The sequence below is a fragment of the Amborella trichopoda genome, chromosome 13 (assembly GCF_054954075.1).
Source record: "Amborella trichopoda isolate Santa Cruz 75 chromosome 13, AtrichopodaSantaCruz75HAP2 v2.0, whole genome shotgun sequence".
NCBI classification, from domain to species: Eukaryota; Viridiplantae; Streptophyta; class Magnoliopsida; order Amborellales; family Amborellaceae; genus Amborella; species Amborella trichopoda.
Window position 1 is genome coordinate 36,187,453 of NC_142348.1, and position 72,089 is coordinate 36,259,541.

Here is a 72,089-nt window from a genome sequence, read left to right on the forward strand (position 1 = left end):
TGTTCTATTAAAAATCATATCTTCAATGAGGCTATAAGTCCCCATATCTTTTTGGACTACTTCCAAACACGTCATGTTAGGTCTGCCAATTGCCCTTTTCAGTCTTTCCATTTGAACTAATTCGTACTTCCTAATAGGTGATATACTTGGTCGGTGCAAAACATAGCCAGCCCACCTAAGTCTATTCTCTCTCATTTTATCATCTATTGGTGCCATACCTAAATTATCTCGAATAGATTTGTGGGAAAATTACAACCCCCCCCCCCCCCTCCCCCCGCTTCCCCTTAGAAACAGTTATTCTTTCAATTTACCCCCCACATATACTTTCCTCACTATCTTTTTTTAAAACCCATATTTCCTAACAAATACCTTCCCACCTAAAAAAAATATAAAACTAAAGGCCGCGTAATACCCCTCCCTTACCCTACCTTTTTTACTTTTCACTCTCGCTCTCTCTCTTCACTGTATTCACCGCTCTCTTCACTATCTTCACCGGTGCTCTCTCTCTCTTCACTCTCTTCACTTGCGCTCTCTCACACAATTTACGCAGCGCTCTCTCTCTCTCTCATGATTTACCCAGCGCTCTCTCTCTCTCTCTCATGATTTACCTATTTTCACTGGTGCTCTCTCTCTCACGATTTGCCCATTCTTCACTGACGCTCTCTCTTTAACGATTTACCCATCATAAGTGGTAAAATACCAGGTTGTGATGCTCTTGCTCTCTCTCTCTCTCTCTCTCTCTCTTCACGATTTACCCCTCAAACCAGACTCCCTCCAACCAGGTTGAAACAACCGAGCTCGATTTTAGCCCTAAATCAGCCTACAGGTATGAAAGAGAGTTTACTGTTGTAAAAATAAAAAATAAATTATTGTTCTCTCTGTAAAAAATAAAGAAATAAAATTGGGCTAGTGATTTTTAGATGGTTTTCTGTTTGATCCCACATGTAATTTAACTTTTGTGTATTTTATTTAGGTAAATTGTTGGTGATTTATATTATGTGACATTCCTTTCGTGGCTAGATAGATTCTTCGTGTATGTATTGAAGATTTAAATCAGAGATAATAAATTGAATCCATGTGTATCTGTTTCTCAATTTTGATTATCCACTTTGTTAAAATTATCTAAAAAAATAGAGATTGGTTTGAATGTGGTATATTTAGGGCTTGAATGTTATTAGTAGTTGTAGATTTTTTTTTGAAATTGTTTACTTTTGTATAAAAAATTGAATGTGGTATTTTTAGGGCTTGAATGTGGCATCTTAACAAAGATGAGACTCATTGTGAAGTTTGCTGTACAAAAAATTGACGAGAGAGAGCCTGTTACAGAGAGAATGTCGAAATTATAGAATTGCCTTTTTTACAAAAACGATAGAAAAAATGAAAAGATCAAAACATATGTCCCCTACGGTCCGTTGCAAATCAGAGAAAATAAATTGTCCCTTTTTGGTAGTTGTAAATATTTATTCCCTATTGTAAATTTATTCTCTACTGGCTGGAATTGAGCTTGTTTTGTTGTCAATTTTGAAATAATATATCATATTATTCTTGTTAACTTTAGTTCATTAAACAATAAAATTATGCGTAGCTCTTGTTTTTTGTAGGTTATATACCCCCAACAATGTGCATACCTTCTGTTAAAATTTTATTGTAGCTCTTTGAAAAAAATTTCTAATAGCTTGCTAAACTTTTGCAAGTTCAAAGCTAGTATTAAGATGTTGTAATGCAATGTGTGGAGTGTAAATTATTACAAATTTTATGCAGGACAAAAAAAAAGGGTAATAACAGATTGGATTATTGTATTTTTGGTGAAGAACTCTGATCAAGTGTCGATGGGACTTTGGATTATATTGGAGGTGATGCATGTACATTTATGATTGATAGTAGTACTAGATTAGATGACATGCGAAAATACGTAGCAAAGCGGTTCTCACTTGACATCCACTTAATATCTTTGAGGTATTTTGTCTCAAGAAATACAAGATTTATTGTGAACCTATTCAATGATGATGATATTATTTGGATGTTGAACGCCTATAAAGGTGAGAATGAAGTACTTGTCTATGTATTTGATGGAAGTGAACGTAGAGATGGAAATACTCAACATAATACTATGGCAGTCGAAGAGGTCAGACCCCCACAATCCTCTAATGTTATAGTCTCTGTCTCCAAACAAAGCATTGCACCAAGGTTGCTTAGCACATGGGAGAATGCACTTTCTGGGATAGGGCAATAGTTTGAATCTTTAGAACATTTTTGAGAAGCCCTTAGCAAGTTTGTTATAGCAAACCATTTCACATATCGTCTTGTTAAAAATGAGGGTATCGCGTAAGGGCAAAATGTAAGGGTGAAGGATACAAATGGGAGATATATGCTGGGAAGCTTGGCAAGATGAATGTTTTCATAATCAAAACATGGATAAGAGATCACTCATGCAATATTGGGACAAACAATGATGTACAGAGAAGAGCTTCAGAGAAATTTGTTGCATCCTTAATCAATGATAAATTAAGTGACACTACACATTATAAGGCTAGAGAAATTATGAGTGATTTGTCTCGAGATTATGGGTTAAAATTACCCTATTGGAAGGCTTGGCGAGGAAAAGAAACAGTCATCAAATACATACATGGTTTGCAAGAAGAGGCATACAACCAGTTACCAGCATACGTAAACCATATGATGGAGACGAATCCTAGTAGTTATGCAATATGACAAGTATGGCCAGATGATAGATTTCGTCGATTGTTCTTAAGCTTTTACGAGTCAATACATAGCTTCAAATTTGGATGCCATCCACTTCTATTCCTCGATTGGACTTCATTGAAGGCACGGTACTACCTCACTTGATGGGGAAAGATAAATGTTTCCTGTTGCATTCGCAATTGTGGATGTCAAAAGTACCGGTAACTGGTTATGGTTTATGGAATCATTAAAGGTTGCTATTGGGACGGATCGTGAAATCACTTTTTATCAGATAGATGCTTTGGTCTAGTTGATACTATTTGTCAAGTCTTTGAGAATGCCCATCATGCCTTCTGTGAGAGTCATTTAGCAGAGAATATCAATAAGGAAGAAAAACACGTACCTAATGATGTTAAGAAGGCAATCGTATGTGCCTTTATCAGTGCATGTAGAGCATATAGGCAGTAAGAGTATTTTAGTCTCCACAACTATATTTGTTGATGCATCTCAAGGATCGACGCTAACAAGTTACCTGCAACTGTTCCGAGATCTCAATGAGGCAGGGAAGTATGCATGGGGTGCAGCAGCGCTTGCGTTCTTGTATCGTTCCTTATCATGGGTACTGACGACCCATGATCGTGATGTGCATGGGGATACACATTTTAGTGGGTTAGCAACACTACTACAGGTAACTTGTATCGTTCATTAATTTTTATAGTCAATATTGAGATATTTATAATTCCTTTAGCTTCAAAGTAATTGCTTCTATCTATATTTTCACATTCTAGTTGTTTTTTTTTTTTGCAATGTTGGATCTATGAGCATTTTCCAACTCTAGGAAGGAAGCTTACAACTATCACTATAGAAATGCCTAGAACTTGTAAGTGGAAGAAACAACCACATAGCAAATACCCATTAACAGCATTTGATGACATCTCAATTGACATGGTTAGTAATTTTCTTGTATGTTTATGTAATCGTAGGTTTATACAAATACAAATAAGTTATTATTGTATTATGTTTTTGTTGTATGTGACTTGGCAACCACATGAGGAGTATAGTCCCCAAATACATTAAGTAAATAAAATGCGTTGTGTCGGTCATATCTAATATATTTCAACATTGTAAAGCACTATATGCCTGACCATGTATTGCGACAATTTGGGAGGATACAAGTGATTCTTGTTGGGCCACCCAAGTGGGATAGGAAGGAAAATGTTGGTTTACATCGAGTTGAGTATCGAGATAAGCAACTGGCGTCAGCGAGAATATAACGTTGTCATGGTAGACGTGGAAAAATATGGTGGAATGCCTACAAATGAATATATGGCCTCGTACAGCATGTTCACCCATAGATATAGAAATACTACCATGTGCCCCCCCTCGCAGTCACAATCAAATGTGCCCTTCCTTAGAGGCCATGATTATAGAAATACTTTTATGTGCCCCCCCTCGCAGTCACAATCCCATGTGGCCCCCTCGAAAGCCATAATGACGAGAGGAGATTGGTATATTATCTAATTTATGTATTTTATTTTTATTGACTTAATATGCATTCAAAGTAATTTTCTATTTTGTTTTTCATTGTCTACTTTACAAGGATTAACCTGTATAGGGATGTTATAAGATGTACTTAGGGATGAAGTATTAGCTAGGGAATCAAGACATTATGTACAAACGACCCATGATTTGCTATTGCAGAACACTCTTATGGAGACAAATGTCGAGGAGAGGGTGGAGGGAGATGTTAGAAGCGAGAGCAAGAAGAGAGATGGTGGAGATGACGAAAGTGAAAGCTAGGAGAGAGATGGTGGAGATGACGAAAGTGAAAGCGAGGAGAGAGATGGTGGGGATGACGAAAGTGAGATTGAGAAAGCAGCTAGTGGAGATGAGGAAAACGAGACTAAGGAGGGAGATGGTGGAGATGAGGAAAGAGAGAGCGATACCAATGACGACAATGAGAGGAGAACGAAGAGCAGAAATGAAAAGAACAAAAGCAACCAGATTCAAGTTATGCCAGCCTTGCATGAAGAATCAAGGCGGAATTTGTGATCACGAAGAGAGGGAGATGTCCCGGTCAAAAGGACTAGGGAGGAATTCGATGTAAAAAGAAAAGATATTGCAAGCTGACCAAAAAAATGGCTAAAGCGAAGAAAGTGATTGACATGTTTTTTTTTAGATGATACTCGAATATGTAATTTGAAAAGTGACTAATGCAAGTTGCAAATGCAATGAACCTTATTTTGAGTTGTATTTTTCAATTGATATGTATTTTTGAGTTTCTAATAGTGACATGTCTATTTTTTTTTGTATACTTGAAGCTACTCTATCATAGCAGCCAGCTAATGAAATGTCTCATTCTAATAGATTTTTAAACTTTGAAGTGACATGTCTTATTCTTACTGTTGGAATTGTTGAATGCTAGTTGGGTAGCTGAGACACTTACCCAAGGTTACTTTTGTTCTTGGAATTTTTTCTATTTCTCTTGGATGATACTATTCAAGGAGCACCTTGAGACTTTAGGAATGGATGTGGATTATAGTTATCTGAACATGTGATTTTTCATTTTTATTTTTATTTTGACATGAAATAATATTCTTGATGATGATGTTGCAGCTATGGCTGTGTATACTTAGATTGATGTTCGGTACAATGCTGATACCAGTTTGCAAACATCAAGTACATGTTGTGCTTTATTAACTAAAACATGAAACATGTTCCATTAACTAGGAAACATAGTTTTGGGGCGGTCCGGTGGTTTTGGGGGGCAGTCAGACGATTTTGGGGGGCGGTCCAACGATTTCGAGGGGCAGTCTGGCGATTTTGAGGGGTGACCCGGCGTTTTAAAAGGGCAGTACAATGTTTAAGGTCACTGGAATTGCCTCGGTCCGACGTTCTGAGGGGCAGTTCGGCAATTAGACACGGCAGTCCGGTGTTTAAAAGGGACAGCCCGGCGTTCAATGTCATTTGAACTGCCTGATTCGACGTTCTAAGGGCAGTCTGACAGTTTGAAAGGGCAGTCCAGCGTTTAGTGTCACTGGAACTGCCCCCGGTCCGGCGTTATGATGGGCAGTCAGGTAATAAGGAAGTCAGTCCGGTTTTTTCAAGGGGCAGTCCGGCGTTTAATGTCACTGGAATTGCCCAGGTCCGGCATTCTGAGGGGCAATCCGGTAATTATAATGGGCAGTTCGGCATTTAGTGTCACTGGAACTGCCCCGGTCTGGCGTTATGAGGGCAATTCGACAATGAGGAAGGGCAGTCCGACTTTTTCATGGGCCAGTCTGGCGTTCAGTGTCACTGGAACTGCCTCGGTCCGGCGCTCTGAGGGGCAGTCTAGCAGTTTGAGAGGTCAATCTGGTATTTTGAAGGGGCATTTTGGTGTTCAGTGTCACTGAAACTGCCCCGGTTCGACGTTCTGAGGGGCAGTCCGGAGGTTAGAGCGGCTAGTCCGACGTTTGTATATGGCAGTCCAAGGATTTTTGCTGGGCACTTTGGCATTTTACAAATGCGATCCGGTAATTACGGGAAGGGTATCTTCATAAAAAAAAGTTCACTTTTTGTATTGGGGCGATATTTGCTAGGAAACATAGTTTTGGAGAAAAAGTTGTTAGGAAAACTAAGGTGGGGAGTAAGTTGAATGAATAGGTGATTTTGGGGGGGGGGGTGGGGGTTTATGACATTTTTCCTAGATTCATTGCTAATTCTACCACTTCTTGTCTTGCCTCTCATCTTTCTCAACATCATCATCTCCGCTGCACTCATTCTATGGGTATATTGGTTTTTGTCTGCCCAACATTTTGCCTCATAGAGCAAAGCTGGTCTCATCATTGTCCTATAGAACTTGCCCTTCAGCCTCATTAGTATGTGGCGATCATATAAAATTCTAATTGCACATCTCCACTTCTCTCACCTAGCTCTAATTTTGTACACAACCTCTTCCTTGATCTCTTCATTTTCCTAGATTATCAATCCAAGATATCGAAAGTGAGGTCTTTTTTGTACTTCTTGGCCATCAATCATAAGTACTTCCTTATCTCTACTCCTATTATTACGAAATTTGTACTTCATATAATATGTCTAAGTCCGACTAATTTTAAAACCTTTGGATTCTAGAGCATCCCTCCAAAGTTCTAACTTTGTGTTGACGTCATTTTGGGTCTCATCAATCAAAATTATATCATCTGTGAACAACATACACTATGGTACCTCATCCTGTAGGTGTTTAGTTAAGTAGTCCATAACTAAGACAAAGAGGTACGGGCTCAATGCTGACCCTTGATGTAGACCTATTGTCACTAAAAACTCATTTATCTCTCAACTAAATGTTCGTACACTAGTAACCGCTCCGTCATACACATTAAAAACCCACTAACGATTTCAAAAAACCGGTAAGGGGCTCGTCATCCCCATTGAATTACCAAAAAAAAAAAAGTCGATGTAGTGTCCAGAGACGCATTTCTTTTCCAAAACCCATACCCTATTTCAGGTTAAAAACTTCCTTTTATTTTATGAAATATTTGAGTTCCTCTTTTTTACCACCACAGAAATCACTTTATATGTTTAATGATTTTCGTACTGTATGTTGTGCAGTTATAGGTACTAGAACATATGAAAACTCTCAAGCCCGATAAAAAAAAAAAACAAGACTTGTCCGTGCTAGGTCCCAAGAGCTGCGAGTTGGAAGCATCCGGTCCACAGTGAGAACCTAGTTCACAACAAAGCATACCATCGCCAGGAGCTCGATATGCTCATGCCTGAGAGGGTAATTGTAATCATACATTTTGTATATGAATCATTTTGTATTTTTATTCATTTTATATTTTTATATGAATCATTTAGTATTTTTATATGAATCATTTAGTAATTATAGTTGAATCATTTAGTGATGATAGTTGAATCACTTTGATGATGATAGTTGAATCATTTTGAGAGCGTCATTATCTCTGTAGGTTTATTAGGACACATATGTTAAAGAGAAAGAACCAAGGTAGTGAAGAGCCAGAAGCAAAGTTGTATAAGCACATACTATGCTTCGTGAGGACCCATATGTGAAAGAGAAAGAAGACCTCAGTCGTGACTATGCTTCTAGCTGCTCACGACCGAGGACTTTCTCTTTCACATATGGGTCCCAATAAACCTACAGAGATAATGATGCTCTCAAAATGATTCAACTATCATCACCAAAATGATTCAACAATCATCACAAAATGATTCAACTATAATTACTAAATGATTCATACAAAAATATAAATGTATAAAGTTTATATATGACTACAATTACAGTCTTAGGCACGCGCATATAGAGCTTCCGGCGATAGTATGCCTCGTTGTGAACTGGTTCTCACTGTGGACCGGATACTTCCATCCCAAGAGCCCCATCGCGGACAAGTCTTTTTTTTTTTTTATTGGGCTTGAGAGTTTTCATATGTTCTAATACTCATGCCTGCACACATACAGTACAAAAATCATTAAATATAAAAAGTGATTTATGTGGTGGTAAAAAAGAGGAACTCAAATATTTCATAAAAAAAAAGAAACACAAATATTATAATAGGAAGTTTTTAACCTGAAATAGGGGTGACCGAGCCACTTAAATGCGAACATGTTGTATCACCAAGTTTCACTGTTACAAACTTCGGAAGGGACTGAAACAGGTATGCTAGAGCCGCGGACCCTAAGCATATAATCTCGCGCGTTTGAAATCTTCAAACAAAGTAAGGTATCTTGCGGCACTTCATTGTCTTTCGTAGTGGAAAAGATGGTGCGGCCGACTAGGTAGAGCAAATAAGCCCTCATGTGTTGCTCTATTACCACCTGCGTTGCATCCTTAGGTAGCACTATGAATCTACTTTTCAACCATCTGAACTTAAGTATATGCAGTTGAACCTCCTCTGGGCAATCCTCGAGCCACTCGTTTATGTACGTCACATATGGTTGGCAATCTGTAGTCAACACGGGCTCACCAGTGACGTTAAGGTGGTATATCCGCCATGCGTCATACAATGTCGGCATCATCTCTCTGATGCATGTCGGTAGATGGGTGGTGTTTGTTTCGGGACGCCACCTTGCTGTCATAGTGACAATCAATGGATGATCAACAGTTCTGGGCTGATGCTTTGGTAGTTGTACCAATGGCAACAACCCCACCCTCTCAACAATGTTACGTTGATCCTCTCTAATGGGGCCATGCCTTGACACTTGGAAAGGACTTGTCGATATGAAACCTTGATCTCTCCTGTAAACAACAAATGACACTTTAGTGTGTACATTGTTAACAACATGCATATGATTTGAATTTTGTTATTATAAACGATGAGATTTGTGTTTACCTTTCCTTGGGAGACCATTTCAGAGATGTGCTTCTCTTTCAGGCACAATAGTACATTGTCCTCACCATCATTATTCCCTTGATTTTTCATCTTATCTACAACAATAAATTCCAATTTAAGAAAACAGACTTACTATATGCATCATAACAGGGTGAATGAACTGAAATTATTTATATTGGTTTAGTTGACTAGTACTAAGACTTAATTGAAGAAACATAAACCATTGAAGGCAATAGTTACAACCGCATATCTTAGTGAAAGTTATAACTATCCATTCAAGAGGTTGGACAATGATGGAGGGAGAGTGACAGGCATAATCGAGTTTATCTTAATATCGATGGGGTCCACTCTCCCTCCATAGCCAACCAACCTATAGATTAGATGATAAGAACCCTCATGTGTTGCATTATGTATCACACTCTAGATATGCAAGGTATGTCAAGGGAATATGAATGAGGAAATAACACATAAATTTATAAAATCCTAGCAACAACACATAAGTAAATAAAATATAATACTAGTAGCAGTGATAATAATGTGACAATGATGATGATAATGATCAATGGCATAAAAGTACATAAATTTGAAGGATTTGGCTGCTTTCGCCTAGTGTTTATGGCTCAAAGCACATGAAGACTAGGCATCCAGCTTTTGAATCACAATTTATGCACTAAACACACATTGGGAGTAGTAAAAGAAAAATAGTACCAACTTAAACAGTATCACTTTTTTCGATTTTTTCTCATTTTCGATTTTTCCTCATGTGTAGAAAGAGCAAATTACTATGGAACTACTATATGTTTTCCGTTGGTATTACTTAAAAAAACCTTAAGCGGTCCAAGGATTTAAATCTTGGACCTTATGGGCAGTGCCCCAATCTCACCGGGCTCTGCCCTACCAATGGAAATTAAAAAAAATAAAAATTAAATTCGATCCGAGGATTTTCGAACAGAGGGGTAGTTTTATAAAATAAAGTCGGTCAAACCGACCTTAGTTGTAATATTCACCTATAAGAGGAGCAAACCGTATTTTACGTACTTATATAGGTTCCATATGTAAATAACTCTAATTTTTTGGATACGTAGTCTTAAAGGACATCAAGATAAGGAGAAACTTCTTAAGCAAAAGTGCTTCATTTGCCTGGTAGTAGTCAAGAAAGCAACAAATGCTCATTCCCAGGCAAAACCTAACCTTCAATTAGAGTCTAATGGATTAATTGATAGAGAAGTACGACCAATGTCTCATCAAATAAGCACCTGCAGTAACAAAAAGAACTTAAAAAACACAAAGCATGTAAAAAAACAGCAAAATACTAGAAAGAATATCACATAAATTCAGAAAAGGATGGCATTCTGGAAAAGTCGATTATAATTAAGGTTATTAAAAAGTCAACAACAGCTAGGATACAACAACCTATAAAAGTATTATCATGAATATAAAGAAGTACATCATAGCTTTGCTTAAGTGTTTTTGATAAATATACCGTGTTGGCTATATAACCAAAACAGAAAATAAAAAAAATTAAAAGGTTTGGATCTCTGGGACAAGCATCAAGGAATTGAATCCTTGAACTCCCTCACCCAGAATAATATGTCTACCACTAAAGCCCTTCCTAAGGGACATGCAAAAGGAGAATACAAGATAGGTATACTTGATATTACTCAATGAAACAATAGAATATATATTATATTCATATATCGAGAGGCAGCATGATGACCTTTGTACATGAAGTACCTCATCAAGAAAGCAAGGTAGACATTTAGAAAACAGCCCAGACATTCTCATCATGGTTTGTACTATCTGTGGTCACAGAAACTTGCTGTAGGTAACACCTTTGGTCAGACAAGCCTGAAGTCTCCTTTTCCATGAGTTTTGAGATGAGTAGAAGATGGAAACTATTGTGTGCTTTCTCAATTGTGTACTTACTTCAATTTGCACCACAAGCATCAAATATGGGACCAACTTGTAATGAACTCTGTGATTAGATTACTGTAGTTCATGAATCGGGAATTTCATGCAACAAAACAGAACATCACAGCACGATCCATATTTAAGCACCAGGTTGCAGCAGAACGCATAGTACTCACAAAGTCAAATATCAAAAAGGTGCTCAGTCATTACCTTTGCTGTTGTAACCAGCTGATATAAGGAGCATAAATGACATTTTGTTTTTTATATATAATGTAAATATATTGAATGCAAATATATTTGAATGCACCAATAATTTGCTGTCAAAAATTAAATAAACTAGCTACACTTTTGAAGGACTCAACAAGTTTTTGCCCTTCTTGTGCTTATTACTTGAAATTTTGAAAGCTTAAAGTAGAGAAATCGATGTCCAAGAAAGGTTGTAAACAATAAAGAATAATATTAGTACCTAACTGTCCACTAATTGGATAAGTTTTCTTTTGCTAAAACTCTGGTCCAAGATAAAAGACAATTTTTCCATGTATCAGAAAATCACTAACACCACCAAAGAGAAAATTAGTCACCTGACTCGGTGATACAGACTGTATAGCATAACTAGTTCTTATCTCACAACCATGTCTCTCAAGCACTTCTTTGACCTGCTGTTAACACTTTATTCTTTCCACAAGAGCATTGTAGCTAGCTTCTTTATTTCTTTAAAAAGGAGCTTTTTAAAGATCAGAACCAGTTAGCTACCATGCAGTTTTTTTATGTAAGTATGTGACATAGTAAGCGTCTGTCGTCTACCAAAGAGCTACAAAAACTTAAAACACTATGAAGTCATGCCACTCTACTCGAGAATAAAAAATTAATATCCATTAACGTGGAACAAGTTGAGAAAAGCACTGAAAAGGCTGAAAATCTCATTTCTGTTTCCAAAGAACAGGACCATTAGTGTAAAAAAACCCATTATTAAACAATAATAGCCACTGAAGTGATTTTGAAAAATGCAAAGATTAAAGATTTTTTTTTTTGAAGCTGTTAACGGTATGCGAAGATTAAAGAATTACAATAAAGAAAAAGATTTATACCAAAATAGTCACACCAGAGGCAATCATCCCTCTATCTCTTGGTGAAGAGCTCTTGGTGGCTGCACACATATCAATTGGTAATTACTATAAAAAAAATGCATGATAAATATATAAATAAAGTAAGTACTTAAGATTTGGAATACCCTCCTGGTAGTAATGTCGGAGCCAGTCCTAAGCACAAATCAAAGCCTCCGTGGTAGCCAAACACAAGGAACTACGATAGTGAGGCTGAATCTGAAGTGATGGTGGACATCGGAATAGCCGAAATACCTCGAACAATTTTGGAAAGTATGGGGTACATTTATGCATTGCATTTCCACGAACCTAAGTATCAAAGTCCCCATCTTCATCACGAGGAAACACCTCATCTTCTAAATAATGATCCGGATCTAACTTTAAGGATGCTAAAGTTTGGCTGAGAAATTGGTTGAAGTCTAAATGAAGCCTCTTTTTGTAGGAATCATGTCCTTTCAATACCTTAAATTCAGATTTTGGATAGCTCTTAACTTCAGTGGGAGTAAAAAAGCGACATGACTCAAGGATCTTGGTGCACTCAGACCAAGAGTCATGGAACCCCGAGTGAGTCATGAGGAGGATTTATATACATGGGAAGTACCAAGAGGGTTGAGGGTTACCTCTTAGTCAGGGTCGGCTATTATATTTGTGTCTCATGACTGAGTGATGGCTAGAGCAATACGATTTATGCGTTTATGTGATTGTGATATGAGCTCGATGATGAGATAGCTCTGTATGGGAGGGTTAGGGCCAATAGAGGTCATTGGCCTAAATCCCTAACTTTTAGAGCCTTCTCGTAGCATATGCTTAAATAGTCGCAATGCATGGGCAGCCGTTGTTTCTGGAATCCACTGGTAAGAGTATGCACATATGCCAAGAGAGGAACCCCCGCACCATGTGTGTGTATATCCTCTAGGGGATACACCTGAAATCCACTTATACCTGGGTATTCAGGGTCACTCATTGGTTTGACTGTGATAGGCTAAGATCATGAGCCCTTGATTATATACCATGGGTCATGAGTCAGTTGGGTAATACAAAGAAGGTGGCTTTGGATTTCGGGTGTAGCTGAGTGGAGTACTCATAATTTGTTTTGAGAAAGATTAACTTTATATTAATAAAATGGTCAAAATGTATAAGGACCACAAGATGTGGTAAAAGGCAGCCCAGAAGATGGGTGCTCATAGAACAAGAGAGGTAGGGGATCAGAAAATCCAGGAAACAAAACATAAAGCAGAGAGCTAAAATCTAATTTACAACAGACATGGGAAGGAAAGAGGTCTTCTGGTGAAGTATGCCATCCGGGGTGAATAAGTACAAGGGGTGGAGTGAGAGAAGTGAACATAAAAGAGAGAAAGAGAAAGATAACAAAATGACCAAGAGAGAGTCTGCAAATCCTTGAACATGACAGTTTTGTGAAGAATGATGGGAAGTCCTGAAAAGGTCGTGCCCAAGATGGAAAAGGCAGCATGGCCCTCTCTATGTGAGAGGTTGATAATGTCATGCGTTGGTTCCGCAACCTAGGCTTAGCTCTGAAGTACTATTCCGATCGCAACTGAGGCAACGACCATAAGCTGTAAGGGTGAGATTGAGCACAGGAATCTAGTTCTGAGCTGCCGAGCTTGATAGACCTATGGAAATGACCTGCAACCAGTGTTTGAAAAGTCGCTGAGTCAAACCGGACTCGTCCGGTTCAACACGGGAATCAGCACCCCCATGCCGATTCCATCACAATATGCAAAATCACCCGTGTCTAGAGAGAACCGGGCGGTTCGTAACGATAACTCGACGAGACGCTATAGTGACACGAGTGATTTCAAAGGTTAGGGGTAAAGTCTGAAATTTTTTTAAAATTCAAGAGCATATTTGTTGCCACACGTCAGGCGCGCATGGGTCTCAATCCTGCTAAGCAACCAACGTGATTATTAATGGCCTGCCGAAAGTATTTATACAATGCAGACTTAGATTAAATCTCCGATGTGGGATAATTCCCACATGCGCGCAAAATGATTGTAATGTTTATATGGCAATTAAAAGCACACTGTTATTACGTGGAGCAGTTGGTTATGACTCTCAAAATCTTCTGGGACTTCTCATCTTCGAGCCCCTTGGGCACCATCCAACTCCTGTTTTGTCCTCTACACGGAGGAAAATATCTACAAGGAAGAAAATAAAGAAAAAGGAAAGAAATAAAAAATAAAAGGTTTTTCAAAAAAATGAATTCCTTTTTGTCCTCTACAAGGAAGAAAATAAAGTAAAAAAGGTTTTTCAAAAAAAAATGTGTAAAAGGAAGAAGATAAAGTAAAAGGAAAAAAATAAAAAATAAAAGGTTTTTCAAAAAAAAAAATGTCATACAATATGTTTTTATTTTCTTGTCCAAAAAAAACAAAAGGCAGTATAATAAATATTAAGAGGTAATATAACAAGTATTTCTTGTGACAAAATAAAATAAAAAGTATAAAAAAATAAAAGGTACCTGGTAGCATCATTTTCTTATTTTTGTTATAAAAAAAAAATGAAAGGTAATACTACAAGCAAAAAAAATGTAGCACATCTTCTTATTTTTTTGGATTTGTTATTATTTGTATAATAAAATAATTATAAAATATAAACCAATAATTTCAATTTCAGAATATAATATTATAGTGAATTAGGTTGTAATAATTTGGGGTTTTTTGGTGGATTAGAGTTTTCTGCCAATTCGATATTTTAGTGGCCATTTTTTCATCAATTTAATTCACTCTTTAATGTAGTCCTTGTATGATTATATACTTTATCAATGATAATTCTATGATTTTTCTTTTATATGATGTAAATTTAATGGTTAACATAAGTTCATGTAGGGAAATAACATCTCAATATTCACAAATTGATGAAAAAAATGAAAGTTAATAATGCAGTACCCCCATTTTTTACTGGATTCCTAAAAAACAACATTTATAATGAAATTTAATAATTTTTTGGATTTTTTTTAAAGCTTAATCAGATTGATTAGGCCGATTCCCGATCCGGATCGTCGATTCACTGATCCGGATGGGTTTTTGGAGTGCTCAATCCGGGGCAGCGATTCGGTTTTTAAGCCACTGCCTGCAACCTAACCAATATCTTGGAGACAGGCCCAAAAGAGAAAGGGGAGGTGAGGAGAGGGAGAGAGAGGGAGAGGGAGGGGAGGATGAGGGATAACGCATACAGTAGAATAGGGGCTAAGACAGAAAGGGTGGGGAAGAGAATAAAAACAGAATAGGTGTAGGGGGAGAAGTGAAATCAAGATAGAGGGTAAAAGGGAAGGAAGGGGGGAATTGATGGAATATAAGATAGAAACAATGTATTTCTAGTTTTCTTTTGTCTATTTTTTTAATAGTTTTTCATCTTTTCCTCTCTTTTATTTTTTCCTCCTCTTTTTTTTCTTTCCTTTTTTCCTTTTTTTTTCCTCTGTCTTTCTTCCCTCTCGAGGGGAGAAGTCAAAGAGAATGGGCAAGAAGAGGGAAGAGGGAGAGGGGGGGGAAGGGTTTCAAAGAAGAGAGAGGGAAATTAGCGCACCTGTTGAGAGAATAAAAGGGTGTGAAATGTGTTTTGGGCTCCTTGGCGAGGCGATTTCCTGCTCAGCTGGCCCCTAAGAGAATGTGTTTAAATGTCACATGCAGCAATTCATTGTAGATAAGATAGATGGTGTCAAAAGTAGAGGTCAGTCGCCAGGGTGGTAGAGAGAGGTTGGATGCCCAAGTAACGACATTACTGGAGTCGCATTCAACCTGAATTGTTGAATAAAGTGTGTTGAAGTGGATTATCTTCTTGAGCCCTACACGGAAGGCCAGAGCTTCTGCATTAGTGGAATCAGTAATTCCTAGGGCCCCCAAGAAAGAAAGGAATAATTCATTGGAATTGGCCATTGTTCTCTCATATCCAGAGGGACCGGAGTTGCCAAAAGATGCACCTTCTATTTTAAGTTTGAGGATACCCTATGGGGTGGAGACCAGGTGGCTCTTATAGTGGGTGAAGGGGATAGAGATCGCAGCAAGCTTTGCCAGTTAGCTCTAAGGTTAGAGATGGGGATATAAGAGAAAGAGAGAATGGTAGAAGCCAAGAAGGAGATGAGGAAGATGAGGGAGTCAGAAATGGACTGGGGAGGTTAGCAACCCTGCGAAAGATCCTCGAGTTTCTTTCATGCTAGGTAGACCAAAAGAGACCTGCAACTGCTATGCGCTAGAGTTTAATACCATTAGAGGGATAAGATGAGGAGACAAAGGCAAGGAGGAGTTCAGGAATGGATTGAGGAGTTACTCAACAAAGGTTGTAAAGTTGAAGGATATTGGACCAGAGAGCAGAGATGAAGGGACAATGGATGAAGAGATGAGGCATATCCTATTCCTTTTGGTGGCATAAGATACATCAGGTAGGTAGAGAGATTCCTCTCTTTTGAAGTTGGTCCAGAGTTAGGACTTTGCCTTGACAGAGAGTCTAAAGAAAGGCCTGGACCTTATGTGGTATGGGGAAGGGCCAAATTTTATTAAGAGGGGGAGAGGGTTTCAAGGTGGGAAGGAGAGAATCATAAAAGGACGAGACAGATAAAAATACTCAAGGGATTGAGGGACCAGATGAGTGAATCATCTCTAGATAGGAAAGAGAAAATGGGGGTGAGGAGATGGAGAAAAGAACTGAGAGTAAGCCATTTAGACTCAAGAAGGTGTTTCCTGAAGAATGGGTCTAGGAGAGAGACGACCCCCTTCGATCCACATAGCGGGCATCTTGATTAGCAGCAAGAAGGAAGAGCGAAGGGAAAAGAATGTCAAGACTCTGATCATCCAGTTAGAGGTCTTTCCATAATCTAATTCTAAGATTGTTGCTCAGTTTGAACCTGGATAAATTCCTAAAAGCAGAATTGGTGGAGGAGATGGATCTCCAAGCCCCAGAAGCACAGAACTGAGGGGAGCAAGGTAACCACTCATTCTCCTCAATTTCATATTTGACTTGGATGATGGTTTTTCAAAGAAGATCATGGGGAGAAGAAAATTTTGACCAACATTTACCTAATAGGTGCTCAGGCCCTTAAATCGTAGGCCACCGAATTTGTTTGGAGTGTAGATGGCATCCCAGGATACAAGATGGAATTTATGATCCCCATAGGTGCCCCTCTAGAGGAAGTTTCTCGAGACGTTGAGCAATCGAGGCCGGAATTAGGAAAAGGGATATTTAGAAGATACGTGTATTGACCAATGTGGCTTGGATGAGTGTAATTCTTCCACCAAGGGAGAGGAATCTACCCTTCCAGTTGGCCAATTTCCATATGAATGTTTCGATAATATTGTCCCATAAGTGTTTACTAGGCTTCCCTATGCAAAGAGGAAAACCCAAGAAAGAGGAGGTAAGAGATTCAGTGGCACCCCCTTGGTGCTGAGAGAGGGTAGCAGACTCAGTACCACTCACCCTCATCCCTAACAGTTTGGTCTTAGACATGTTGGCCTTCTTCCTGGTGCCGACTTCAAAACATCTAAGGAACAACCAAAGTTTATCCAACGGGGTGGGCTCGACGTTAGAAAAGATCAGATTGTCTTCAGCATAGAGGAGATGAGAGAGAATGGGCCCAGAAGGGGAGGTATGGAAGCCCCTAAGGAAACCTTGGTCATATAAGGTAGAGAGAGATATCGTAAGGTTTTCCCAAGGTGAACAGAAATGAGGAAAGGGGGTCACCCTGCATAAGGCCTCTATAGGCCGAAAAGAAGCCCACATAGGAGCCGTTGATAAGAACAAAAATATGGGGATTGGAAAAGCCTTAATCAAAGATCTCCACTTGCTTTCAAACCCCATACGCAACTAAATCTCATCCGGTGTACTCCAGTCTACACGATCTTTTTCCCAGTTAAGTTTGATGATTAAACCTTCATCCACAGAAAGAAATTTGAAAGGGATAGCTTCATGGGCAGCAAGTGCCCCATCGAGGATTTTCCTGTTGGCAACAAAAGCTGATTGGGTAGGGGAGCTGACTGAGTGTAACACCTTTTGCAAGAGAGATGCTAATTAGGAAGAATTTTGTAAGAGGAGTTAAGGAGGCTAATAGGTCTAAAATCTCTGAGTTTTTCAGCCCCTTCAACCTTGGGGATAAGAGCAATAAAAGTGCAGTTGAGGGCATAGTTTAGATGATTCCTATGGAAAAATTCCGAGAATAAAGCTAGAATATATGGCGTCAAGGTTTCCGAAAAGTCCTGGAATATAGCAACTAGGAAACCGTCAGGGCAAGGGGCTTTATCCCTCCCAAGATCCAAATGGTCATCTAGATCTCCTCCACATAGAAGGGTCTTGAAAGAAAATTGGCATCCTCAGAAGACAACTAGAGGAAAGTGATGTTACCTAGTGAAGGCTTAAGAGTCGAGGGCAAGGAGAAGAGGTCTTTGAAGTGTTTGATGATAAGCCTGTTCACCTGATCAAGTTCAAAGGGAGTGCGTTGACCAACAGTAAGTTGGGTGATAGTGTTACCCCTTTAGCTATTTTATGGAAACATGTCGTATTGCGATCCCGATATTGAGACCTTTTGTACCAAAAGCTCTATTCCTGTTTGAGGAGAAGAAATAGATTATGCCTAACATACCACCCTATCTGCAAGCTCTTGGGTAGAAAAAGTATGTAAAGAGTAGATGGAGTCGTATGGGCCATTATGTGATCCCTGAAGTTGCCAAGGATGAAACGACTCCACTCTTTAACGTAGGCCTTCAAAAGCTGAAGTTCTTCAAAGAGATGGAACCCAGCCCACACGTAAACAAAATAAAAAGACCTCTAACTCCCAGAGAGCTAAGGAAAGGCTGGTTCTTCTGACCAAAGAAGTTCGAATCTAAGGGGTCTATTGACAGGGGGCGAGGGGATTGGTATCAAGAATAATAGGTTTGTGGTAAAAAATAATCTTAGGAAGGGCAAAAGAATGAGTGCCTAGGAATCTGTATTCTCAGGAATTAGAGACCAGGAATCTATCGATTTTGGTCATGATAGGGAAATCAACATGGTTGGACCAGGTAAAAGCAACCCCTAAGAGCGGAATATCCAACAGAGATAATTATCAATAAAATTAGAGAAGGCTCTCATGGAGGCTGTGATACAACTGTCGGAGCTCTTCACATGGACCCATCTGACTAAGTTAAAGTCACTCCCCAAAAGCCAAGGGATATCAGACGTGAGCGATTCTAAAAGAAGTTCACGCCAGAGATCATGTCTAGTAGTCAGGCAATTGTGACTGTAGAGACAAGGGGGGCTTTAAGAAAAAGACTATCGATAACTCTGCAAAAGAGTACATTTACTGAGAAATTACGAATAGAGGAAACAACCTGAAGGAGAGTTGGGTTCCAAAGCATCGAAATGCCTCCATAAGGCCCCTGAGAGTCTTTAGCGACCCAATTGCAAGGAGTCCTACCCCAGATATTCCTAATAGGAGATAAATTTGGAGCAAGAAGCTTGATTTCAGCAAGCCAAGGATGATAGGGTATTGGGCGGAAACCAAGGAACGCACGACACTGCACTTGGTATGACTACCAAGCCCTCTGGATCCCAAATCACCACAGACTATTTTTTGGTGGAACGAAGAAAATTGGGATACATTGACGGTCGTGTGGAAAAACCTGACGTGAAGGATGTTAAATATGCAGATTGGGAGGTGATATGGCTATTATTAATTGGATGCTATTTTCTATGCAGCCTAATATGAGTTGATCCTTTATGAACTGCAATACCTCCAAGTAATTATGGGAGGCAGTCTCTAAGTCTTAATATCAAAAGTAAACTATTGCAAGGGTTTATGAATTAGAACAACAAATAAGTGATTTTAAACATGGTGACTTGTCATTGGAAGACTATTATCCTCATCTACATGGTCTTTGGCATGAATTAGGCCAGCATCAACCCATGCGCAAAGGAATACAGGGAAAGACTAGTACAAAGGAAGATTTTTTATCTTTTGAGCGGGAGTTAATGGAGAGGGAAAAAAAAAAAAAACAATTACGATAAATGTTCTCAGTGGCAAGACTTTGCCATCACTTGGTATTGTTTTTTCCCTTCAATTAGGGTAAATAGCTCTGAAACCGCCTTGGATAATTGATTCTGGGGCAACTGGACATATGAATGATATGACTTATTGTTTCTCCTCTTATTCCCTTATTCTAGTCATGAATCAGTTAAAACAGCAAATGGTTCTCTTATTCCAATCAAAGGAAAGGGAACTATATATGTTACTCCTTCTATTAACTTGCCATGCACCTTGCATGTTTCCAATCTTTCAAGTAACCTCTTGTCAGATAGTAATCTCACAAAGACCCTAAACCATAGTATAACTTTTTGCCCTTCTCGCAGCGTATTTCAAGACTTAATAATGGGGAAGAAGACATTTGGGTATGGTTGTGAAAATGGAGGGTTGTACTTTTTGGAGACTCCTAATCGTGCCTTGACTGCAACATCCACATCTTCAATTGCTAATAAAGAAAGGGTCTATCTGTTGCACACCCGACTTGGTCATGCATCGTCTTTGACTTTGCCTTCTTTAGTTCCAAAATTGTTTGAGTCTCTGAGTCAAGTTCAATTGCAATGTAACATTTGTGAGTTGTCAAAATATGTTAGAACTTATTTCCAATCAATATCAATAAAAAAGAGTGATATTCCTTTCTCTGTTTTACACTCTGATGTATGGGCATCTTATTTAGATTTCATTTCTTTATTACAATTATAGATGCTTGTTCTAGATTCACAACTGCTGCATTGTCATCATATTGTACTTGTTCGTGTCTCTATTACAATACTTAACTTGGATCGGCTAATTGTTCTCTGAGAGCACCTGCTCCAGTAGATATTTCTCGATTTCTAAATAGATTGAAGCATTGGGCAGTAAAAAACATAGAGACAAAGGGCTGATCTTTGAATAGAAAAAAGAATGGATCTGTGAGGTCGCAAATGAATTGGCAACTGTCTATCTAATCTAACACAAAGATGAAGTTACTTATCTATTCCAAGTCTATCACAAAATGGTTAAAACTAAATATGATGCACAAATTGAAGTCTTGTGGTCTGACAATGGGGATGAATATGTGTCAAACAAACTCAGATATTATCTTCTTGATCAAGGGATTGAGTTCCAAACAATGTGTCCATACACACCACAACAAAATGGTATAGCTAAGAGTAAAAACAGACACTTGTTGGAAGTCACCCGAGCTCTTGTACTAGGAAGAATGAAATTTCCAAAAAATTTCTAGTTTGAAGCACTTCTCGCTGCTGCCTTTTTAATAAATTGCATACCTTCTTGAGTTCTCGAGGGATTGTCTTTTCGCTAAAATTGTCTATCCCAACTCACCCGTGTTCCCCATACATCCCAAGGTGTTTGGTTGCATATGTTTGTTCCATATCCTCGGTCCAAATAGGGACAAGCTTTATGCTAAAGCTGCCAAATGTATTTTTCTGTGGTATCCATTTCATCAAAATGTAGTATCAAAGACTCCACTTAAGGTGTACAAATTTAAAAAAATTCAACAGTAACTCCATAATTTGCCAAAATGGCTCACAGAACCATGGGGAAATCCCCACAATTACTACAAAATAAGAAAATCATAAGTGCAATTCACTTCTAGCAAATAACTTTCAATCACAACTTTACAATGACGAGCTTTGCTCAATTACAACACATTCAACTTACAACACACTGAGCCAAAATAACACAGATAAAGTGAACCAAATGTGTACGAGCCTGATATGACTTTAATCAGGCTCGATATGACTTTAATCACAAAGTATTGTGGATTAGTGCAATGGATTTAATACAAACCTTGTTACCATTCCTATCGATAGTGAAAAAAGGATGGCGTAGATCTAATCATATGAAGCTATACTAATAAATATGGGCCAAATAGAACCTCATGTGGGAAACAAAATCGTAAGAGCATTAGGTGGGAGAGATACGGCCAAAACTGGCTCAAACGGTGTAGTTTGGGAACTAGGGTATGCTCTAGGTGTCCATACAACAAATAGGACCAAAGGGGCACGAACTAATGTACAAAGCACATCTTGAGCTCACTGTTATGCACGTAAATGCTTGCATTTACAGTTATAACAACATATGTCACAAATGTTTGGAAATAACATGCTCAAAACTACACCATGGATGCATATCATAGAGAGCCTTTAAATGCTAAGATCAATGAACTTCAAAGGAGAAAAGATAAGGTCAGTGTGCTTACTGTTAGGACCATTTACAGAAGCATACTCTTGCCCAAATGAGAAGGCAGTTGTGTAGAGTAGGTGCGTGATGAGGCTCCAAGCTATGCCTCCAAAATGGGATCAAAACTATACCTCATCTCCCATTAAAAGGGATAAAAATTCAAGAGACAAGAAGGAGAGAAGGGAATGTGGGACGTGGCTCTCAAAGGTTATCTCATAAATGAAGATGAAGTGGGAGATGAAGAAGAATTGAATGAGGTAGGGTAGAAAACCCTTTTATAGAAGGTTCAAGTGTGGGCTTTATCTTAGATTAGATCTATGAAATCCATTAAGTGATCCAAGGGTTGAGAAAGGCTAAAGTCCTATCCCAATCAATCACCATTGATAGCGATCATTGAATGGTGATGATGTGATTCACCATATGCCTATAAAACACCTCCAAAATTTAAAATTACTTAAGTGCCCTTCAAACCCAAATTACACTTTTAAGCCATTTATCACCATTGAATTTGAAATCATGGCATCACAACCATCTAATTTGAAATAGACAAACACGGGGCATGCCCCCCCTCTTATTCTCTCACTTAAAATAAAACTTGCATCTCACTTCAAGTACTATGAGAAGTCACTTTCAAGGGGGACAACCACTTATTAGTTGTCATAAGGTGTCCCTCATTATCTTTCTCCCACCAATCATAAGGCAACACTCAATAAGTCTGGCCTGATCCCATGGGCAAGATACATCAAAGATCCCACAATACCCCAGTAGGGCAGTCTCTCTATGTACGCTCTTTCTTCATCATCTTTGGAACTCATCTTCAAGCATAGTTTTATTCTCTTATAAATAGGTATGCTAATAGGTTTGCAATCAATTATGTGAAATATCTCCAACACTTTCTTGAAATAGATTGCTTATGAGAAATGAAGCAATCTAGTTGATCTAATCCTGATGATTTTGATTCCTAGTACGTATGAGGCCTCTCCCACATCATATCGAAATTTTCTGACAATATAACCTTTGTTGTCTCTTTAAATAATCCTAGCGAGTTACTAGGAATTACAATATAACCTTCGTCTCTTTGATTAGTCCTAGCGAGTTACTGACAATTAGAATGTAATCCACATGGAATGATAAAAACACTATATCGCTCCCACTGAACTTAACATACACACAGTAATCATCCTCATTAGGCTTAAATCATGCTTGGTTAGTACTTCACGAAACTTCATAAACCACCTTCTCGATACATGTTTCAAGCCATAGAGGGATTTAAAGAGCCCATACACCATATTCTCTTACCTTTTAATTTCAAATCCATTACGTGATCCATGGGTTGAGAAAGGCTTCAGTCCTATCCCAATCAATCACAATCAATAGCTATCATTGAATGGTGATAATGTGATTCACCATATGCCCTCAAAACATCTCCAAATTTTCTTAAATTACTTGAGTGCCGTTCAAACCTAATTACACTTTTAAGCCATTATCACCATTGAATTTGAAATCATGGCATCACAACCATCTAATTTGAAAATAGGTTGCTTAGGACAAATGAAGCAATCTAGTTGATCTATTCCTGATGATTTTGATTCCTAGTACGTATGAGGCCTCTCCCATATCCTTCATATCGAAATTTTCTAACAATATAACTTTTGTTCTATCTTTGATTAATCCTAGCGAGCTACTGGCAATTACAGTATAACCTTTGTCTCTTTGATTAGTCCCAGCGAGTTACTGACAATTAGAACGTCATCCACATGCTATGAGAAAAACAATATATTGCTCCCACTCAACTTAACATACACACAGTAATCATCCTCATTGGGCTTAAATCGTGCTTGGTTAGTACTTCATGGAAGTTCATAAACCACCTTCTCGATGCTTATTTCAAATCATAGAGGGATTTAAAGAGCCTATACACCACATACTCTTTCCTTTTAATTTCAAATCCATTAAGTGATCGAAGGACTGAGAAAGGCTAAAGGCCTATCCCAATCAATCACCATCGATAGATATCATTGATTGGTGATAATGTGATTCACCATATGCCCTTAAAAAACGTCCAAATTTTCTAAAATTACTTAAGTGCCTTTCAAACCCAAATTACACTTTTGAGCCATTTATCACCATTGAATTTGAAATCATGGCATCACAACCATCTAATTTGAAATAGGTTGCTTATGACAAATGAAGCAATCTAGTTGATCTATTCCTGATGATTTTGATTCCTAGTACGTTTGAGGCCTCATCCATATCCTTCATATCGAAATATTCTAACAATATAACCTTTGTTGCCTCTTTGATTAATCCTAGTGAGTTACTGGCAATTACAATATAACCTTTGTCACTTTGATTAGTCGTAGCGAGTTACTGACAATTAGAATATCATCCGCATGTAATGATAAAAACACTATATCGCTCCAACTGAACTTAACTTGCACACAGTAATCATCCTCATTGAGCTTAAATCGTGCATGGTCAGTACTTCATGGAACTTCATAAACCACCTTCTCGATCCATGTTTCAAGCCCTAGAGAGATTTAAAGAGCTTATAAACCATATTCTTTTTCCTTTTAATTTTAAATCCATTAAGTGATCCAAGGGTTGAGAAAGGCTAAAGTCCTATCCCAATCAATCACCATCGATGGTTATCATTGAATGAATGATGATGTGATTCACCTTGTACCCTTAAAACACCTTCAAATTTTCTAAAATTACTTAAGTGCCCTTCAAACCCTAATTACACTTTTAAGCCATTTATCATCATTGAATTTGAAATCATGGCATCACAACCATCTAATTTGAAAATAGGTTGCTTATGACAAATGAAGCAATCTAGTTGATCTATTCTTGATGATTTTGATTCCTAGTACGTATGAGGCCTCTCCCATATCCTTCATATCGAAATTTTCTAACAATATAACCTTTACTGTCTCTTTGATTAATCCTAGCGAGTTACTGGCAATTACAATATAACCTTTGTCTCTTTGATTAGTCCTAGCGAGTTACTGACAATTAGAACGTCATACACATTCAATGATAAAAACACTATATCGTTCCCACTGAACTTAAAATACACACAGTAATCATCCTCATTGAGCTTAAATCATGCTTGGTCAGTATTTCAAGGAAGTTAATAAACTACCTTTACGATGCTTGTTTCAAGCCATAGAAGGATTTAAAGAGCCCATACACCACATTCTCTTTCCTTTTAATTTCAAATCCATTAAGTGATCCAAGGGTTGAGAAAGGCTAAAGTCTTATCCCAATCAATCACCATCGATAGCTACCACTAAATGGGGATAATGTGATTGACCATATGCCCTTAAAACACCTCAAAATTTTCTAAAATTACTTAAGTGCCGTTCAAACCCTAATTACACTTTAAAGCCACTTATCACCTTTGAATTTGAAATCATGGCATCACAACCATATAATTTGAAATAGGTTGCTTATGACACATGAAGCAATACAGTTGATCTATTCCTAATGATTTTGATTCCTAGTACGTATGACGCCTCTTCCATATCCTTCCTATCAAAGTTTTCTAACAATATAACCTTTGTAGTCTCTTTGATTAATCCTAGCGCGTTACTAGCATTTACAATATAACCTTTGTCTCTTTGATTAGTCCTAGTGAGTTACTGGCAATTAGAACGTCATCCACATGCAATGATAAAAGCACTATATCGCTCCCACTGAATTTAACATACACACAGTAATCATCCTAATTGGGCTTAAATCGTGCATGGTCAGTACTTCATGGAACTTCATAAACCACCTTCTCGATGCATGTTTCAAGTCATAGAGGGATTTAAAGAGCCTATACACCATATTCTCTTTCCTTTTAATTTCAAATCCATTAAGTGATCCAAGGGTTGAGAAGGATAAAGTCTTATCCCAATCAATAACCATCGATAGTTATCATTGAATGAGTGATGATGTGATTCACCTTATGCCCTTAAAACACCTCCAAACTTTCTAAAATTACTTAAGTAACCTACAAACCCTAATTACACTTTTAAGCCATTTATCATCAATGAATTTGAAATCATGGCATCACCACCATCTAATTTGAAATAGGTTGCTTATGACAAATGAGGCAATATACTTGATCTATTCCTGATGATTTTGATTCCTAGTACGTATGAGGCCCCTCCCATAGCCTTCATATCGAAATTTTCTAACAATATAGCCTTTGTTGTCTCTTTGATTAACTCTAGCAAGTTACTGCCAATTGCAATATAACCTTTGTCTCTTTGATTAGTTCTAGCGAGTTACTAACAATTAGAACAGCATCGACATTCAATGATAAAAACACTATTTCGCTCGCACTAAACTTAACATACACACAGTAATCATCCTCATTGGGCTTAAATCGTGCTCGGTCAACACTTCATGGAACTCCATAAAACACCTTCTCGATGCTTGTTTCAAGCCATATAGGGTTTTAAAGAGCCTACACACCATATTCTCTTACCTTTTAATTTCAAATCCATTAAGTGATCCAAGGGTTGAGAAAGGCTAAAGTCCTATCCCAATCAATCACCATCAATAGCTATCATTCAATGGTGATAATGTGATTCACTGAATGCCCTTAAAACACCTCCACATTTTCCAAAATTACTTAAGTGCCGTTCAAACCCTAATTACACTTTTAAGCCAATTATCACTATGGAAATTGAAATCATGACATCACAACCATCTAATTTGAAATAGGTTGGTTATGACAAATGAAGCAATATAATTGATCTATTCTAGGTGATTTTGATTCCTAGTACGTTTGAGGCCTCTTCCATATCCTTCATATCGAAATGTTCTAACAATATAACCTTTGTTGCCTCTTTGATTAATCCTAGTGAGTTACTGGCAATTACAATATAACTTTTGTCTCTTTGATTAGTCCTAGCGAGTTACTGACAATTAGAATGTCATCCGCATGTAATGATAAAAACACTATATTGCTCCAACTGAACTTAACATACACACAGTAATCATCCTCATTGAGCTTAAATCGTGCATGGTCAGTACTTCATGGAACTTCATAAACCACCTTCTCGATGCATGTTTCAAGCCATAGAGAGATTTAAAGAGCTTATATACCATATTCTCTTTCCTTTTAATTTCAAATCCATTAAGTGATCCAAGGGTTGAGAAAGGCTAAAGTCTTATCCCAATCAATCACCATCGATGGTTATCATTGAATGAAGGATGATGTGATTCACCTTGTACCCTTTAAACACCTCCAAATTTTCTAAAATTACTTAAGCGTCCTTCAAACCCTAATTACACTTTTAAGCCATTTATCATCATTGAATTTGAAATCATGGCATCACAACCATCTAATTTGAAAATAGGTTGCTTATGGCAAATGAAGCAATCTAGTTGATCTATTCCTGATGATTTTGATTCCTAGTACGTATGAGGCCCTTCTCATATCAAAATTTTCTAACAATATAACCTTTATTGTCTCTTTGATTAATTCTAGCGAGTTACTGGCAATTACAATATAACCTTTGTCTCTTTGATTAGTCCTAGCGAGTTACTAACAATTAGAACGTCATCCACATTCAATGATAAAAACACTATATCACTCCCGCTGAACTTAACATAAATCATCCTCATTGGGCTTAAATCATGCTAGGTCAGTACTTCATGGAACTTCATAAACCACCTTTTCGATCTTGTTTCAAGCCATAGAGGGATTTAAATAGCCTATACACCATATTCTCTGTCCTGTTAATTTCAAATCCATCAAGTGATCCAAGGGTTGAGAAAGACTAAAGTCCTATCCCAATCAATCACCGTCGATAGCTATCATTGAATAGTGACTGTGTGATTCAACATATGCCATTAAAACACCTCCAAATTTTCTAAAATTGCTTAAGTTCCCTTCAAACCCTAATAACACTTTTAAGTCATTTATGACCATTGAATTTGAAATCATGGCATCATAACCATCTAGTTTGAAATAGGCAAACATGGGGCATGCCCCCCCTCTTATTATCTCTCTTAAATCAAAACTTGCTTGTAACTTCAAGTAATATGAGAAGTCCAACCACCAAATTTTCTAAAATTACTTAAGTGCCCTTCAAACCCAAATTACACTTTTAAGCCATTTATCACCATTGAAATTGAAATCATGGCATCACAACCATCTAATTTGAAATAGACAAACATGGAGCATGCCCCCCCTCGTATTCTCTCTCTTAAAACAAAAATTGCTTCTCACTTTAAGTAATATGAGAAGTCACTTTCAATGGGGACAACCACTTATTACTTGTCATAAGGTGTCCCTTCTTATCCTTCTCCCACCAATCATACGACAACACTCAATAAGTCTGGCCTGGTCCTTTTGGTAAGATACATCAAAGATCCCACAATACTCCTGTAGGGCAGTCTCTCTATGTATGCTCTTTCTTCATCATCTTTGGGACACATCTTCAAGCTGAGTTTTATGCTCTTATCAAAAGGTATGCTAATATGTTGCAATCAATTATGTGAAATATCTCCAATACTTTCGTGAAATAGGTTGCATGTGACAAATGAAGCAATCTAGTTGATCTATTCCTGATGATTTTGATTCCTAGTACGTATGAGGCCTCTCCCATATCCTTCATTTCGAAATTTTCTAACAATATAACTTTTGTTGTCTCTTTGATTGATCCTAGCGAGTTACTAGCAATTACAATATAACCTTTGTCTTTTTTATTAGTCCTAGCGAGTTACTGACAATTAGAACGCCATCCACATGCAATGATAAAAACACTATATCGCTCCCACTGACCTTAAAATACACACAGTAATCATCCTCATTGAGCTTAAATCGTGCTTGGCCAGTACTGCATGCAACATCATAAACCACCGCCTCGATACTTGTTTCAAGCCATAGAGGGATTTAAAGAGCCTGTACACCATATTCTCTTTCCATTTAATTTCAAATCCATTAGGTTGTCTCAAGTAAACCTCTTGTTCTAATTCTCCATTTAGGAATGTCATTTTGACATCCATATGATGGAGGTCAAGATCTAAGTGGGTTGTAATGGAGAGGATTATCCTAATGGACTAGTTTTGCAACAGGTGGTGTCTTGGTAGTTTATGCCTTCCATCTGGGTGCACCCTCTGGCTACTAGTCTAGCCTTATATTTTTGAATTTGTCCCTCAGACTTTTATTTCTTCTTGAGTACCCATTTCGATCTGATCGCCTTGCGATTCGGAGGAAGACAGACTAGTTCCCATACTTTATTTTCATTAATTGTTTTCATTTCATCCTCCATGGCTTCCAGCCATTGCTTGTGTTTTGGATACCTCATGGCTTCCTCACAAGTAGCGGGCACATCACTTTCCACTTCACTGACTCTTTCATAGACTTCTCCTAAATAGGCAAAGAACTCTGGTGGCCTTCTGATTTTAGTACTACGACTAAGCTGGTTAGAGGCTAGGTTGGAAGTTCCTGATCCCTGATCTCATAGAAATCAACCTTCTTATGGATAACCTTCCCTACCATGAATTCATCTTCAAGAAAATGTGATTCTAGACTCTGAATGACTGTCTCATTAGGCAAGTTGTAGAATCTATAGCCTTTACCCTGATTTGGGTACCCTATGAAAACACACTTAACAGCCTTTGGGTCCAGTTTGGTTCAGTTTAGCGCTCTCATACGTACATAATTGTGGCCATAAACGCATGACAAGTCATCCAAACGTGCACTTGCACATTAAATGCAACCCAATCATAAATACTATCCTCTGGAAGATCCCCATACAGTAAAATAACATTCATTGTGAATTTGATAAAAGAAGAAGACATGATTGCAAATTAAATACCATTCGAATAATGAAACTAGCACAAATAACCATATGTGTTTTCAAAACAGAAGAATGCAGACCTGCAAAGATGAAGGATATATAAAAAACTAGCCTCTTTAAGAGACCCAAATGAATTGAGAAAGTAACTAAGAGTTAATCAAAACAAACACAGCCCAAGTAATAACACCACGTCTGCAAAACTCTAATAAACATGAATAGCACAGCGAATAAACGAAGTTGCAAAATAAGACCTTAACACATCAAAGACATTCTTTCTCGTCTTCTGAAGCCAATCCAATTGAGATAGATAGATCCATGACACCATAATCTCCGGCAACCTCCACTAACAAATTTAGAGCTAATGGTATATTGGCTGGAGTTGGAATACCTGCTACAACACAACCCTAGGAAGATTATGCCTTGAGATATCCATTGTTTCTTTTATTATAAAAGTGGCATGAGAGGTGTGTGAGACCCAATTCGAATTAGGTGCTCCAAAATTTTTTACATCAAATGCCCTTACAAATATAAAAAAGTATATTACAACGGCATACTTGAAAATTTTCAGAAGGGCATTTTTGTAATTTTAATTGACCTTTAAAGTCCAATCATCATTCAAAAAGGCCAAAGAATCTTTTTGAATTTGAAATTGAGTTTTGGAGGGATTTAGATAAGACCATAATATATAGCAAAAGGTCATTTTTTACTAAATTCTAAGTTCACCATTATTGTGCCGCATTCTAGAATAACCCTATACATCTTCTAATAACGGGATATTTCTATCTATAGAACATAAATTTTATTCTACTAATGTGCTAAATTCTATTATACTAATATATACATATACACATTAAAATAGTAATAATTTAAAATAATACTAATTACGGATACTTATAATAATAATTACTCATACTTATAATAATAATTGTAAAATAATAATTATTAATTATTAATTAATAATTGTATAACAATATAAATGATGTTATGTTACAAGTTATAAAATAATAATAAATAAAAAAGAGTTAAGGTGCATGATCTTGACGAATTACTTATGAATAAATAAAAAAATTCATAAGTAGAAAGTATAGCATTTTGCGATTGTAGGACCATTTACATGGTTAAAACTAAAGTGAAGTCTAGGCACAACAAGGTACTCTTTCTACCAATGCGTTGGTACAGATGGTTTTAAAACAAAGAGTTGGTAATTTATCCAATATAAAACACTCATATCGATAGAATAATTGTGAGAATTCACTGTAAAAAAAAAGGGCACTCTTAACATTTTTTATCCAATGCTGAATTGACAACTTATGCAAGATAAAAATTCTTTGGATTTAAAGATAATCAAATAATAGAAACGACTTTCCTGATAGTTACCTGGTAGGAAGAGCTCTCCAAGGATCCTAGTCTTTTATCAGTTTTGATATCTTAGAAGACAGAGAGAGGGGGCTCAATAAAAAGATACAGGAGTGTCCAATAAGTAATTGAATGTGAGAACCAAATGAATAGAAAGATTCATGTTCGCTTTGGGAAGAGATCATAGAAGTTGTGGAATTGATATGGAGAAAAGCTACTTTCATTAACTGATTTATTAGATAATCCAAAACAGAGAATCTTGAGTATGATTTGCAATTGAGAACAACTAAGTGAGAACCATTGAGCAGCTTGCAAAAGCCCAGGCTCACTTACATAAAGTGGAAATTGAAGCCGATGAGTTTCGAGTTAATGGATACTCTGAGATTAGAACGAGAAAAAAGGAAATTTATTAATGCTGCTTATGAAAATTTAGAACGATTAGAAAATTACAAAAATGAAAGCATTCATTTTGAACAACACAGAGTGATGAATCAAGTTTGACAACGAGTTTTCCAACAAGCCTTGCAAGGAGCTTTAGAAACTCAGAATACTTATTTGAACAATGAGTTACATTTACGCACCACCAATGCTAATATTGCCATGCTTGTGACCATGAAAAATATAACTAATTAGTTTTCCACTACCATAACTATTATTATAATTACTATATTTTTTCTTTATCTTGTTTTGCTTCCGAAAAAGAATTAATAGACACTAAGGGTAACCACTCAAGATAACAAAATTAGTAATATTATCTGTGAACGGATTGAGCAATATAATAGAGAAGTAAAGATTTTCAATACTGGTAAGGTGAAGGGGATCTTGATGAAGTAATGGCAGGTGAATTAGTAGAATTTGAAGAGAGGATAATATGCATTGCTCCAAATTTGGAATCCAATAATGCTGGTGTTGTATTTAATGGGTGATGTTTTAATGATACAAGAGGAGCAGTTCTGTAAAAGCAATAGGAAGAATTGTTCAGATACCAGTGAGTGAGGCTTATTTAGGTCGTGTTATAAATGCTCTAGCTAAACCTATTGATGGGAAAGGTGAAATGCTTTAGCTCAACCTATATATATGGCTATAAAACAATGTACATATAATATACGCTAAAAATATAACTGATAATAAGTTTATATATGGTCATATACATTAGTGTATATATAATCTATATATACATTAGTGTATATATACATATATATATATATGAGAAATGATCTTATAGGACCCTCCCCCACCCATGTGTGTAGGACCCCAAAAGATCACCATTAAATTTGGCACGGATCTATAGAAAAGTCAAGTCCCATACCCATGTGATCACTTTTCTAGAGATCTGTGCCAATTTTAATGGTGATCCATTGGGATCCTACACAGATAGGAGGGGGAGGGTCCTATAGGATCATTACTATATATATATATATATATATGGAAAATACTAAGATTAGCCCACTAGCTCATATGAACATATGAGCTCAACGGCCCAGATTGAATCTGGGCAGATCTGACGGTCACGACCTCATTTCATGTTAGAATTTTAATTTTTTTTCTACAAATTCAAATAACTTGAAATTTTAGGCGTCCATTCTCCGCATCAAGGCGCACCTAACTAACATATTTTAAAAATAATTCACAACAAATAAATTGATCAAAATATTCCGGAAATATTTCAGGAGTATTTTGGATAATTTATTTGTTGTAAATTATTTTTTTGATATTTTTATTATATTCTCCTATTTTTAAAGAATACATGCCTAAAATTTCAAATTATTTGGATTCATAAAAAAATAAATAAAATTCAAATATGAAATGAGGTCATGACCATCAGATTAGTCCAGATTCAATTTGGGCCGTTAAGCTCATATAAACACATACGTTCATATGAGCTAGTGGGCTAATCTCAGTATTTTCCTATATATATATATATATATATATATATATATATATATATATATATAGAAAAGTCTTACGAACGCCTATAAGCGAAAAGTAACAGTAATCTCACCACATTACCATCGACCGTTCGTTCAAATTAAACCAATATTTCACCTGCGAACCGTTCAAATGTGCAAACAAAACCCAGCGCGCGAAGGCTCAAAAGCTTCAAACCTTCCAATATTTCACCTGCTACCCTCGTCTGCTCTGCTAACCTCCGTTCTCTCTCGCTCGGCCTCTCTATTGCTCTGGGAAGGTCCCCTCTCTCCCGTCGCTCTCTCTACTGCTCTGCGAAAGTCCCCTCACTCTCTCTGTGATGCTGCCCACATTGTCTCTGCGAACTTCCCAGACACTTTAAAGAGAGAAAAAAGCATCTTCATGGAGGTTTTAGTGAAGAGATGGAAAGCCAAATCGAAAGGAGGAGGATGTACCAAAATGCGTGCCATCTCTTAGCTACTGAAGAACTCCCAGTCAATCATGTCTTTCCTGTAGTAACTTAGAAGTCTTTTTTTTTCTTTTTTTCTTTTTTTCTTTTTTTCTTTTTTTCTTTTTTTCTTTTTTCATTAGTTTTCTTCATGCAAGAAAATTTAAAGGGAATATCGGTTTTTGTTCGGTTGGTTTTTTTGAGTATGTGATGAATATTCAGAGAATTATGATGTGGGTTTTGGTTTTTGCTCTGAATCCGTATGCGTCTTGAACTTGCAGGAGATTGGGAAATTTAATAATTGAGTTTCTTTTAGCATTTCTTATTTTGTTTTTCAAACTAGGCTTTCTTCCTAATTTTTTTATTGCCTCATAGCATGTTCTAGATGTTACCAAATAATATGCTGTGGGTTTGATTTGGAAACATTTAATTTGGAATCTCATGATTTAAATAACCATTTTTTATATAAAAATGGAGGGTAGTTACATTTTTGTAGTTGTATTTGGAAGGATTAATGGATAACATGATTTATTTTGGGTGAATCTGTTTTTTCATTTCTCTCCTCTTTTGCTGGTCTTTTGATTGGTAATGCAGTTGTGAGCAAAATAGAGAAATTGAGCCTGAATTATCATATAACTGCAGCTAACTCTATTTTTTGGTGGACTTCTCTTTAATTGTAACATCTTTTAATATTTTTGGGAGTGTGTTATTTGATTCTTCGGACATGGTGACATGAGAAGCAAGATATCTGAATGTGATATGTATTTGTAATTTTTTTGGTAAGTGCTAAGATTTGAGTATGAGTTAGAGATGCATTATGGCTTTTCTTTACGGTATGCACACAAACTGTTTCTTAATAGATTGTGGTTTTGATAGAATTCATTTGTTAGAATTTGTGGGCTTCTATTTGCACAAATCATTGATAGCTCTGTAATATTTCTTTCCTAACATTCAATAGTCCTGGGAAATCTATATTGCATCATGGTGCGTGCAAGTTGGTCCCTCTGAAGTAGTAGATGTGCATTTGACAATCAAAAAGGCATCAAACTTCACATACTCATATTTTTGGGTACGTAGATAACAAATGCACGTTCCCGTGTTTGCAAATCTCTTATATACTCAAATTTAGATACTATTTCCACTACTTCTAGTTAAATGCTTTCATGTACAAACATGTAGATGTATATCATCATTTTCCTACATATGCTCACATACATCTTATGTAATTACATCACCATATGGTACTGCTACTACCCTACTGAGTTTTTTCCTTTTTGGGTAATTACTACCCTACTACTTCTAGTTCTTTTTTTTCTTCTTCTTCTTCATCATCATCTTCTTCTTCTTCTTCTTCTTCTTCTTCTTCATCATCTTCTTCTTCTTCTTCTTCTTCTTCTTCATTTTGGTGAACACTGATAATGGTTAGCACCTATTTTTTCAGTGGAGTGTTTTCCTGGCTGGAAATGAGAACATCTGGCCAATTTCCAATAGTCTCTTGCTGAAAAAGCGCTACATATGTATAGAAATGCAAACACATGCTGACATAAACATATACCGGTACATGTGTGTAAGCATATGTGCATGCATGTGTGTGTGCGTGGCATGTGTGTGAAGGGATTATATGGAAAACACCTTCAAGTTCCACCATCAGGCAATTAAATAAGCTATTGATTTACGACTATGAAGATCTCATTTTTTTGGACTTTTCTTTTTGTACTTTGGTTCACCAAGTGAGTTTATTGGCTTTTTCATTTAACCTGCCCATTGGAATACTTAGTATCATCTAATGACTAGGTTTTATGCTTGGTTAATCTGGATATTGCTTCTCATACCAATCTCTATCATTGGTTATTTATTGCCTGTCAGCAACTGACTTGTTGAACTAATGGCTTTGACCAGAAATTCATTGAGGTTCATGGGACTACTCCAATTTCTCTACACAAAGTTGTCAAATGTTTTGTCCAAAGAGGCCCTGTATTACTCTTGCATATTACCTTTTATTGCGTTCTTTGAAGCTTTTCCCTTTGTGCTTTATCTCTAAGTTCAGTCTTTGAGAGGTGATCATTGTTGTGGTAAAATGGATTTAGGACCACAACATAGTAATAAAAAGACTCAAGATAATTAGGAGACCAGGAGTTCTTTGAGGTCTGCATGGTCTATATGCACAGCTGAGCATTGAGCAGTGGTCTAGGCAGGTGCCTAGAGTTGCTGCCTGCACCAACCCCGATCTTGGTGGTAATCTCCTGGAATGCCTCAACGCTGAAGCTCATGTGTCCATTTGGGGGCTTTTGACTACAGAGAGTCATGGCTTGCCTTGAGATGACTTGTAGCCTTGTAGACTGCTATTGGCTCGAAGAGCAACATTGGCATTCTTACAACTATATATTTGAGAAAATGCTGGACTTCATGTGGCAGCTGGCTTTTGCTTTGGGAATGGATGTGGCTGCTTGGTTGTACTTGTTCTCTATCATCATAAAAAAAGTTTTTTCACCATAGAACTATTGTTATACATCAGGTATAACTTTTAATTCTTTGTGGAAACATATATTTAACTAGTTTTTCAGGTTTTTATTTCTCTGTCTAACCTAATTTTACAACCCAACAAGAAAGATAAAATTTGTTATGATCATTGACAATGTTTCAACTTGTTGAATGGCATGTCTTGTGTATAGTTAAAGTGTGATTTTGGTTGCATTGAAAGTTGTGTATATGCATGTGGCCTGCTGGATGATTGTTTGGAAATACCTCATGATGGGCTATTGACCTATTGAAACACATCTATTATTATGTAAGTGTTTTTTTTTTCGTATGTTAACCTTTATTATGTAAGAAGTGTTAAATGTGAAGTTTTTTATGTACCAATCAGAAATAACACACAAAAGTGCTAAATGTGTGCAGTTTTTTTATGTACTAACCAGTCTCTCCCTCATGGTCCTCGAACCAGTCTCTCCCTCATGGAACAGACCAATAATATAAGAAGATAAAGATGAAGCTTTGTCATGCACCTTTGAGCCAATAGGACAGGGCATGGAGGAAGACTGTGGATGATCTCAAGAAAGATAAGACATGCCAATTCAAGATAGCAGCTCAACCTTACAACCCCAACAACTCAACAACCACTGTCTCTTGGCTCATAGAGAGAGATATTCCTAGTGCTACTTATATCATTAGAGCATATGCCTTAGATTCTCAAGACAATGAATTGGCCTATGGCTAAACCACCAACAAGAACAAGACCACTAATCTCTTTGAAATTCAAGGCATTAATGGTACACATGCTTCTCTCGACATCGCAGCTGCTTGCTTCTCCGCCTTCCTGGTGTTCTCTCTCTTTGGCTTCTTCATTGGGGAGAACAGGTGTGCCTTATTACAGCTAGGTGCATTGGGCCTCCTCTTGGAGACAGCTAGGTGTGCCTTCTTCGTCGACGTTGTGGAGCCTGCAGAAGGCATGCTCTTGATTGTTGAGAGCTTGATAATGGAGGCTAATGAGAGTGACATTGGCATCTTAGAGAGTGTGCTTGCTGCTTCCAATGATGGCACAAGCTCGGGGGACTGGTGAGCAAGCAAGAAGGGTACTCTTGATGTTCTTAGAGCGGCTTTCCCACCCTTCTGGTCTAAAAAAATCAGCAAAGCAGCAATGAAACAATGAGATGGTGGGTCGAATATCTAACATATGGAGAACAAGCTGCCATGGAAGTGCTGATATAACACTTTGAGCCGCATTTGCAAAATTGGAGAACCAGCCACCATCGAAAAGGGTGGTATCTTTTTTCCTATTTCATGAGGTGTTTGACCTCCTTGTATCTTTCCAATGGTTTGTTAATGATTGTAATTAGTCATTATTTAATTAATGGCAATCCAGGGGTTTGTAAATGGTTGTAATTGGTCGTTGTTGAATTAATGGTAATCTTTTGTGAATGAAATTCTCTGGTTTCTGGTATTAATCAGTTTTTTTTTTTTTTTTTGTTTGGGACAGACATAAACAGAGAGAGAGAGAGAGATATCTGGTCATCAACTACAATAAAACACACATAATCTTTTGTGAATGAAATTCTCAGGTTCTTTTTTCTGCACGCCCTCCGGTGTGGTAAAAGGTGAGATTGTAGCATACGCTCGACATAAAAAATAAAATAAAGTGAGAACTGTAGGGATATAAATGCATTTCATTATCGAAGTAAAACCCACATTGCACACATTAATGACATACATGGAAAAGAAATCAATGTCACACATATGTTACCAAAAAATCACCAAATAGGTTCTTTAGACTTTAGATGCCCCATAAAGAGGTCCTTTACATGCCCCCATAAAGCGGTCCTTTACATGCCCACAAAATTACATGAATATTGAATATTCACATAACCCCCAAATACTTCTACAAAAATGGGTATTTACATGTCTCCAAAAATCAAAAAATTACTGAAGTCCTTTACATTCCCCATAAATTAGTCAAAAAATTAGTCAACTCGTTTCGAGGTCCTCAGTAGCTCTACATCCCATGCGCCTCACGAGACAGTTACGTTTGTCATGTCCACTTTTATTGCAAAGTTTACACTTCCTTCCAATGGGTGGCCCTTCCTTCGGTTGTTTTTTCAACGTAGAAGCTTTTGGCCCTTCCTCCCATGAAGGTTTTATCCTTTTAGTCCTTGGTTGTCCAACTGCTCGTGTATATGGTGGATCGAGTATAAGGGGATCTAATACTGCCACATACTTCATCTTTAACGGCACTGCAATGAGTGGAGGCTGATGGTGCATGAGTATTCGACAAAGACTCTTGTTGCATTGGCCTCCGTAGCTAACTTGGAGAAACCCAAGTTCACTTTTTCAAATAAATCATCATTTTCTAATGCTGGCTCTACAATTGTTCTCACCAGGTCATAAAGCTCATGACGTCGAATGAAACTCGAAAATTTAGATATAGTCGAACTACTAGCACCACATTTGTCTTTGACACCCTTCTTTGCATCCATTGTCCAACGGCTCAAAATGTAGTTAGATGGGATCTTCAATACATTCCTCATTATATATTGAACACTTTGAGCATGTGTGAACAAGGGATCCCAACATGCTCAAAGAACTGACATGTGCATGTACACTTCTTCCCTAATTCAATGAATGTAACCGTCCGAGGGATTGCTACACCGCCAATGTCTTCCACCTTATATTTGGCAAATTCATCATTGCCTTCTATTAATTTGCTAAGGCGATTTGAAGACCTTACCACCTCCTCTTGGAACTTTCTAAATACTTTTTGAGTGTATGTCTATGTTGCATGCTCCCTGATAAGGAAGGTTGTCTTTAGAACAGGTGTAGTGTAAGATATTTACTGTCTTTCTCATTTTCTTTGATGAACTTCTTGTTTTGCAACTTTTCAATAGCATTCATGAATTTTTGTAAACCTGAACCAGAAGTGACGTACATCTTTAAATGACGATTAAACCCTTCACTTCGTTGTGTGGTTTTCATGCCAGCTGTGAACCTATCAGCTATGTATGCATCAACCCATTGAGTGAGACAACCATATAACCACTAGAGCCAACTTTCCTCTTGAAGATCATATTTCTGAATCATAACCAACCAATCAACCTCAAACTGCTCAACTGTGTAAGCTGCAATACACTTCTTGAATACGTCTAAGAATAATGGGTGCGCACACTCAACATGGCTTCGATGTGTTTTAAACTTTCCCATGATGTGCCACTTGCAATAATGATGATTAGTATTCGGGAACACTACCTTGACTGCAGCCGTTATCGCTAAAGCTTGATCAGTGATAATTGTACCTGGTTGGCGGCCTCTCATTGCCTCTAGCCAGTTCTCAGATAACCAAATGAACGTTTTTGTAGTCTCATTGAAGATGAGAGCACACCCGAGGAAAATTGTGTTAACATGAAGATTAACTCCAAGGATTGGTCCAAAGGGCATATTGTATTCATTTGTTTGGTATGTGGTGTCAAAGGTTACCACGTCATTAAAAAGTTGGTATGACAATCTACACTTGGAATCAACCCATAAAACACCAAACAACCTCCCCATCTCATCAAGTTGAACTCTATAAAAGAAATTAGGGTCCATTTCATTTTTCGTATGCAACCAATTCACAACAACATTACCCGCTTTCCCTTTCAGTTGTTTTCTTTTTCTAGTTATGTGATTCTCAAGATCTTTCTCAATGAATGTAACATTTTATGCCCCACTGGCCTCTTCAATAAGGTAATCCATCATAACCCTAGACTTAGCCATAAAAAACTCCAGTGTGTCAATCACCATTTTCACTGTGTATGGTATCTTCCAATGAGAGCGAATGAATCTAGTCTTGTTGGGCATTGTGAGAATATGATTATGTTCTTTTACAACCTTCGCAATAACCCATTTATTATTCTCATTCTTCTTACGCGGATCTTTGCCTGACATCCACATTTTGTGTGGCGGCGAGCATTTTCACTCCCATCATACATCTCACTACGAAAACCTTGCCTACAGCATCCTAAAATCCGACTAATTCTTCCACCATGTTTCCATATGGTACTTCCCTTTCTTATACCAAACCCTACCAATATTGCGTACTTATTATCTTCGTCAGTAAATGCCATTCCTATTGCCGGTTCAATACTTGCACCACTTGCTAGGGCTGCCTCAGTATCTATAAGTAACGGATCTCCTTCTCCATTTATTGCAACTATGTCCTCATCAGATGGAAAATCATGGCAAGCTTCATCCACTGTAGCCTGAGCACCACACTCATTCCCATTTTTTGAATTAGTAATGTTGAGGGGAGAGGAAGGAGATGCTGATGTTGAGGCATCCATGACACAAGCATAGTATACCCGTCCAACCTCCTCTGTTAGCGCTGGTGTAGTAATGGGCGGTGTAGGGATCTGATCCTCCGAACGAGAGCTACTCTCTCCAATGTCCCCAAGTACATCATCATTTGCATTGTTCTCCTAAGGCTCCTCTAATGGGATTCGACAATACTTTCATAGGGACCCGAATGCCTCAAGAGCTCTGTGCTACGGTGGATGTCCTCCCACTACATTATGACACCGAATGTTAATTGGCAAAAATAACACAATAATGAATACTAAAGTAATTTAGAGAAAATAAAGACTATTGCTTATCTATCTCATTAATTATAACAGAGAAAACAAAGAGTACTGCTTATTTATCTCATACCATAGATTTTCGTCCCTTTCTTTCTTCTCCAAGGATCTGCAAACCAGAAATGCAAGTTTGTATGAAATGGGGCTTGTTTTCACTACTCTCAAGCAGAAGACTGTCCAAGAGATACATTCAATAGCCGATTGCAATCACTTATCAATTTTGTTTTTTGTACTACAAGACCCCGGATGACAAGAAGAGCCTCCAATACTTGAGACAAAAGCTCATCTCGCATAAACCTATGTGCACCATTAACAGTAAGTAAGCAACATAAAACCCCAAGATTTCATTTCAAACTTCAACTCCGGAACCCAGAGCTGAAGCTGAAATTAGATTTCAGTCTGTTAAGAATTTAAGTTAAACAAAAAATCAAAGGACAGAATCTCTTCAGATTCTTGACTGAACTTCACCCAAATCCTAGATTCAAATGCATGAAAATTCACCATTGTCATAAAAAAGATGAGAAAACCAAGTTCTTATCTTGGTGCAATTATGGCCATTATGGCTAAAACTGGTGAGCGGCTAACAATCAGATGCCTGCCATCAGCTGCATTAACATTTCAGCATCTTGAAAAACAATGTAGAACTCTATCAGCTGAAAACACCCAAAAACCCCTCCCCGCATTTTGATGAAAAATGCTCAAATCACTTCTTTCAGCCTCACTAGCCAATTGGACATGAACCCACTTCCCCAAAAGAGAACAAATAAAATACGTGGAGGCGACTGAAGAAATTAAATGAATATGACCAAATATTCCATTTCTAAAATTCAAATTCCCAACAAAAAAAATCACAGAACAGGGAAATGAATACTGAACCCATATTTATATAAAAAATAAAAGAAAAAGTTGCATTGTGAAATAGAGAATAGAAGCATACACAAAACCAAATAATTGTATTAAAATTTCAATTGAAAGTCAAGCATTATTTTTTCTTTTAGGGCATTCAGCTATATTCATTGCAACTTCTTCAAGTTATAGATTCAAATGTAGCCATTGCATTACCAATCAAAAGACTAGCAAAAGAGGAGAGAAATGAAAAAACAGATTCACCCAAAATAAATCATGTTATCCATTAATCCTTCCAAATACCACCGCAAAAATGTAACTACCCTCCATTTTCAGAAACAAAATGGTTATTTAAATCATGAGATTCCAGATTAAATGTTTCTAAATCAAACCCACGACATATTATTTGGTAACATCTAGAACATGCAATGAGGGCATAAAAAAATGAGGAAGAAAACCTAGTTTGAAAAACAAAAGAAGAAATGCTAAAAGAAAATCAATTATTAAATTTCCCAATCTCATTCAAGTTCATGACGCATACAGATTCAGAGCAAAATCCAAAACCCACATCATAATTCTCTGAATATTCATCACATACCCAAAAAATCCAACTGAACAAAAACCGATATTCTCCTGAAATTTTCTTGCATGAAGAAAACTAATGAAAACAGACAAAAAGAAAAAAAAAAAAAAAGACTTCTAATTTACCACAGGAAAGACATGATGGACTGGAAGTTCTTCAATAGCTAAGAGGTGGCATGCAATTTGGTACATCCTCCTCCTCGCGATTTGGCTTTCCATCTCTTCACTAAAACCTCCATGAAGAAGCTTCTTCTCTCTCTAAAGCGTCTGGGAAGTTCACAGAGAGAATGTGGGCAGCAGCGCAAAGAGACTGAGGGGAACTTCGCAGAGCAGTAGAGAGGGCAAAGGGAGAGAGGGGACCTTCGCAGAGCAGTAGAGAGAGCGAGCGAGAGAGAAGGGAGGTTAGCAGAGCAGAGGAGGGTAGCAGGTAAAATATTGGAAGGTTTGAAGCTTTTGAACCTGCGTGCACTGGGTTTTGTTCGCAGATCTAAACCGTTCGCAGGTGAAATAGTGGATTTAATTTGAACGGACAGTCGATAGTAATGTGGCGAGATTACTGTTACTTTTCGCCAATAGGCGTTCGCAATACTTTTCCTATATATATATATATATATATATATATATATATATATATATATGGGCAGTGATTTCATGCAACGGTTGTATAGTAATATAATGCCACAACTTTCAAAACCATGTTTGGGCAATTTGTTTGATCCAAATTTTAAAATGTAACTCCGAAAGTATATTTTTAGCCCAATTAACATTGACCGTCCATTTTGATAAGATGCTTAGGAGGCCTTAGAAAGATTTTTTTGTTTTCAAGTTTTTTAGATGACTTTATTATCATTAGATGAACAATGTTAGAAAAGAAAGAAATGATTCTGAGTTTGTAAAGGCTAAAATCTTGAAATTCATCAAATGAATGGTCTATATTCGTAGTTGGAGGGGTTTCATTTTGACCACATCTAGAGTTCTAATCAAACTCTTTTTTTTGGGATTGATTATTGAGATGAAGAGAGTGTGTGTACAAAATTTTGTGTCTGCAAACCATGTTTTCAACCACAAACATGGTTTTCTAGAAGTGTGGTTGCATTAGATCATTACCCTATATATATATATATATATATATATATATATATATATATATATATTGATAACTGTATATATAAAACTAATAGCAAGTGAACACACACACGCACACGTCTATACACTAGGTGCACGATTCTCTCGCCCCCTTTCTCTCTTCCTCTCTGTCCCCCTCTCGGTCCTGCAGACCGGGTTTGCGACTCTAGCTGCACGATTCTCTCGCCCCCTTTCTCTCTTCCTCTCTATCCTCCCCTTTCTCTCTCTTCTCTCCTCTTTTCTTTCTCACTCTTCTCTCTCAGGCTCGCAGTGGGCCTAGGCTGCGGACCCTCTCTCTCTTCTTCCCTCCCTTTCTCTCTCCCCTCTCTCCTCTCTTTTTCTCTCTCCTCACTCTCTCTCGATCAATCTCTCTCCCCTTCAATCTCTCAATCCTTCTCCCTCTCTCTCTATCCCATCTCTCTATCTCTCTTTTCGCCTCTCCTATATCTTTCTCTGGGGCCTGCGTACCCGGGTTCACCACTCTAAGTGCATGATTCTTTCCCTTTCTCTCTCTTCCTCTCTCTCCTTCCCCTTTCTCTCTCTTCCTCTCTCTCCTTCCCCTTTCTCTCTCTTCTCTCCTTCCCCTTTCTCTCTCTTCTCTCCTCTTTTCTTTCTCTCTCTCTCTTCTCTCTCAGGCCCACAACAAGCCTAAGCTACGAGCCCACTCTTATCCCTCTCTCTCCTCTTCTTCTCTCCCTTTCTCTCTCCCCTCTCTCCGCTCTCTTTTTCTTTCTTATTCTCTCTCGATCTATCTCTCTCCCCCTCACTCTGTCGATCATTCTCGCTTTCTCTCTCTCCCTTTCTCTCTCTTCCTCTCTCGCCTTCCCCTTTCTCTCTCTTCCTAACTCTTTTCTTTCTCTCTCTTCTCTCTCGAGCCCACAACAGGTCTAAGCTACAAACCCACTCTCATCCCTCTCTCTCCTCTTCTTCTCTCCTTTTTTCTCTCCCCTCTCTCCTCTCTCTTTTTCTCTCTTCTTCTCTCTCGATCTCTCTCTCTCCCTCTCACTCTCTCGATCCTTCTCCCTCTCCCTCTCCCTCTCTCTCTATCCCATCTCTCCTTTTATCTCTCTCTTCCTCTCCCCTATCTTTGTCTCTCCTCCACCTCTCTTGAGCGTGTGCCCACTTCTCTCTTCCATCTCTCTCCCTACCCTCTCTCTCGCTTCTTTTTTTCTTTCTCTCCTCTCCTTTTCTCTCTCTTCTCTTATCTCTCATCTCTTATCTCTTACAGCTCTCTCTTCTCTTCAATCTCTGTCCTCTCTTCAATCTCTCTCCCTCTCGAGCATGCAGCCCTCCTCTCTCTTTCTCTCTCTCTCTCTCTGGCCTGCCTGTGGCCTTGGGTAGGCCACAGGCCCACTTTCTTTCTCTTACTCTCCTTTCTCTCTTCTCTCTTAGCTATCTTCTCCCTCACTGTCTTACTTCCTCTCTCCTCCTCTCTTCGATCTCTCCCCCCTCTCGGGCCTACAGTGCCCCTCTCGTTATCTCTTTCTCCCTATCTTCTCTCACTCTCACTCTCCCTCTCTCCCCTCTCTTTCTCTCTCTTTCCCCTTCACTCTCTTCTCCCTCCCAATCTCTCCTAACTTCTCTCCCACTCTCGGGCCTGCAGCCCCAAGCCACAAGCCAATCTCTCTCTCTCTCTCTCGGGTCTACGACCCCAAGCCACAAGCAATCCCACTCTCAGGTCTGCGGCCTCAAGCTGTAGGCCAATCTCTCTCTCCCATGGAAAACATTGCTATGAAATTGGATAAAAAGAATTGATTATTTCATGAACTTAAGGTGTTTATATCAAAAGAAAGTCTTTGCTCTCAATATAGAATGATATGGACATGGGCCACCCCAAACTGGTAAGACAACAAGTATAGCTGCAATTGCGCATTTTTTTAAATATAATTTTGAGTTGGAGATGCTGAAAAACAAATACGAGCTCTGATGTCTACTGCGCATAAGTCTATTTTATACTTTGAAGACATTGATAGAGGAAGAAGTCTTGTCAAGAAGAGAGAAGGAGGTTGAGAAAGAAGAAACTGGAGTCAGCATCTCAAGATTTAATAAATGCACTGGGAGGGTTTCCTTCGTCTCATGGCGAAATATTCACTGCGAGTTCGAAAGAGAGAGTTGATCCTGGTTTAATATAAGTAGGATTGATATGGACATCAAAAAGAAGTCATAGATTTATTCGTTGATTTTTTTCCATAAGATAAGAAAAACTTGGAATTCGACCAGGGCCACATTCAAGGGCTCAATGGTTCTTGTGGACAAATATAGAGAAGGACAAATATGTTGCATAAAATGTCTTTCCAGACCAGGAAGGCCAAGAGAACGTACCAATAGAATGAGACATTATTAAAAAAATCTCAATCTTTAGTGCCTGATTTTATCTAAGTGTGGAAAATTGCGTATGGCCAAAATCATTCTCATGACAAAGCAAGGAAGATAATGAGGGCAGTGAAGGGTTTGTTCATTTACCTTGTTGGCTGTAACAGCAGCCTGTGCATTGGACAGAAGTTGCACTCCAAAGCTTCTGAAAACCAAAAGAGAAATACAATTTGAGAGAGAGAGAGAGAGAGAGAGAGAGAGAGAGAGAGAGAGAGAGAGAGAGAGAGAGAGAGATGTTCAATCTTTAAGGGAAGGGGGAAGAGGGGTGATTCTACAAGAAACAAATATGAACGGGTTCCTAACTGACCCTTGTAACTTGGCCGGGAGATTTGATGGAGAGGTATCCCATTATAAAAGAATTCGAGTAAAAAATAGGAATTGGTGAGTCGACAAAACTTCACGAGAGAGATAGGGAAAGCAGAATTTAGGTTTTCAATCTTGAGTACGCTGCCTTGTTCGCTTCTAGATTTCCTATATCCCAATGCTTTCCGGTTATTGTTGCCATCAGTCGTTGCTGCCTTCTGCTTACCAGGAACAATTGCTCCACCTGAAAACTAGAGAGAGAGAGACAGAGATTAGAAGAAGGAAGCCAACCATTGAGAGATATTAGAAGAAGGAAGCCAACATTGGATAGATAGACAACAAACTCAAAAAATGAAGCCCTGAAAACCATTGAAGAATGAGGAAGTTCCATTTAAAACAATCAAACTCAAAAACTGAGGAAGTACCATTTCAAAGAACCATTGAATACCTGAATACCCTAGGCAATTGGATAGATAGACAACAAAAAACCCACTGAAGATAAGAAAACTCAGAAATTGAATCTGGTAGTGTTTCTTGAGAACACAACAAGAGAAAGAAAAAATGAACCTAAGAAAAATGGTTTGATTTATTGAGAGCTCAAAAAATAAGAACACCATTAAATCCATTCCAGGTTAGAACAAGGCTGCAGAGAAAGAAAGTAACCCTTACATACAAAATAATATATAAACCCTAACAGCCATGAAAAGAATAAAAATAACACAAACATTGGCTTCCTACAAGAAAATCATAAATAGATTCTATAAAAATATTGCCGAAACAAAGAACAAATGGCGATGGAAGACACCCTGAGACCACAATGGCTTCTCAAGAACACAACCAGATGAGAGTTAAGCAAAAACCTTTGTCGAGTACAGGTTAATTGATTAGGGATCATCAAATGGTTGTTTCTCATGGTCAAATTGTATAAGGGCAATCGACACATCCGAGAACGTGTAGATTGTACGCTTGCGGAACGACGGTGGTGAAATCATTCCCTATATCAATGGTGAAAATTCTCCCTTGGGGTACTTCTAAGCACTCTCCATTGATGGTTTAACCTTTATCTTTACCTCCTTCAGGTCCCAAACTCTTCAGATATTTTGTGGGATGGCATGCACAAAATTCTAGCCTCTCTACCACAAACAGAGAGCTTCCTCGGATCACTAAGGTAGAAACCTTTGCCTCATGTTCTATCAGCGCAAACACCCAACCCTGAGTCTTTGGTCTGTCCTCGGGATTCATTATAGGGCAGTTCTTGATCAGGTGGCCAGATTTGCCACATTAATAACATGTTCCCGGCTTCTTGTAGCACTTAGCCGAGTGGTTATTCAATCCACAGTATGAGCAGGCCGGGCGTCAGTTATCCCTCGCATCACCTGGGAAGGTCTTTTGGATTTTCACATTGCCCTGAGTAGGCCTTCCCCTAAAGTCTCTTCTAGGAGGCGGCCGTGTCTTCCTCCCCAAACCTCCGAATGGAGCAGACCTTACTCTCCCTTCCTTCCTTAGTCAGAACTCTTCACAATCTCTCTCAATTCATGGCTAAGTCTGCCAATGGGGAGAATGTCTTAAGATTAGCTGACATTATTCTCCATCGGATATCTGGCTTGAGGTCCCTCACAAACTTGTTCACCCTATGCGCCTCTGTATTGATGATATGTGGTGCGTAGCGGGAGAACTCTGCAAATTTGGCTGCATACTACTCCACTGACAGTCCCCCTTATTGTATCTCAATAAATTCCACTTCTTTTCTTCTCGGATTGAATCAGAGAAGTACTCCTCATTAAATGCCCCTAGAAAACTTTCCAAGGTTAAGTCAATTCTTGTCTCCTCCCAAAATTGCCTCATCGAACCTCACTAGTGCTTGGCATCCCTTCTAGCATAAAGGTCCCCAGTTTCACTTTCTACTCATCCGAACAATGCAACACTTCAAAATCTTTTCTACTTACCTCCTCCATTTTTCAACCTTTTCCACTCCTCTGTATCCCAAGAATGCTAGAGGTGTAAGTCTTCTAAACCTCTCAATCAAACTACTATCTGACTGGTTTGGGGTAGAAGCAGCTGGGGCCGGCATATAGTTCTTCATCATTTGAGTCATGGCCTCGAGCATATTGAAGAATTCCCCCAAAAGTAGCGAATGTCACTCAAGTGGGAGTGCGCTCAACGCTTTTAGAAAGAGGGAATCAAAGGAAACCATGAAAGAAAACAAAACTCCACGCAGAACCGACAAAGGCTGGGCAAACCAAAACCAAAATATAAACAAGAGGTCCACAATTATTAAAAAATATGTCTAAGGCATTAGAGGCCCAAAAACAGTTACATAATTCCAAAACAAAACAACTACATGGCCAAATTGCCATCTAAAAACCTACAATAAAAAAGAAGCTTCCTCGCCAAGTTTGAGCTCCAATTATCAGCAGCAATCACCCAACCGTCCATCCTCAAACCGCAAGTTATCACTCTACATTAAAGAAAGTCAAAGGGATGAGCTATAAAGCCCAATAAGTAGATCAAAGCGACACGTATTCCTGCTTATGCACAGTCATTCATAACCGTCCCCAGAATTTATGCAGGTTTTACAATATGGAGTCATGCATCATAGTTCTCTTTATTAGCAAAGTGTCGTGAGAAATTTCTTACATGGTGGAGCAAGCACAAATCAAATATGAGATATCGCATGAGCTAACAGTTTATCAACTCTTTTCATTGAAATAACATATCAATAATTCAGGCAAATATATAATAACTACATGCAATCCTAATATCACTTATTCCCGATGTAAAATCATTATCAATCTGGCCAAGCCAATCCCATTGCTTATGACTTCTACCAGTACTCAAGAGAGAAGACAATGACAAATGGATAACCCATTTAGTAATGTCTTCATGCATAGACACGATCCTCAGCGCACTTTGGGGCTTTTGATAGGCAGTGACCTTGCAAAACAATCACATCTAACTGGAGGGCGTTACACCACCAATGGATGACCTTTTGCATAGTACTGATTATACATATATTGGGGGGTGCGACCCACCCATATGACTCACATCCTAACTTCTTTCCTGTCATCAGGAGTCACAGAAAGAACTCAACTGTAAGGATAACTTTCACAACATTTAATATCACGCTATCAATGGATGACCCATTGCATAGTGCTTCATATAACATTTGTGGTATGTCTTAATACAACCATACACATTCGATAATTCATAGGCTGTCTTATTACAACCATGCACATTCGATAATTCATAGGCATGTCTTATTACAACCATGCACATTTGATAATTCACAAGCATGTCTTATTATAACCATGCACATTCAATAATTTATAGGCATCTCTTATTACAACCATGCACATTCAATAATTCACAGGTATGTATTACTATAATCATGCACATTCAATAATTCATAGGCATGTCTTATTACAACCATGCACATTCAATAATTCATCGTAGAGAAGAAATTCCAGTATGACAGTCTCACCAAAAAATGGGTATAACTTCCAATCCATAAGAAATTTCGCCATGGTTCCAAATCCATTTTGAAAATAGACTCAGTCATCTTTTCTGTAGAAGTGGTTTGGTCTCATTCCGAAACATTTTGATCAGTAAATAGTGTTATACAATACATGTGATAGTTCTGGAAAATTCAGCAGAAAATCTAGTACAGTATCCTTGTAGGAAAACAAACATAACTTTTGAATCACAGAGAATTTGATCATGCTTCCTTGACCATTTTCAACATAAATTCATACATATTTCATTTAGAATTAGTTTGAGCTCATTTTGGCGTAGTTTGGTTAGTGAACAATCTTACACAAAAACATGTAAAGTTTTTAGAAAAGTTCCTGCATTCACAACAGTGACACCCTCATAAAAAAAGGGGCATAATTTCCAAACCATAAGGAATTTCGTTTTGATTCCAAAACCATATTTAAAATAAATTCACTCATATTTCATTAAAAAGTTGTTTAAATGCATTCTAATATGATTTGGTCAGTGAACAATCTTACACAAAAACATTTAAAGTTTCTGAAATTTCTTTTCATAATCCTGGCATATTCTAGCAAATGGCTCATAACTTTCCAATCCAAAGAGATATTAATATGGGGTCTTTTCCCTCTTAAAATAAACTCAAAAGGGTATTTCTCCACAAAATTTCAGAGTCAACAGAAATAATTTCAGTACTTAAACAATTACTTAACATGGAGTCACAATTCTGGAAAAATAATCACATTCCAACAAGGTTGCAGGAGCATTCAAGCCATATTCATGTTCAAAGTTTCATCCAAAATCATGCTTAAAATCTCATAATTTGATAGACTAAGAAAACATGCGTTAACCAAAGAAGACATGGTAGCTAAACCCACTTATTTACACCAAAAGTCTCCAAGTTCCTCCCCACACAGGCCAAGCTTCCAGGAATGGTTCAAAGCTTGAGGTTCTAAGCATTGGAATAGGCAGTCGTGGGTGAGAGAGAGCAAAAATTCTTGAGAGGGGTGTGAAGGGGGGTTACTTATAAGCAAAGAGAGGGAGGCAGCAGGCAGATGGCAAGCAAGAGCATACAAATGGCAATAGTGGTAGACATATTGTAAACATATGGCAAACATGTGGCATACAAGTGTCACATGGCACTCATGAAAGAACAAGCATAGAAGTTCCCTGGACTGTCCTATACATTCATGCACGATAGTAATGCGCATTACGGTGTCATGCACGGCGGTGTCGTGTCCCCCAATATATGTATAATTGGCACTACACAATAGGTCATCCATTGATGGTGTAACGCCCTCCAGTTAGAAGGTAAATAAGGGCAGTGTCTTGCAAGGGCACCGCCTATTAAAAGCCCCAAAGCGCAAAGGGGATATTGTGTTACATGATGAAGACATTACAAAATGGGTCATCTATTTGTCATAGTCTTCCCTCCTGAGTACTGTAGGAGTCCTAAGCAATGAGATTTGCTTGGCCATATTGATAGGGCTTCTACTTCAGGAATAGGTAATATTAGGATTGCCAACAATTATTAAATATTTGCTTGAATTATTGATTTGTTATTTCAATGAAAGGAGTTGATAAACTGTTAGCTCATGCGATATCTCATATCTTATTTGTGCTTGCTCCACTATGAAAGAAATTTCTCACGACACATTGCCAATAGAGAAAACTATGCTGCATGACTCCATATTGTAAAACCTGTATAAATTCTGGGGACGATTATGAATGACTATATATAGGCAGGATTGCATAGCGCTTTGATCTACTTACTGGGCTTTATAGCTCATCCCTTTGACTTTATTTAATCTAGAGCGATCACTCGCGGTTTGACGATGGACGATTGGGTGATCGCTGTTGACATTGGAGCTCAAACTTGGCAAGGAAGCTTCTTTTTTATTGTAGGTTTCTAGATGGCAGTTTGGCCATATAGTTATTTTGTTTTTGAATTATGTAACTGGTTTTGGACCTTTAGTGCCTTGGACATAATTTTTAATAATTTTGGAGCTCTTGTATATATTTTGGTTTGGTTTGCCCAGCCTTTGTCGGTTGTGTGTGGAGTTATATTTTATTTCGTGGTTTGTTTTGATTCCCTCTTTCCAAAAGCGTTGAGCGCACTCCCACTTGAGTGGCATTAGCTACCTTTGGTCGTGGTCCCGCACCCTATTGCCCTCCGGCTAGTACGACAAAGGGGCAGGAGATGTGATAGGTGGGTAGGTTCATATGCAACCTGAAACCCCATATGAACTATTTTAAAGAGAAAAAAATAAAAAAGTTGAAATTCAGTATTAAAAAAAAAAAAACCTTTTAAAAGTTGAGATCTGTAATTTTCATAAAATCATAAAATCGAAGGATTTTTCAAAGTTTCAAGAAATCAATCCAAACATCTCCCTTTGAGTTTGGATTTACTTTTGGAGATTTTTTTAGGCCTATTAGAGGGTTGTTTAGAAGATTTGGATATTACAAAATATATCAAATGTGCAAGTTTGAAGATCGAACAACCAAGGTTAGTGAAAAAAATTTGCTTTTCAGATTGCTTAGGTTAGTTTGAGATGTCTTCTTCGAGTTCTAAAAAAAATGGTGATTCGAGTTGAAAATATGGATATAACCTGGATCCTTTGGATAAAAATTGTATAAGGTGCAATTATTGTGAGAATGATACAATGGCAAGAGGGTGATGTAACTTATGTACGTATAATATTCCATGATGTAATTATGTCATATGTATTGATGTGAGTATGCATGTCATGGCATGTATTATGAATTCATGTGGTCACAGTTCATTTGTTAATATCATCATGTAATCATATATTTATGTGTCATGCTATCATGTTGTCATGGGTCATACATAAGATCATTCATACAAACATCTATCATGCATGAAGAACACAATGACAAGGGTGGAAGCACGCATGTGCCACATGGTACTCACAAGATTATGTAGGAGGAGAGAAAATGCATGTATGAGCATGCATAAAGAGAGCATGTGAGAGAAGAGAGAGTGCATATGTGAAATCATTATGTGGGGGGACATGGATGATGTAATCATGTACATTGGTAGGGGGATGGGATTCGTGCACATAAGAGTATGTGCATGCATGGGGATAGGTGCATGGCGTATTGGGATGCGCACGAAAAAATATGCGGGTACGAATCATGACTTGCATTAGACCCATTCATAATTCTAACATATCTGATTTCACATGGATAGGAGGGTGTAGGTATTGTGCAACAAGGAGATTCCTCTAGTCTGTGTATTGTGGTACTATCATTCAAGGGAGAAGTGGACCTAGGAACGAGAAGATGAGATCCGAGAAAAGTACCCCTAGTTATTTGATAAGCATATGAATGATTTAAAGGACTAAATCATTTTAAAGGGGGGATGATGTAAGGTCCAAGACTTTTCCGGTCGTTGATCCTGTTTACATCCTGAATAGTTTCCTACTAATGCTTACCTCATATTTCTTTTTCAATTTATTGAATAACATCTTTTGGAGTTTTTAGTGGTATCAGGGTATTGTAGGGATTGCAAGCTTTCCGACGATACGAAAATCGCTCAAAGCGAGCTACCATCAGAAAGTCGTGATCCGCACCCTGAATATTTTTCCACGTACATCCCAATACGGCGTGCATGCATCCTCATGCGTACACACACTCTTATATTAACGAACTTCATCCCAATGCCAATGCACATGATTACAACATACATACCCCCCCACACAATAATTACACACATGCACTCTCTCTCCTCTCACATGTTCTCTCTCTTTATGCATGCCTTCTCTCGCCACCTACATAATCACTTGAGTGTCATATGGCACATGTATGCTTCCACCCCCATCATTGAGTTCTCCATGTATAATAGATATATGTATGAATGATCTCATGCATGATCTCATGACAACATGATAGCATGATACATAAATATATGATTACATGATGATATTAACACATGAACTATGACAACATGAATGCATAATACAGCCATAACATGCATACTCATATTAATACATTAATCTACTCCAAGGATTTTTCAGTTTGAAATTTTGGGAACCACCTAAGAATCACTATACAATTATTTGAAAAAAAGAAAAATTTGAATTTTGAGTTTTTTGACACTTGGATCTTGCCCTTCAAAAATTGGACAATCTCTATTCAACCTTGTGACATTATTTTTTCCGAGTACATAGAGAATTCAAGTAGGAATTTTCTTTCTTTTTATTCTTTTCACTGAGGTAACATCCATGGTTGAAAAGGTTATATCCCCACCTGAGGGACTAAATGAACAGTATACTCCCACGAGAATATAAATTCTTTTGGGAATTGTAGAAGCGACATTAGCGCTCCCAGCGAATTAGACTCCACTTAGACATCATTTTGAACCAAGTTGATTAAGAAGTGTCAGAATGGTTACACATACATGTATGCACACTACCCAATGGCACATGCTTTATAGAAAGCTCTAAATCTTGAGATTTACAGTAATTATTTTAATTCTTTTTATCAAAAATGTTTTGTTTTTTATTTTGCATTAACTAATTTATGCTATAATAAAACAATTGGATGAATTGTACCCATAACATCAACTCTTCAAAAACTTTATCTCACATATACTTATAAAAAATAACTAATTCCAATTTAAAATTAAGAGAATCGACTGTTTTATGGAATACATGAAATGACAATCATACTACCATACTTTTTAAAACATTCTTCAAATGTTAATAATACAGCATTGATAAAATAATTGGATTTTTTTAAAAACATTCTTCAAAAAGTTCCTTATTTATAAAAGTTTTTAATTTTGAACTATTCTTTGTTCTAAAAATACTTAATGTGAATTTGAATTTTCAGGAAATACAGGCGATGGAAAGTTGTTAATTTTGAACTATTCTTTGCTCTAAAAATACTTAATGTGAATTCAACATAAGAGATTTGAAGTTTTAGGAAATACAGGAGATGGAACCCTAATTTCCCTGCACGAGAAAGAATCTAGAAATTCTAAGGTTACTCATTACGTTAGAGAGTTTTTCGAAAAATTGGAGGGGCAGAGAGAAATTGAAAATTCATATTTTCATTCTCCCTTCATACATACATGCTTGACCTACTGTACTGCTTTTCAACTTTCACTTAGCTCCTTAAAAGTACTTCTCTTTGTAGCGTTGTCTCTTTCTAGCTCTAATACCGCTAGTGAAAGGAAGAGAGAATAACTATGGTAATGTTAGAAACCTCAACTCCAAACCTTTTGAAAAGAGATTCACCTTATATTAATGAAAATTACTTAATTTTTTCCTTTTTATTAAGCGGAGGAATTGACTGTAATTATAAATGATTCCAAAATTTTAAATTTCAAAACTGGCAGTTGCAGTTGAGTAAATTTTAATTTCTTTCTATAAAATCAGATTCATCTGAAATTTGAACGTGTACATCTCACCATCACAAACCCAAGAAAATATAAGACAATTATAAAAATGACCAAAATACCCCAAAAATATTTTAGGGTTTGGTCATTTTTATTGTTTAATGTGCACTTACTATTGCACGAACACCGCCAAAATTTCAGTTAAATTCGACATATAGAAAAAAAATTAAAAGTTTCAAAATTGGAAAATTTGGAGCATTTACAAACATTTAATGCCCTCCCAGATTTAATAAAAGGAAAATTTTGGGGTAATTTAATCAATGTAAAGGCAACCTATTGTCAAAATTTTTTGAAAAAATGTTTTTAAAATCATCATTAGGATGATGTATTCTAGGATAACCCACATCTATCTATTTATCATTCTCTCTATGTATGTGTGTCAAGTAGAGGATTTGGTGAGTGTTAACTCTACGACATTTATGAGGGGGCTGGGGGCAGTTGTCTGGACCTAAATTTTACATGATCTTGGACCCATAAAACAAAAGAAACCCAGAAAATGGTTTTGTTTTTTTTTTTTTGAGAAGTGCAGTGACTATAGGTTGTCCACTATAGGAAAGAAACAAATGGTGCAACGCCGAGGCCCAAGGGGATATGTTTGACCCCAAATTTTGTAGATTAGCTCAAAGATAAACAATATAAAAATAAACCAAAACTAGAGTCCTTTACATCAACCGATCCCATCAATTGAAAGATGGATGGTCCATATTCATCCTTGGGGCAGGATTTTTTAGACACTTTTAAGGTGCAACTTTTCTTTCCTTCTTTCGTTTTTCTTGTTCTATTTTTTTTTTTTTTTTTTTGGGCATGGTCTCTAAGGTGAGTAAGGCATTGCATGCTCTCTAGGATGAGTAAGGAAAACGAACCTCCTAGCATGGGTTTTGAACTGCAGTGGACACCGTAGCAGTCCAGAGTCCACCGAGGGGCAGACCAAGTCCTTATATCTCTAGAAGGAAGCACAACATAAAACTTGCTTCCTTTAATAATTTTAATGATTTTTCTGGTATTTCATCTCAGTTCTTTTGTGAGCTGTTCACTCACTTAGCCAAGTTATCTTATGTAGTGTTATGGCCGATGTAGTCATCCATAATTTTGATTTTGGAGGGTGAATAGATCTTCTTTCTTAAAGAAAGACTTATGTGATATTTTACAAGGTAATACATTTTTTTTTTTTTTTCTTCTTACACCCCTTTTTTTTGGCAAAAGATCACTTACACGTGGTCTTTATTATAATAAGATAAATTTAAAAATAAAATCAAACAACAAAACCAAGATCTTAACAACTTGATGTCATTGAAACAACTATGCATTATGCTTGAGAATAAAAGATAAGATTGCAAGAAACAAAAAAAGATGAGTGTCAGAGATTACCTCAACCAAACTTATTACACCCCACACCGAGTCACCACCATCTGATGCCGTGGGATCTACGGTCTAGCTTCAATCTCGCATCGGGAAAACAAATTTCGGCCAAGGCACACCAATGGAACATGAACCCCTTTTATCAAAAACTCAAACCCTATGTGAATTCTCTTAGCAACCTAGTTTGAGAGAGATGGATTCTCTTTTTGTTAAAACCTAAAACCTTTAGCCGCAAATCCATATTTGAGAGATAGAAGAGAAGAACTCAATAACCTAAACCCTTAGGTTCTTTCACAATGTGAGAGAGAGATCAAACATTAGAGAGTGCGTGCCCCCTTTATGGGATATGAGAGAGAAAGATGGGAATTAGGTACAAACAGTGTTTAAAAAAACGCCAAGTCGAATCGGTTCGACTCGAAAATCGCCATGGAGGGATCGAACTGCTAAAAAAATCGGGCATCGTCCGGTTCTAGAGAGAACCGGACGATTCTGCACAGTGCCTCGCCGATTCACTGTACGGAATCGGCGAGTCCCGTGAAGAACACGGGTTGCGCAGTGTTCTTCACGGGATTCTTCGAAATTTGTCATTTTTTTATCATTTTTCTTTTTTTTTTGGCATGTGATCTAATTTACAGACTTTAAACAGCTTTATTCAGTTTTTACATGGATTAAATGGTTGAGAAATTTGGTGTTTTTGGATCACCAAACTTGTATTTTTAGGGTTTCCGCCTTTCCTTGTGTTTCATGCCAAATAGGGCATGAATCTTTCAAAATTTGTAGGCATTTTGATCGTAAAGTTGTTCATCAAAACCTTTTGTTACTAATTTGTGATAATCGTTGAGAAAAACAAAGTTTTTTGGAGATTGAAGGCTCCGGTTCACAAAACCAGGTAAGAAGTTTGGGTTTTTTTTTTTTCCGCCATATGATTAATTTCACTGCATATTTTGAAGATAATGAGTTCAATTTGTAGGGTTTCTAATCTTTATTGTGTCTATTATGATTTAACATATTCAATTTTATGTAATTTGGTCAATTACAGCATGAAATTTGAGATGAACACAGAGATGTCTGTGGAACCAAATTTCCGCTGTTTTTTTTTTTTTTTTTCTGCCTTTTGATTTTTTTTTCATGATATATTAGAAATAATGTGTTCAAAATTTAGGGTTTTGATTCCTTATATTGTTGTTTATCAGAAAATGTACTCAATTGGATGTAATTTATTCACTTAGAGGTGGATTTTTTAGTTAAAATGGCTTATGTAAGATGGTTATGTGAAGAACAGAATTTTTTTTTTTTTTTTGTAATCCATGATCGAATTGTTTTTTTTTTTTTTTTTTGTAATCCATAATCGAATTTTTTGTTTTTTTTTGTAACCCATGATAGAATTTTTGGTAATCCAAGATCGATTTTATTGTAATCCATAATCGAAATGTTTGTTTTTTTTTCTTGTAATCCATGATCGAATTTTTTGTTTTTGTAACCCATGATAGAATTTTTTGTAATCCATGATCGAATGTTTTCTAATCCATGATCGAAATGTTTGTTTTTTTATTTGTAATCCATGATCGAATTTTTTGTTTTTTGTTTTTTTTGTAACCCATGATAGAGTTTTTTGTAATCCATGATTGAATTTTTTGTAATCCATGATTGAATTTTTTTTTCTTTTTTTGTAATCCACGATCAAATTTTTTGTTGTTTTTTTTGTAATCCATGATCGAATTTTATGTAATCCATGATCGAATTTTTTGTAATCCATGATAGAATTTTTTGTAATCCATGATCGAATTTTTTGTAATATATGATCCAAATGTTTGTTTTTTTTTCTTGTAATCCATGATCGAATTTTTTGTTTTTTTTTTGTTTTTGTAACCCAAGATAGAATTTGTAATCCATGATTGAATTTTTTGTAATCCATGATCGAATTGTTTTTTTCTTTTTTTGTAATCCACGATCGAATTTTTTGTTTTTTTATGTTTTTTTTTTTTTTTGTAATCCATGATCGAATTTTATGTAATCCATGATCGAATTTTTTGTAATCCATGATCGAATTTTTTGTAATCCATGATCGAATTTTTTGTAATCCATGATTGAATTTTTTGAAAATTTGTGATTTTTTTTTAATCCATGATCGAATTTTTTTTTGTAATCCATAATCGAATTTTTTGAAAATTTGTGATATTTTTTTTTTAATCCATGATCGAATTTTTTTTTGTAATCCATGATCGAATTTTTAAAAATTTGTGATTTTTTTTTTAATCCATGATCGAATTTTTTGAAAATTTTTTAATTTTTTTTTTTAATCCATGATCGAATTTTTTTTTGTAATCCATGATCAAATTTTTTGAAAATTTGCTGTACTTTTTTTTTTTGTTTCTTTTTATCCAAGATCGAATTTTTTGAAAAATGATGATTTTCCGAAAAGATGTGAAAATCGTGATAAGGTTTTGATTATCATGATGTATTAAACCCAATTTTTAATTTTTATTGTTTGAGTTTGCTGTACTTTTTTTTTTTTTTTTTTTTTTCCATGATCGATTTTTTTGAAAAATGATGATTTTCCGAAAAGATGTGAAAATCGTGGCAAGGTTTTAATTATCATGAGGTATTAAACCATATTTTAAATTTTTATTGTTAAAGTTTTTGTTGAAAAAATTGTATTTTGATAGATTATTTATACAAAAAAATGCATGTTATTATATTTTTAATACAAAACTATATTTTTTTTATTTGTTGTTCATGTATTTTTTAGTTGGAATGATTGATGTTAGCTGGCTCTGTGAAGAATTGTTTTTATTATTAATTTTTTAATGCAAAAAATGTATGTTCTTGATAATTGAGTTGTAGCCATGTTTGGAGCTTGCATTTTGTATTATATTATCCTGAATGTTTGTAATTGATATGTACGAAAATATTATTGTCAATAGAGGTATTTTGCAATAACAAATAACAACAAATATGACTACATGAACTACCGCAACATATTATCACTACACATGGTGATTATTTTTCTTTTTGAACTGTCAGGTTAATTTTATACTTTTTACATCTTAAAACAGTTGAATCATGTTAAGATCTGCAGAAGACCCTGCATGGCAACATGGGGTCAGACTTAATCCCAACAAAAAAGACAAAATTATTTGTAATTACTGTCAAAGAGTGATAAGTAGTGGGGTACATAGGTTCAAGCAACACTTGGCAGGGGTTAATGGAGAAGTTTCTGCATGCACTAGTGTCCCTAGTAATGTAAAAAAACAGATGGCGGTAATTCTTAATTCTAACAAAGGTAAAAAAATTGCCAAACATAGGGTGAATGAGGAGATAGCTAGTTTATATATGCCATCAAGCAGGAATGATACAGAAGAGCAATATAATAATGACCTAGAAGAGCAATATAATAATGAGTTGGACATGGCCACAAGATTGAGTTTACATGAACAATATCAGACGAAACGTGGGTTTAGAATGCCCGGTGGGTCTAGCTCAGACATGCATGGTGGGCCTAGCTCAAATATGCATGGCGGGCCTAGCTCGAACATGTATGGCGGGCCCAGCTCAAATATGTATGGAGAGGCTGGTAGCAATATGTATCAAGGAGAATCAGATGTTGAAGAAATTGTTTCTAGGTTACCTAGGAGTGTCAGTATTGAAGGTCATGGTCGTAAATACCCATTTCTCTCAAAGCTTAAGTCACAACAGATGACCCTAAAAGGCATGGTTAAATGTACAAGAAAGATGTTGGGGAGATATGTTGGTAAATGGTTCTACGATAAAGGGATTCCCTTTGATGCAACCAATAGTCCATATTTTCCACCTATGGTCAGTGCAATCCAGAGAGTCGGGCCCGGGGTAAAACCATCGACGACATATGAGCTCAGTGGGTCAATATTAGATGAAGAGGTGGAGGAAGTTCAAAAGTGGATTAAAGAATTTAAACAAAGTTGGCCAAGGACAGGCATTACTCTCATGAATGATGGTTGGTTGAATAAAGTTAGCAAAAAGGAGTTTTTAAACTTCTTAGCCTATTCCCCAAAGGTACAGCTTTTTTGTCTAGCAAAGACGTATCAGGGACGAAGAAGGATGCAAACTTCTACGTACGACTATATGATCAGATAGTGGAGGAGGTGGGAGATAAGCATGTAGTCCAGTTTATTACGGACAATGCGTGTGCATGTGTTTCTGCGGGCAGCAAGTTGATGGATAAGAGGAAGCATCTAGTATGAACCCTGTGTGCTGCACACAACATCAATCTTACGTTAGAGCGGATCGGTGAGATCAAAATTGTGAAGGAGACTCTAGATGAAGCAAGGTTGGTGTCGAGATTTATATACAACCACTCTAAAATTTTATTTCCGTTTAGAGAACACTCTAAGAAAAAAGAGATAATCAGGCCTGCCATAACCCGCTTTGCGACCGATTACTTAACTGTGGACTCCATTCGATAATCTGAAGGTACATTAAAGAGATTGTTTACTTGTGAAGAGTGGTTAAATGACCGCCTCTCGAAGTCCAGTACTGGTATAAAAGTGGACAACATAGTCTCAAATAGGCAGTTTTGGTCTCGATGTTCCAGTGTTGTAGAGGCCACTGCCCATTTGGTCACGGTGTTAAGAATGGTAGATGCTGACAAGAAAGGTACCATGGGTATCCTTTATGAAGGTATTGAGAGGGCGAATCAACTATTGGGGAGAAGTGTAATTTTGCTAGCAAAGTGATCGAGATTATAGAAAGGAGCTGGAACACCAAATTTGGACGTCCAATTCATTATACTGGTAAATATATATTTATATCATTACAATTTTTTATTTTAAATCATTTTTTTATGAAATTGTAAATGACATTTTTTTACCTATATATTTTGTAGGTTACTACTTCAACCCAAAATTTTTTTATTTGACACCTGAACAACCCCACAAGATTCTGGAAGGGGTCAGATACATTATTGCAAGGTTGGAGAGAAGCCATCGAAACCAAGTAGCAACAATACAAGAGGTATTATTTAATGTTTGGGTAAGAACTCTATTGAGTTGTTATATTTGTGAGGAATAATACACTAAAACGTAATATATTTGTTTTAGCTTACTATGTATAGGGATGCTATAGGATCCTTCGGAACTAGACTTGCCAGGAATTCTCGAACTATGATGGATCCAGGTTATCCCCTTGCTCATATTTTGTTCATTCATATATTTAATCTTATGAATTGTTCTTGCCCTTACAATGCTTTTTGCATTTTAATCCAGCTGAATGGTGGGAGATATATGGTATTGATGCACCTCACCTAAAGAGGATAGCAATCAATGTGCTCTCCCAGACATGTTCTGCTACTGGCTGTAAGCGCAACTGGAGCACGTTCCTATGGTTGCACACTACTAGGAGGAATCGACTCGCTTCTGAGAAGCTTCATAAACTAGTCTACGTTCATTATATTTTAAACCTCCGAGAGCGACAAATAAGAAGAAAGCTTGAAGACTATGGGCCGATAGACTTAGACACAATATTTGTCACAGACACAGCAGACTAATGGGTAATAGAAGAGGAGGAGCTAGTGTTGCACAAGAGAGCGTTCCTTGAGGCTATCGGTGATGAAGATCTTGAAGAAAGTGATGAGCTGCATGAAAGAGAACGCAGCCAGCCAACGTATCCACAATTCGTCGGAGATGTAAGTGATATTGCACCTAATGAAAGAGAGTGGGAAGGGGGTCTAAGAGAAAATGAGAGAGATGATAATTCTGAGGCCACCATATCCCAGCCATATTATTCACATATCGAGTCCCAACAGCAACAGTGTAGGGATGAGCACGACAGTGCAGGTGAGCATGAAGGATAGACAAGCTTCGGGGATTTTGGATTGGGAACACAACAAAACACTAACACTCAGGGATTTGGGAATAGTCAGATGCTTGCTAATATCGATGATTCGTTTTAGATCGAATCAATGAATTGTCAAACGAATTCAATCAATGGCACCAGCGTGACCAAGAAGAACAACAACGTCGTCTATCATTTTATTTTTAGATCGTATGTTACTAATTTTATGCTTTATTGTAGTCCATGTATGTTGATATACTTATTCCATGATAATTCAATGTTTATCCTTTTGTGTGATATAAATTAAATGCTGAATAGTAGTTCATACAGGAAAGAACATATCAATATTCGCATATTCATTCAAAAACATGAAAATTCTTAATAGAGTACCCTCATTTCTTATTGAATTCCTAAAAAATAATATTTATAATGAATTTTAATAAATTTTTCGGATTTTTTTGAAGCTTTATTCTGACCGATTCACCCGATTCCCGATCCGAATAGCCGATTCGCCGATCCGGATCGATTTTTTGGGTGCCCGATCCGGGTCACCGATCCGTTTTTTAAACCATTGGGTACAAAAGATAAAGTGTAGAGATTTTTAAGTAGAGACAATCCATTTTTATAGGCTTTGAATAAGATTATGGTTTATTATGGTTTTCCTTAGCTTGCATCTTATTGTCGATCAAGGGTGACTTGTGGGGTGAGAGATCTGAGCCATCAACATTATGGAAGGTGCATGAACCATTATCTCCCTTTCATAAACCATTTTCCTGTCAATATATTTAAATAAAATAAATATTATGCATTTTATAAGATTGCACGATCCATGTAACATATTCCATAAAGATATGTCAAATAATATCAAGAAGATAAATACTACCAAATATAAATAAAATAAGATCCATATCAATTCAAATTGACCATATCTCTTTAAAACAAACTTGCTACAAAATAGATAAAGCCATGGTCAATATATCCCTTCCAAGATTTGACCACATGCCACAAATCAAACTAACCTTATCTTAAAAGTAAACAAGAGAATCTAAAGAGGGTGGGGCATATCACCCTTTTGTGGTACATGTTGGCCCCCACCCACATGCCATATGGTGGGCCCATGTGCACTATGGGCCCTCATGGAATCTTATAAAAAAAATATTATTTTTAAAATTGAATAAAATAATTTAAAATATATATTTGAATTTTTATAACTTTGTAAGAACAATAATTGTATTTTTATAAGTCCAAAAATCACAAATAAAATATTGAGAGATTCATAAAAATTTAAATAATAAAACTAAAATTATTTCAATAATAAAATGAACACAATTAAATTAATATGATGGGAAAAAGATCCATATGGTTTTAAGAATCCATTCTGTAATAACGGGGTACTCCACCTTCAACTGTGGACTACAGATCACACTAGTTTTATAGAACCGACCCAGTGTTTTCCATGACCCACAGTCCAAGCAGGGGCTCATTAGCGGGCCACCAAAGTCAAGTCGATGAATCAAGGGGTCGCAATCCCAGTCTGTGGATTATAGGTCCTTCCTTAGAGACGAGTCAAGGTCACCACGACCTGGTGCGACCATAGCTCTATGGCGTATAGGGGTATCTCTCGCACATGCATAAGCTTCATCCAAAAGTGGATATCTGGCTTTCCCAAAAGATATATCAATATGCTTGCCGTGTGATGGAACATAGATGAGGTTTTGACCCTCGTCTTAGTAGGCCATCATCACACACAAGGGTCACACAGTCCCTCGGCTCACTCATCCGGGCATGTTCTCCGACCTCATAAAGGACTAACCCATAAACCCTCATCGGTTTGTTCTTCATGCACAGGTAACATGTGTTTTCCTCAACCGACTGGCCTAGATCGTTAAGCACAGATCAACAAACCATCATTTGCTTAGTATGGTCCACGAGGGACCACACTCCCACTGAGTTCATGTTCCACTATATCATTTCATTTTACAAGCACTCATAAGGCCTTTAAAGGTCACATAAACCCAACACTTTTCGGGCAAAAGCATGTTTTATTTTCATTTAACTATGATTTGTTTGAGTATGAAATGTCAAGGAGGGTAATGAGAACAATGATTCAAGCCAAATTTGTGTGTTACATGTAGCACACTTCTCTCTAGAAGTTTCCAACCGAAATCTTGGTCAGTGCTTCATTTAACACACTTCATTTGGTGGCCTATTTTTTCTTAGGTCATCCTTCTAGGTTACGCTTCTGTCAATTGCAGCACATGTATGTAAGATCTATCTTCGAAACCAATGTGTTATGACAAGAAAACAAAACTTTCACCTTCTCATATGATAATAAGTTATGGAAAATTTAATTTCAAGAATTCACCTTCTGCTGCAAGAATCCAGTACATAATACCCTAAAGATAAACCTAAACCAGTCAAAGATAACGTCATCATCATTGTCAAATCCTTCTCCCAATTAATTGGGATACGCTACACAAATCCTGGTCCATCATTCTACACTATTAAGGGTCATACCCTCAATGAGGCCATAAGTACTCTCTCACTACTTCTAACCATGTCCTTTGGGCCTACCCTTTGCCATTTTTGAGCCTTCCACTTGAACTAACTCACACCTCCCAATAGGTGTTACACTGAGTCTGCACCAAACATGGCCAGCCCACCTAAGTCTACTATCTCTCATCCTATCGCCTATTGATGCCACACCTAAATTTTCCCAAATGTATTCATCTCGAATTCTATCCCTTCTAGTCTTGCCATTCATCCATCTCAACATCATCATCTCTGCCACACTCATTTTATGAGTATTTTGTTTTTTAACCGCCCAACATTCCCCCTCATAGTGCAAAGTTGGTCTCATAATTGTCATATAGAACCTGCCCTTCAACTTTATTGGTATGTGGCGATCACATAAAATTTTAGTTACACATCTCCACTTTGCCCACCAAACTCTAATTTTATGTGCGATATCTTCCTCCATCTCTCCATTTTCCTGGATTATCAACCCAAAATATCAAAAGTGCGCTCTTTTGGTATTTTTTGACCATTGATCTTAACTGCTTCCTCACGTCTACTCCTATTATCATCCACTTTGCCCACCCAACTTTAATTCTAAGAGCGATATCTTCTTTAATCTCTCCATTTTCTTGGATTATCAACCCAAAATATCGAAAGTGCGCTCTTTTTGGTATTTTCTAACCATTAATCTTAATTAGTTCCTCGCATCTACTCCTATTATTACCCACTTTGCCCACCCAACTCTAATCCAATGTGCGATATCTTTCTCAATCTCTCCATTTTCTTGGATTATCAACCCAAAATATTGAAAGTGCACTCTTTTTGGTATTTTCTGACCATTTATCTTAACTACTTCCTCACGTTTACTCCTATTATTACTAAACTTGAATTTCATATACTCTGTCTTAGTTTGGCTAATTTTAAAACCTTTACATTCTAGAGCATCCCTCAAAAGTTCTAATTTTGTGTTGACATCGTTTCAAGACTCATCGACCAAAACTATGGCATCAGCAAACAATATGCACTACAATACCTCATCTTATAAGTGCCTAGTTAAGTTATCTGTAACTAAGACAAAGACGTATGGGCTCAATGCTGACCCCTGATGTAGACGTATTGTCACTAAAAACTTATTTGTCTCTCCATTAGTTGTTCGTACAATAGTTAGCACTCCATTGTACAAATCTCTCACCAAGTCGATGTAGTATCTAAAGATTCTTTTCTTTTCCAACACCCACCAAATCAAATCTCGAGGTACTATATCATAAGCTTCCTTTAGTTCAATAAGACCATGTGCAAGTCGTTTCTCTTCACCCTAAATTTCTCAATCAATTGCCTTAGTAGGAAAGTAGCCTCAGTTGTTGACCTCCCTCCCTAGCATAAAACCGAATTGGTTATTTGATACACTCGTTTCATGCTTTGGTTGTTGCTCAATCACTCTCCCCCAGAGCTTCATAATGTGGCTAATAAGTTTGATCCCTCGATAGTTCGCACTATTCTGTATGTCTCATTTATTTTTGGAAATAAGTACCACAATATTTTCCTCCATTCATCTGGCATTTTCTTTGTTCACAACACCTTGTCGAATAGCTTGGTCAACCAGTCTATGCCTATCGGGATACCATCTTGTCTTGAAGCCTTTCCTCCTTCATCCATTTCAAATAAAATGAAAGAGCATGCATATACTTAAAGGGTGCAGTTTCTATAAGGTTGCAACCTTAAACAATCCAATTAACGCTCACCTCCAAATTTTATCATAACATGTAATTTTGTTGTAAAAAATTCTTAAGATTATCTTAAAATCTATTTTCATATCTAATTAGAAAATTTTAAACTCCAAAAATAGTAAAAATCAAGGAGATCTATAAACATATGAAAATCTTGAAAATGGATGGCCTAGATAATGTGTTGCAAGATGCACTATTTCTGAGACATAAAAACCTTTTTTTTTTTTATATTCATACATCTCGATGTCGAGATGATCAAATAGAGGGTTTTTCAACATTAAAACAACCTTTTCCGATAAATTTTTGAGATGCATATGTAATTCTACATTTTAAGGTTGCAACCTTATATAAACTTCTCAAGAGCAAGTTCAGAAAGCCATTGATGCATGCCAGCTGAGCCATGGAGCTTGTTCAACATGTGTTCATTCTTCTTAAAACAGTGTGTTAACCCACAATGTCTACATGTAAAATCTTAACACAAAACCTTCAACCATTTAAAGTGCATGTCACACATATTTGACATGCTTTCATCATTTAAATGTGTCAATTGAATAATATTGCATTTAATGTTAGTAATGCACAATAATTTGGTAAATATAATAAATGTAAAAGGTCTTCTTAATATAATTATCATTTCTAGTTTTCAAATTTTATTTATTTATCATATTCATGATCGCCATATTAAAGATTATATATTGTATAAAAATTACGATCGAATTCTATTTGAAAAATAAATTTATCAAGGGGCTCGCATTTTTACATGTGCAGGCTTGGCTGCATGCTAACCGCATCTATATGTTAAATTTACATGCATTGTCTAATATAACTAAAAATATACAGTTATATTTTTTTAAATACTATTTAAATATTATATAATATATATTATATAAATATCTCTTATACAAATAAAATATATTATATAATAATGTAATTATTATATGGGAAAGTATATAATGAGACCATTTACATTTGGTACAAGGTGGTCACAATTGATCTTGACTACTGGATGTGATATTGTGTGGTTGTATTTATTTTATTGACCAAGCTCAAAGTCCAAAAGAAATTTTCTCAAACTTTGTGATACATCCAAGCTATTAGATTTCACATCGGATGGATGTAAGTAAGTGTGACCTCTATGTATGAAAGGTAAATGGTCTCATTGTAATATAATATACACTATATATAATATAAATATATTAAATAATATAAATATATTATAATATATATATATATGTATGTATTATTTAAATATTATGAAAATATTAATAATATATATTATTTCTAATATTGGAAATATCAAATTTATAAATATAAATATGCATATATTAAATATTGATTATATATATATATATATATATATATATATATATATATATATATATATATATATATATATATATATATATATATATATATATGGAAGATACTACAAAACGCCTATAGGCGAAAATGAACAGTGATTTCGCCTACCCTCATCACCATCCAAACCTCATCTCACGGTCACAGTTGTCTGATAGTGTTTCACTTTTTATTTTAGTTTTTACTAATTGGAATGATCTGAAATTTGGAGCGTATGTACATCTTAGTGAGGATCACCTAATAAAAATATGAAAAATATAATTTGTAAAATATAAATTGATCAAAATACCCTTGTAAATTTTTAGCGGTATTTTGGTTAATTTATATTTTGTGAATTATTTTTTCATATTTTATTAAGTGTGCCTCACTAATATGTACTCACGATCCAAATTTCAAATAATTTGTATTTATAGGAAAAAAATGAAAATTTAAACACTACCTGACAACTGTGACCGTGCGATGAAGTTTGGATGGTGATGAGGGTAGATGAAATCACTGTTCATTTTCACCTATAGACGTTGAGAAAGTTTTCTGTATATATATATATATATATATATATATATGGGAAAAGTTTATATAGAGCCGAGGCTCTAAACAATCAAATTTGAGTCCCCCCAAACAATCAAATTTGAGTTTTCCTAAACAATCAAATTTGAGCCTACCTTAAAAATTTCACTAGAAGAGGTTGTTTTGATGCCCAGCCCAGATATTTGTAAATTGATCATCTAGACATCAAGAAGCATGGACACGAGAAAAAAATGGATTCAAGTTTTGGAAATAGTCTATTTTGCATTTTTTTACAGTTAATTTTTAAGATTTTAAAGGTTTCATAGATCTGTCGATCTACACTATTTTTGAAACTTTAAACTTTATACATAAATATAAAAATATATTTTAAGGCTATCACAAAGATTATAGTAGTATAATGCAACCATCTTCAAAAACCATGTTAAAGACATTTGTTTGACACAAATTTTTAAATGTACACTCTTTTCATTATGAAGAACAATCACAAAAAAGAAAATTTTGAAAAACTGCTCTAGAAAGTTTTCATTCTAGCCCAATTAATACAAACCGTCCATTTTTTTGAGATGGTTAGATATAGATCTCAAAAAGATTTTTTTTAATCCTAAAATTTTTATATAGCGTTATCATCATTAGATTAATAATGCTAAAAAATAAAAAAGTGATTTTGAATTTGTTAAGGCTTAGATCTTGAAATTCACCAAATGGATGGTCGAGATTCATTGTTGGAATGTGTATTAATTTGACCATATCTATGGTACAAATTGAATTTTTTTTTCCATAGGATTGATTATGAGGATGAAGAGAATGTGTATACAAAATTTGGGGTCATACAAATGCCAAAAAAATGACTTTCTAGAGGTGTGGTTGCATTATACTACTATACAACCGTTGTACTTGATCATTTCCCATATATATATATAAAATCTGTTCTAATAAGAAAATGTGTATTAAGTATATCACTTTGAAATTTAGTAACACAATGAACTATGGAAAGTATTTCTTTTTTCACGGTAGAATAATTTTGTTGAGTAGAATTCCAAGCTTTCGAAGTATAGCGGACTAGTTGTTCATTAGAGTTTATTCGTTGTTTTAAAATACCTCCTAATCCTAATTCAGAAGCATCACATTCTATTATTTTGAAAGCATTAGGATTAGCTAGATTCAAACAAGGTAATTCTTTAGCTTTAATTTTTATTTTCTTTATAGCTTGAGTATGTTCCTCTGTCCATTTAGGAGGATTCTTTTTAAGCCGTTCGTATAATGGTTTAGCATCTATAGCCAAATTTTCATAAAAATCTACTATATAATTTAAGCATCCTAAAAATCTTTGTAATTCAGTTTTGTCTAAAATCATATCAGGAAATTTATCAGCAAATTGAATGGATCTTTCTATTGGTATAATTGTACCATAATGAATATGGTGGCCTAAAAATCTTATTTTTGTTTGGAAAAGATTTATCTTTTTAGCAGATACTACTAAACCTGCATGTTTAATTGCTTGTACAAATGTATGAATATGTTTAAAACGTTATTCTATAGTATCTGAGAAGACTAAAACATCATCAATATATACTATCATAAATTTATAATATGGGTTAAATACTTCATTCATTATTTTTTGAAATTCTGATGGAGCATTTTTTAATCCGAATGGCATTACGTTTCATTCATATTGTCCAAATGGAACATTGAATGCAGTTTTCTTCTTCTTTTATCTGTATTTGCCAATAACCAGATTTTAAATTAAATTTAGAAAAGATTGTAGCAGTAGCAAGTCTATCTAGTAGGTCTTTTTTATTTGGTATTGGATACCTAATCCATTGTAAAACTTTATTTAAAGGTTTATAATTTATTACTAATCTTGGTACGCCTCTTTCTTTTTCCGCATTTTTATTGACATAAAAAGCAGCACAGCTCCAAGGAGATGCACTTATTCTTATTAGATTTTTGCTTTGTAATTCATCAATTTCTTTTTTACAAAATTCCAATAAGGTTGTATTCATTTGTACTGGTCTAGCCTTGGTAGGAATTTTTGATTCATCAAATCCCTTTTCGTAAGGTAATCCTACTATATGTTTCTTTCTTGCCCAAAAGGCATTAGGAAGGTTACTTTAAATTTCTGTTTCTATTTGAGTTCGAAGATTATTAATTTTTGTTATTATCTCAGGGTTTTCTAAGTCTTCTTTTATATTTTAATTCTATTTTAAGGGAACATAGAAACTTTTCTTTATTATCCATTTTGTCTTTGACTCTATTGATTTCTTTAAGTTTTGGTTTTTCTAAAAATTCAAACTTAATTGTTTGTCCTACTCTAGATGTTTCTATTCTTGTATTATTAATTATTATGGGATATAGTAAGGTTAGGAATAGAATTCCAAGTATGACTGCCTGACTTAAGTTTTTTACCATAATAAAAGGTGTTGGAAAACAATGTCCATTATTACATACCATGGCATTTGATAATTTATATTTAATAAATAATCTACGACCATCAGCAGTATTAAGTATTTGAGTAATTTTATCAAAATATTTTGGTGGAACTAAACCTTCATTAATACAATTTAAATCTGGACCTGAATCTACTAAAGCTAATGTTTGAAAATTATATTCCTCTTCGATGACAATTTTTACTAATATAAACCATTTTTGAGAAATAATTTTATTTACTAAGTTTACCGATATATTTTCTTCAACTTCTTTGGTTTTGAAGGTTTCTGGTTCTTTATCACTAGGATCTGCTAGTTGATCGAATTCCATTTCGTCTGTATCAGTTACAGCTCCTGATATGTCATTCTGTAATTCTAATATTTTTATTCTAGTTTTTAATTGTCCTATTTCTGTTTTTATTTCATTTACTTCTTTTTTTAATTCAGATATTGTAGGTTCTCTTTGAAGTATATCTTTTTTATTAATTCGTTTGAGTATTTCAGCAAAATTGTAATCCTCTGGTGGTTTGAGTAATGGAATTGGTTTATTTTTTGCTTTTGTTAATGTGATAAATTGGGTAACAATTTCTCTTTTTTTCTCTGGATCATTTATTTTTTCTATAAGGTCTAATATTAATGTATCTTCTTTGGATAGCATATTACAGGAACATTCTTCTATATTCTGTTCAGATCCAGATTGTTCTGTTGAGGACATGAAATAATCTTCATCTTCTATTTGTCCTACCATTGTAGTATCAGTGGAAGATTCAGAAGAATCATCATCATATATTTGTATTATATCATATAGTTTATTTCTAATGGATTCTTCTAAGATTATAGTATCTATTTTCTTTTTTATTTTACATTGGCTTTTATAATGGCCAACTTTTCCACATTTATAATATACAAGTAATTTCCTTTTACCCTTTTGGTACTTGTATTTTGGAGAGAATCTTTTTATGAATTTATCTTTCTTGTGTTTTTTATAAGATTTCTTTTCTTTTCTTTGTTTCTTATATTTTTTCTTTTTATGAAATTTATCTCTAGATTTTTCTATATGATATCCGAATTGTTCACAGAAGTCTCCTAATTCTTTTTTACCAGTCATTTTTTGTTTATCTAATTGTTTCTTTAATTTCATGTCAGTACATAGGGCTAATACTTCTGCACATATCTCTGCAGATAATTCTCCTAATGTATAAACAGAATATGGTATGATTCCCCCATTTTTATTTTTTAATCTAGTTTTTACTTTTTCTACAAATAAATATGGTAATCCAACAATAAATTTTTCTTTCCAATGATCCTGCTGGCTATCTTCTCTGCTTAATAGTCTGGAAAAGAAAACATCTTTGTACCATTTATAATGGGATAGGGTTGGATATCTTAAATTAGAT

General features: G+C 36.3%; 3 long non-coding RNA genes across 3 annotated transcripts; 1 reads left to right on the forward strand and 2 right to left on the reverse strand.

Annotated features, from left to right (window-relative positions):
- Positions 1 to 7,890: 7,890 nt before the first annotated feature.
- Positions 7,891 to 33,458, reverse strand: LOC110008284 (uncharacterized). Its single transcript, XR_016047131.1, has 4 exons — positions 33,375 to 33,458; positions 30,268 to 30,404; positions 9,012 to 9,106; positions 7,891 to 8,917 (listed from the first exon to the last, which is right to left on the reverse strand). It is a non-coding gene; the product is annotated as an uncharacterized LOC110008284 (long non-coding RNA).
- A 667-nt stretch (positions 33,459 to 34,125) lies between these two features.
- Positions 34,126 to 37,651, forward strand: LOC148779191 (uncharacterized). Its single transcript, XR_016047130.1, has 2 exons — positions 34,126 to 36,516; positions 36,673 to 37,651. It is a non-coding gene; the product is annotated as an uncharacterized LOC148779191 (long non-coding RNA).
- Positions 37,652 to 37,967: 316 nt separating this feature from the next.
- On the reverse strand, positions 37,968 to 42,739 carry LOC110008283 (uncharacterized). The gene is made up of 3 exons (XR_002283031.2): positions 42,383 to 42,739; positions 40,902 to 41,125; positions 37,968 to 40,758 (listed from the first exon to the last, which is right to left on the reverse strand). It is a non-coding gene; the product is annotated as an uncharacterized LOC110008283 (long non-coding RNA).
- Positions 42,740 to 72,089: the final 29,350 nt, after the last annotated feature.